Source organism: Rosa rugosa, chromosome 1, assembly GCF_958449725.1.
Source record: "Rosa rugosa chromosome 1, drRosRugo1.1, whole genome shotgun sequence".
NCBI classification, from domain to species: domain Eukaryota; kingdom Viridiplantae; phylum Streptophyta; class Magnoliopsida; order Rosales; family Rosaceae; genus Rosa; species Rosa rugosa.
Window position 1 is genome coordinate 16,108,864 of NC_084820.1, and position 71,711 is coordinate 16,180,574.

At 41.7% G+C, this 71,711-nt stretch overlaps 4 protein-coding genes, 1 long non-coding RNA gene and 2 pseudogenes across 5 annotated transcripts in view; 2 read left to right on the forward strand and 5 right to left on the reverse strand.

Annotated features, from left to right (window-relative positions):
- Positions 1 to 4,963: 4,963 nt before the first annotated feature.
- LOC133713487 (uncharacterized acetyltransferase At3g50280-like) lies at positions 4,964 to 13,584 on the reverse strand (annotated as a pseudogene).
- Positions 13,585 to 14,661: 1,077 nt separating this feature from the next.
- LOC133727389 (uncharacterized acetyltransferase At3g50280-like) lies at positions 14,662 to 16,138 on the reverse strand. The gene has a single exon (XM_062154978.1). The coding sequence runs from the start codon at positions 16,104 to 16,106 to the stop codon at positions 14,754 to 14,756; it is 1,353 nt and encodes a 450-aa protein (XP_062010962.1). The 5' UTR covers positions 16,107 to 16,138; the 3' UTR covers positions 14,662 to 14,753.
- A 3,931-nt stretch (positions 16,139 to 20,069) lies between these two features.
- Positions 20,070 to 22,618, reverse strand: LOC133727390 (uncharacterized). Its single transcript, XR_009855153.1, has 3 exons — positions 22,152 to 22,618; positions 21,824 to 21,967; positions 20,070 to 20,636 (listed from the first exon to the last, which is right to left on the reverse strand). It is a non-coding gene; the product is annotated as an uncharacterized LOC133727390 (long non-coding RNA).
- Positions 22,619 to 23,997: 1,379 nt separating this feature from the next.
- On the reverse strand, positions 23,998 to 26,259 carry LOC133727391 (uncharacterized acetyltransferase At3g50280-like). The gene is made up of 2 exons (XM_062154979.1): positions 24,774 to 26,259; positions 23,998 to 24,672 (listed from the first exon to the last, which is right to left on the reverse strand). The coding sequence occupies exon 1, from the start codon at positions 26,156 to 26,158 to the stop codon at positions 24,785 to 24,787; it is 1,374 nt and encodes a 457-aa protein (XP_062010963.1). The 5' UTR covers positions 26,159 to 26,259; the 3' UTR covers positions 23,998 to 24,672; positions 24,774 to 24,784.
- A 3,379-nt stretch (positions 26,260 to 29,638) lies between these two features.
- Positions 29,639 to 31,670, forward strand: LOC133726036 (peroxiredoxin-2F, mitochondrial-like; annotated as a pseudogene).
- Positions 31,671 to 64,123: 32,453 nt separating this feature from the next.
- Positions 64,124 to 66,523, forward strand: LOC133720891 (protein IN CHLOROPLAST ATPASE BIOGENESIS, chloroplastic-like). Its single transcript, XM_062147377.1, has 11 exons — positions 64,124 to 64,314; positions 64,407 to 64,490; positions 64,797 to 64,871; positions 64,979 to 65,021; positions 65,092 to 65,149; positions 65,256 to 65,423; positions 65,513 to 65,575; positions 65,658 to 65,752; positions 65,859 to 65,940; positions 66,022 to 66,132; positions 66,221 to 66,523. The coding sequence occupies exons 1-11, from the start codon at positions 64,200 to 64,202 to the stop codon at positions 66,359 to 66,361; spliced, it is 1,035 nt and encodes a 344-aa protein (XP_062003361.1). The 5' UTR covers positions 64,124 to 64,199; the 3' UTR covers positions 66,362 to 66,523.
- A 77-nt stretch (positions 66,524 to 66,600) lies between these two features.
- LOC133720883 (filament-like plant protein 7) overlaps positions 66,601 to 71,711 on the reverse strand; it is a 5,608-nt gene continuing 497 nt past the window's right edge. The window contains exons 2-6 of the mRNA XM_062147367.1: positions 71,573 to 71,694; positions 70,553 to 70,697; positions 68,104 to 70,459; positions 67,936 to 67,993; positions 66,601 to 67,429 (exon numbers count right to left, since the gene is read on the reverse strand). Of these exons, the coding sequence (XP_062003351.1) occupies positions 66,938 to 67,429; positions 67,936 to 67,993; positions 68,104 to 70,459; positions 70,553 to 70,697; positions 71,573 to 71,668 (3,147 nt within the window). The 5' untranslated portion in view covers positions 71,669 to 71,694 and the 3' untranslated portion in view covers positions 66,601 to 66,937. The remainder of the gene's footprint in view (positions 67,430 to 67,935; positions 67,994 to 68,103; positions 70,460 to 70,552; positions 70,698 to 71,572; positions 71,695 to 71,711) is intronic.

Below are 71,711 nucleotides of genomic sequence, written 5' to 3' on the forward strand. Positions count from 1 at the left end.
ACCGCTGAAGAGCCGGCTCCCCAGCAGTCAGACTGGAACCTGCATGTGGACGGCTCCGCTAGCGCCAAGGCCAGCGGCGCCGGAGTCATCTTAACAGGACCGGGGGAGCTGAACGCGGAATACGCGTTGAAATTCAACTTCAAAGCTTCAAACAACATGGCGGAATATGAAGCACTCATCGCCGGCCTACTCCTCGCCATCGACTCGGGGGCTGACAGCGTCAACATCTTCAGCGACTCTCAATTAGTCGTTAACCAGGTCAACGACTGCTTCCAGGCCAAGGACCAACAGTTAGCGGATACTTGGGGTACGTCAAGACACTGCTCAAAAAATTCAAATTTCACACCATCACACAGATCCCCAGGGAAAAGAACGCCAAGGCTGATTCACTGGCGAGACTGGCAACCGCTCAGCCACATCAAAGTCTAGCGGACACAAGAGTGGAGTGTCTTGACAGGCCAAGTATTACAAAAACCCTGGCGGAGATCTTCAACAATGAGGTCAATCCCAGCTGGATGGACGAGATTATCGAGTACAAGCGCAACGGGACATTGCCAGAGGACAAAGTCAAAGCGCGACAGCTCAAGCGGAGAGCAACCCGCTACAACATCCAGAATGACAAACTTTACCGCCAGGGATTCACCCACCCCAACCTCCGTTGTTTAACCCCAGAAGAGGGAAAGGTCGTGCTGGCAATGATACACGGCGGAGAATGTGGAAACCACTCGGGCGCCATATCCTTGGCCAATCGCACAATGCGACAAGGCTACTTTTGGCCTACACTCGGTGATGACGCCAGGCGGATATCGAGATCTTGCCACAAATGCCAACAATATGCTGATCTCCCACATGCACCGGCGGAACCATTGTCGATCATCATCGGTCCATGGGTTCACTCAACGTGGGGCCTGGACTTGATGGGAAAATTCCAAACCGCCAAAGGCCAGTTCAAGTACATCATTGTTGCTATCGACTACAACAGCAAGTGGATAGAGGCAGAGCCACTGACGGCAATAACTACCGCCAAGGTAATTCACTTCCTCTAGAAGAACATCTACTGCCGCTATGGTGTCCCACATATAATCATTACAGACAACGGCACACAGTTCAATAACAAGGAAATCATATCTTTCACCACCAACCTTGGCACCAAAATGAGTTTTGCATCTGTCGCTCACCCCCAAACCAATGGCCAGGTCGAAACAGCAAACAAGATAATCAAGAGGCTGCTAAAAAAGAAAATCGACAACGCCAAGGGTATATGGGCGGAGAAGCTTCCGGAAGTTCTATGGGCCATCAGAACGACCCCAACTTCCGCCACTGGCGAAACACCTTTTTGTATGATGTTCGGAACTGAGGCTGTCCTACCTATCGAGGTAACTCAACCTACCGCTAGGGTCGAAGGCTACTGCCCAGAGACCAACAGCGACGGCGTCAACCTTGACAAGGACCTCCTAGAGGAAAGACGACACAAGGCCCATTTGCACAATCTGCAAAACAAGCAGCGAATATCGCGTTTCTACAATGCCAGGGTCAAAGCCCGGAACCTCCAATTGGGGGACTGGGTAATGATGGAAGTCATTCCACCGCCAACAAAACTCCGCCTAACTTGGGAAGGTCCATACAAAATTGTGGAAGTCGTTAGCCCCGGCACCTTCTACTTAATGGACAAGGTTGGCGTCACAACGACCCACCCTTGGAATACCGAACACCTTCGGTATTACTACAAATAGTCATGCCGCTACCCAAGAGCATCTTGACTTAGCTAAATTTTTGTTCAATATTTAGCTAAGGGAAGCTACCCAACGGGTACTACCCCGCTTTTGTAAACGCTGATCAGTCATCTATCAATGAAACGAGGAATTATTCAAACCATTGTTACCAAGTCTAGCACTGAGGGCAACTGGCAACGCCAGCAATAGTCAGCGGACCACGTCCGCTACATTGTGCACTTGGACCAATCTTAATTCCTTTAATGTTTCATTGATTGACAAAAGAAAACTCTAAGTCAAAGCTCTAGCGGTACAGGCATATCATGACAAACACAACAAAATTTTGAAATTTCACTTCATATGCGTAGGGCTGGGACTCCCCACCCAAAAGTATTCATTACATCAAAAATTACGCCTCAGCGGCTACAAAAAAAAAGAAGAAAAAAAGGAGCTCAACATCAATTTCAAGGATTGGCACGACAGCCATCAGCGTCTTCACCTTCGGCATGTGGCGGCGGATGTAGGCGGCTTGTTTGGTCAGACCCTCGAGCGGTGGGACTGGGAGTCTCAATTGTACCATCCGCCCGGGTATGGGCCGCCAAGAAACCAGCATGGGACACCTCCGACTGGGTAAGAGGAGGAGTCCACTTGGAGTCATCCGCCGGACGTGCGCCGCTTTCTCCGCTACCCAGCGGGCGCCTTCAGCTTGGGTAGGGACCACACCCTTCGCCGGCGGGGCATTCTGAGCTGGCGGCACGGTGGGCTGGGACGCCTTCACCCAGTCGATGGCGCATTTCTGCTTCAACATTTCCACATTGGCGACGACACCAGCCTTCGCCGCCTCGGTCCGCGCCTTCTTATAGTCCGCCGACTGCTTGAATGCCTCCACAGCGGTGACCGCAGCACGGCTCCCTTCAGCTCCCAAGCGGGCGACTTCACCCTCCAGCCTCTTCACCTCCGCTAGTCTGGCGGCAGACTCCCGCTGCAGGATCTCAATCTTCTTATCCTTGGCAGCCACCCGATCCTGCAGCAGGGATATGTCTTGCTCCAGCTTGCAGACATGGTTATTCCGCTCCAAGTCCCGCTCGACGGCGACTGCCAGCTTGCCGCGAGCATCCGCGGCATCACAATCCGCCTTGGTTAGGCGCCGCTTCGCGTCCGCCAGCCTGTCCTTGGCCTCCCCCAGCTCTCTCTGGAGACCCTGGATCTCCTCCCTGAGCTGCCGCTCGACCCGGGGCTGTTTCAACTCCGCCAGGAACACCTCTTGCAGTCCAACCAACAGATGACCGAAGGCCGAACTGAATGGCGACTGGTCAATGACGGTTGGGCGTGCAATCCCTGCTAGGCCGCCGAACCCGAGCCCTCGCAGAGGTGGTAAAGAAATTCCCGCTCATCGTCGGTCATGAACTCTGGGTATGCGGCGAACGAGTCCAGATCACTCGCTGGCACCTCCCTCTCAGCAACCATTGGCGCCTTGGGCGGAACCTGTCGAGCCCTCTTCTGCTGGCGGGCCCCGATGGTCTCCACATCGTCCCCTTCTTTCTCGTCAGCGGAGTCATTTTGGCGGCGCTTTCGCTGAAGCACCCTTGTGTTTTCAGCAGGAGTAGGCCTTGAGCCCTTCGGCGGAGGTTCCAACCCCACAATGGTGACAGTCCCCACCGGCTGCACCACTTTCTCCTTCTGTCCCCCCCGCCGAACAGAGGGCACTCTTTCTTTCTGTGGCGCGGTCGCAGCAGGACCCTTGTTTCCGCCGACAACCTCACCACCCATGCCAGTCCCCGCCTGAACGATAAGCGAACCGTCGCCGCCAAGGTGAGAGTGGTGCGGCATAGGTAGCACCACGGGGACTTCGGACTGGCTTAGCGCCAGTGTGTCCGGATTAACGACTGTCTGCTGAGCCGCCAGCCCGGAGGCATACATACTCTTCAAGAAGTTGTCGATTTCAGCACGATCCATGGCTTTGGCAAAAGCGTCGCGACTCGCTTTGTTACTCGGCGGAGATTCTACAAAAAAGGGGAAGCGACTTAGACTGAGACAAACTGAACAAAGGCACAGTATGGCGGAGATTGCTTACCAATGGCACGCGTCAATTGTTGATCTACCAACAACTCCCAACCAGTGAGGAGACGAAGGTCCAACAGGTTGCGATTCCGCCAGCAACCTCTGATACGTGCCACACGACACTCATCTTCACGAGTCAGATTATAGCGCAGGCCCGCTACAAAAAAGAGAGGTGATCGTTAGTACAGAGTACAAGAACTATCACAAAAAAGTAAACCGCCAACTTTGGCCTGCGGAGAACGACAAACAACCTCGGATAGGCTGAAACTCCGACTTAATCCTAAACGTCGGCTCCCCCTCGTTGGACCCCGCTTGGTATTCCCACCCCGCCGTGGCAACACAAAAGGTACCCCGCCAGTAAGACATGGAGTCCTTCAGGTTCTCGATCAGCTTGGGCGCCCCCTGGCAGCGACTCAAGTTCACCTGCCCTCTATAACCTTGGCGCTTCACATACACCAGCTCGTAGAAGTGTAGCACCTCCGCCACAGTTGGTCCCTCGCAGCCAGACAAGCGCCATAACGAGTTCAGCGCCATCATCAACCGCCACATGTTGGGGCAGATCTGCCCAAAGGCAAGGCCAAACTCACACACCAGGATTTGGAGATTTGGCAGTAGCGAGAATGTCACTCCTTGGCGGAAGATCGCCTCGTGCACGGCGGCAAACCCCGCTGGAAGAATCGAGGCCTTCTCGTCCATCGTCGGCGGACGCAACTTAACCACGCCTGGCAACCGAAACATCCGCTTCAACCGGTTGACGGCGGCAACAGTCATCCGTCCTCCCTCCTCGTCAACAAGGGTGCCGTCGGGAAGGACCCAAGCTGACTCGGTATCCTCCCCTGCCACCTCTCCCCCGTCAGTGGAGCCACTGGCAGCGCTATTACTTGCTAGCCGCTCATCACACCTATTTTGGGCAGCTGCAGCCTCCCCTGTCCTAAAACTCTTTGGACGCGAAGCACGACCCATAGCTACTTCTCAGGGTATGTTTTGTAGCGGCTCAACCTCTAGCGGTTCTGGCAAGGAGGTTCTTGTACGGGCAGACGGACACAACGAGTCAATAAAAGTTCTATCTGCCACGCTGAACGACACGTCAGACCCGGAATCCTCACTGCTCGAAATCTCTACGACGTTAGCCATCCCAAACCCTAAAACCCAAATCAGTCAGTTCACACAAGATCTAACCTATCCCTATTTCAGTTATACCCAAGAACATCAAAAACAGTTACCTAGAAAATGCCAAAACAAGAACAAGCACACACTCAACCCAGATTTGACCATCTAGAAAATTCCTAAACCCCAATTCTCTATCAAACAACACAACCCATCCCCAAGACTCAATCTACACCCTCAGAATACATCGGGGAAGGGCAGATCACACCAAAAAAACACAAAACCCAGAAACTGGCTAGTGCAAAAAATCCAATAAATCAGCAAGGGGATTCAGGATACCAACCTCAAAGGTGAAAACTCTGGTGTGACCGTGAACACTTGTCTTCGATGCAGAAAATCTTCGTCTTTCCAGGTATGATAACTCCACGAAGTCACAGCAGCCTCCTTCTCGACTCTCAGACGAACAGAGCTTGAAGACGACGAATAGAGTTTGAAGCTTTAGCAAAGTGTCAAATCTCGCTAAGTTCCCCCCTTTTATGTCAACATCAGAGAATTCTAAGTCGTCCGCCAAAAAACTACATCACGTACCAACCGTACACGTGTCCCACGTCTGCACTTACTCTCCGGATTAACCGAGGCGTCGCCTTGGTTACAAAATCCATAATTACTCACATTAATGACGAGAAGACGGGCATGCTAAAGAGACGCGCTTCAGCACGCTAACCTATTAGGTGCTGGCCACGTGTCGAACAACATCAGACGAAGCGTCTAATGGAAGTAACTGGTAAAGGGGAAGATCACCAAAGCGTCGAAGTTTCCGCTAAGCGAAACTCCGCTAGCGGAACTTCTCCCTTGTCACCTTCCAAGTGACGAAGTCTCCGCTAAGCGAAACTCCGCTAGCGGATCTTCTCCCTTGTCACCTTCCAAGTGACGAAGTCTTCCGCTAAGCGAAACTCCGCTAGCGGAACTTCTCCCTTGTCACCTTCCAAGTGATGAAGTCTCCGCTAAGCGAAACTCCGCTAGCGGATCTTCTCCCTTGTCACCTTCCAAGTGACGAAGTCTCCGCTAAGCGAAACTCCGCTAGCGGATCTTCTCACTTGTCACCTTCCAAGTGACGAAGTCTCCGCTAAGCGAAACTTTGCCAGCAGAACTTCTCCCTTGTCACCCGGCAAGCGGGACATCTTCCGCTACACGACGCACCGCTAGCGGAACTCCCTTTCCATCTCGCAGAATCCGTACTTTGCTGAGCACAACACCGCTCAATAAAATACCGCCAGGCACGTCTCCGCGACACTGCTTCCTGCTACAACTAGCGGGGGGATTTCCGCCAGCGGCGGATCTCGAGGCTACGCCTCACTCTGACAAAGACCGCCACGCGGTGTTACGGTCAGACCGTCCTTACGGGACACGGGGACTTGTCAACAGTCTATGACGGCCCTGACCAGCCACGTTGACCCTCGTCACTTGGGTGCTAAATATTGGGCTCGCTACCCAACACCCTCTGCTCCGTGCAGCTCCCCCTCAACAAACAATTTACCGACCATCCGAAGGTCCATCTTAGCCGGGGAGTGGGGGACTCCCTGGGGGGCCTAGCAGGGGCCCACCCGAAAGGGTATAAAGCGTTCGTTCAGTAAATCCATGGTTAACAACGCACTGACGCTAATTATGCTGTTGCAAGTCTAGCGGAAGTAACGCTTCAAACCGCTGAGCAACTCCCCAACCAAGATTGCCCTCCTTGACTGGGGACTTGGGGGACTTGTACCTACATGTGCATTTGCAAGCATAATTAGCTATAATGAGCCACGCTCATGGTATCGCCAGAGGTACCGACTCCCACCAAATGAGTGACCTACGGATACACAGCCAGGCGGGCTACCACCTGAGCCTTGGATTGCCCCCAGATCACGGTCGATGCGCTGCCATGCGCGGTGCCAAGATAGCATCAGAAGCTCCTGACGTTGGGAATTGAAGCACATCAGTCCCACATCGAAAACAAGGAGAAGATCAGCCTTCTCCTCATCTATAAAAGGTTCTCTCCTCTCTCCTCATTAATTACGCATTTACTACTCATTTATTGTTATGCTGTCTAGATGCATCGACTGACTTAGGCATCAGAGAAGTGAAGACCGCCCAACGCGGTCTCCCTCTAACACCCTGTCTTTCATTTGACAGCTAGCGAAGGTCACCAAGTCCTCAGAATAGCGGTCCACCCACCGGACCCGCGTTAAACGAAGGTTCGGCTACTGCCGGACTTTGAGCATTAACAGTATCTTAGCTTAGGTTCTAAGGGCACGCGGCACTGTAACGTACTCGATTTGATGAGGTGCAAATCGGGGCGTTACACAGTCTCCGGCGTACAAGGAAGCCCTGATGGAGGCAGCAAAAGCTATTACCGCTGCTAACCTAGAGTTGTTGAACAAGAAAGGCACCATTGACTGGGTCAAAGCGTCTCAGTCTGCCAGTACGTCGAGTCAGCCGCCCGTGTTGGCGAGTGGGCCTGTCGCTGATCAGACTGAGGGTGTATGCTCTGGCAGCGGCGAGAGTGACCATGGTCCGGCGAATGATGGTCAGCGGACTCCCCTGCCTACCCATTCTGAAGTCTCCCGTGCCAACTTAATGGCAGCGCACACTCGGCCGGATGGCACCATTGTGACGCCGAGTCCTACCGCTCATGGGTCTGACCAGACGAGCCGCATGGGCGCCCAACAGCCGCCGGTGAACAATGAAAAAGTTGCCACCGCTCCCAACAATCCCTGAAGCTTACTTACTCCTGCTCCTGTTGTTTTTTTTTTTTGTAATGCCGCTAAGGCTTCTTGCTTTTGTAACTTGACAATATTTTTGGGCGGGTAGTCCCGACCCTAGATATATAAAGTACTGTTATTTGCTTCTGAACTTTTTGCCAAGTGTGGGATTGTGTTTTTTTTTTTTTGAATGTTAAAATACCGCTAGAGTTTTGACTTAGGCTTTTTGTTAATCAATAAAACATTAAAGGAATTAAAATTGTTCCAAGTACACGATGTGGCGGACGTGGTCCACCGAATGTTGTTGGCGTTACTAGTTAACTTTTGTGCTGGACTTGGTGACAATGGTTTGAATAATTCCTCGTTTCATTGATAGCTGAGAGATCAAAGTTTAGAAAAGGGGGTTGTACCCGTTGCGTAGCTTCCCTTAGCTAAATATTGAACAAAAATTTAGCTAAGTCAAGATGCTCTTAGGTAGCGACATGACTATTTGTAATAATACCGAAGGTGTTCGGTATTTCAAGGGTGGGTCGTTGTAACGCCATCCTTGTCCATTAAGTAGAAGGTGCCGGGGCTAACGACTTCCACTATTTTGTATGGTCCTTCCCAAGTTGGGCGGAGTACCGTTGGCGGTGGAATAACTTCCTTCATTACCCAGTCCCCCAGTTGGAGGTTCTGGGCTTTGACTCTGGCGTTGTAGAAACGCGATACCCGTTGCTTGTTTTTCAAGTTGTGCAAATGGGCCTTGTGGCGTTTCTCCTCGAGGAGGTCCTTGTCGAGGTTGACGCCCACGCCGTTGGTCTCAGAGCAGTAGCCCTCGACCCAAGCGGTATGTTGGGTGACCTCAATGGGTAAGACGACCTCAGTTTGGAACATCATACAAAATGGTGTTTCACCGGTGGAGGAAATTGGGGTAGTCCTGATGGCCCACAGAACTTCCGGGAGCTTCTCCGCCCATAAACCCTTGGAGTCGTCGAGTTTCTTTTTTAGCAGCTTCTTGATTATCTTGTTTGCTGCTTCGAATTGGCCGTTGGTTTGGGGGTGAGCGACATATGCAAAACTCATCTCGGTGCCCAGGTTAGCGGTGAAAGATATGAGTTCCTTGTTGTTGAAATGTGTGCCGTTGTCTGTGATGATTGTGTGGGGGACACCGTAGCGGCAATAGATGTTCTTCCAGAGGAAGTGAGTTACCTTGGCGGTAGTTATTGCCGTCAGCGGTTCTGCCTCTATCCATTTGCTGTTGTAGTCTATGGCAACAATGATGTATTTGAACTGGCCCTTGGCGGTTGGAAATTTTCCAAGCAAATCCAATCCCCATATGGAGTGGATCCATGGGCCAATGATGATTAACAGGGGTTCCGCCGGGGCATGGGGGAGGTCAGCGTATTGTTGACATTTGTGGCAAGACCTTGACACCCTTTTGGCATCGTTGCCAAGCGTGGGCCAGAAGTAGCCTTGTCACATTGTGCGATTGGCCAGAGATCTGGCGCCCGAGTTGTTCCCACATTCTCCGGCGTGTATCATGGCAAGAACAACTTTTCCCTCCTCTGGGGTCAGACACTGGAGGTTGGGGTGAGTGAGCCCCTAGCGGTAAAGCTTGCCATTCTGGATGTTATAACGGGTTGCTCTCCGCTTAAGTTGTCTCGTTTCGACCTTGTCTGCCGGCAGCGTTCCATTGAGCTTGTACTCGATGATTTCATCCATCCAGCTGGGATTGACCTCAATGTTGAAAATTTCCGCTAGGGTTTTTGTGATGCTTGGCTTGTCAAGGCATTCCACCCTTGTGTCTGCTGGACTTTGGTGTGGTTGAGCGGTTGCTAGTCTTACCAGTGAATCAGCCTTGGCGTTCTTTTTCCTGGGGATCTGTGTGATGGTGTGAAATTTGAATTTTTTTAGAAGCGTCTTGACGTACCCCAAGTATGCCGCTAACTGTTGGTCCTTGGCCTGGAAATTGTCGTTGACCTGGTTAACGACTAGCTGGGAGTCGCTGAATATGTTGACGCTGTCAGCCCCTGAGTCGATGGCGAGGAGTAGGCCTGCGATGAGCGCTTCATACTCCGCCATGTTGTTTGAGGCTTTGAAATTGAATTTTAACGCGTATTCCACGTTTAGTCCCCCTGGTCCTGTCAAGATGACGCCGGCGCCACAGGCCTTGGCGCAGGCGGAGCTGTCTACATGGAGGTTCCAGCCTGACTGCTGCTGGGGGGCTGGATCTTCAGCGGTTACCATTTTTATGTTGGCTTCCGCCCTCAGGTTGGGTTCATCCTGACTCTCGGTGAGCTCAGCGATGAAATCTGCCATCGCCTGGCCTTTCATGGCGGTCTTTGGCTTGTAGTCAATGTCGAACTCGCTGAGCTCGATGGCCCATTTGTTGAGGCGCCCGGAGTGCTCAGGGTTCTGCATTACTTGCCTCAGTGGCTGATTTGTTAAGACATGAATTGTGTGGGCCTGGAAGTATTGGCGGAGGTGTCTAGCGGCGACAATAAGTGCGAGAGCGAGCTGCTCCAGGGGGGTATACCTTGTCTCCACCCCGTTCATGCCTCTGCCGGCGTAGAATACTGGGAGCTCTTCCTGGCCTTCCGGTCGTACAACGGCGCGGGGATACCGCTAGGTATATGTACAGTATCTCACCCTATACAAAAATGGAAAGAAGTGGGACCGCTGCTAAGTACTCCTTCAAGCTCTGGAACGCCGCCTCACAGTCTGGGGTCCAGTCAATTTCTTTCTTGTGGGTCCTCTTTAGAACTTTGAAAAATAGGAGGCATCTGTCAGTGAGTCTGGAGATGAACCGAGAAAGGGCGGTTAGCTTGCCCTGTAGGCTCTGAACGTGCACCTTCCATTCTAGGGACTTTATGTTGAGGATGGCTTGCACCTTGTTAGGGTTGGCCTTTATGCCTCGTTCACTGACGATGTAGCCCAGAAATTTGCTAGCGGTGACGCCAAAGAAACATTTTTCTGGGTTGAGGCACATACCATAGGCCAAGAGAATGGCGAACATGATGCGGAGGTTTGCCACGTGTCCGTTGGCCTTGATGTTTTTGACCAACATGTCGTCCACATATACCTCTATTATTTTGCCAAGGTGTTCCGCGAACATGGCGTTCATCAGCCGCTGGTATGTTGCTCCAGCGTTCTTCAAACTGAAAGGCATGACATTGTAACAGTATAGGCCCTTTTCGGTTGTGAAGGTGGTGCACTCCTGGTCGCCGGGGTGCATCTTGATTTGATTGTATCCTGAGAAGGCGTCCATCATGCTGAGCAACTCATGTCCCGCTGTAGCGTCAACCAATTGGTCGATGCGGGGTAGCGGGAAACTATCTTTGGGGCATGCCTTGTTAAGACCCTTGAAGTCTACACACATCCGCCACTTTCCGCTAGGCTTCTTAACCATGACCAGGTTGGAAATCCACTGAGGATAATTGACCTGGCGGATGAACCCAATGCCCTGGAGCTTGGCGACCTCTTCCCCTATTGCACGATATCTTTCTTCATCGAAGGCCCTTTGCCGCTGCTTAACAGGATAAAAGGATGGTTTGATGCTCAACTTGTGGGCGATGATCTCAGGGGAGATGCCCGGCATATCAGCGTAGGACCATGCAATTACGGCAGCGTTGTCTTGTAGAAATTGAGTGAGTTCTGCCGCTATCTCTGAGCTTAGCTGAGCACCGATACGGACTGTCCGCTCAGGGTGCTCGTCGGAGATGCTGATAACCTTCAAGGATGATTCCTAGTTGATAGGCTCTTTCTTTACATATTTCTCCTCGTCATCCCTAGGATTTTCAAAAATATTTGTCGACGGTGCATGGTTTCCTATTGTTAGGATCTCATGGCGGCCCGTTGACTGAGTCACAGTTGTTGAATAGCACTCTCGTGCCAGTTGTTGACTTCCCTTCACGCAGCCTGTCCCATTAGGTGTAGGGAACTTCATGAGAAACATATATCCGGCTATGATACACTTGAGTTTGTAAGTAGACTTAAACATAACCCCTAAGTGGGCATTTCCGAGATATTCCTTTGGCAATGGTGGCTTCAATCTTTGCCTCAATCCTACAACAACCATATATGTAGTCTCTTCATCAGGGTTGAGGTCATGGTTGCTACGTGTTATGGCTCGCCAAAGATGAGCCATTAGTGCTTGAAGCGACGAGATGACATTATTGGTGCCCATCTCGGCATTGGCCTTTGCTTTGAGCTCGGCTATTTTTTCTTTGGGAAAATGAAATGCTACCGTTTGTAAAAAATGATCTGTAGATGGTTCAATTATTTTCTTACCCTTGATTATTTCACTGTAAGAAAAGGGTAGACGAATTGGGAGATCAGTTATGCCATCACAAAACTCCCTACCACAAACAGGAAGTGGTACTCGAGAGATTTGATCCGAACCAATACGAGAGATTTCAGACCAAGTATTAAAGAAATGCCAGAAAGAGGTACCATCTATAACCGCATGGTTTGAGCTGCAACTGATGAAGATGCCATCGACGAGATCAGTGACTTGTGCCGCAAGCAATGGTTTTGAAATCCCTTCATACCGAATTCACGGGAACAAGATTGTGGATGATGTTATTGAAAATACAAGGACAGAATATGTTTTTCTGGAAAATGGGGATTGCAGTGCACTGATCAATCCTTACTGGACAGCAGAAACCAAAATGACAAAAAGAACACCAGATTTTGGTTACGCAGTGAAAACCTCAAGTATGAGATTAAAAACACTGCGGGGCTCTAACTCTTGAGAACCCAAAATAAAGATCATCATATTGAAAATGATATGTTCTTTTACAAACTTTGAATAGCACTAGCTCGGCTATAAGATTCACACAAAATCTAATACAAAGTTTGTCTTCCTTCTTGAACTCCTTCACTTGAACAATCTTCAAATCTCAAGCTTCTTTCTTCACCGTCTCTCTACTGATCTCAAGAGAGTTTTATGCATATGAGAACACAATCAATGACACTTATTCATGGACCAAGTGCATGACTCTTTGTGAAGACTCAAGTTCAAAACCAAACTCACAAGCAAGACTCTATCACAAATTCTTGCGTCCTTCCCCTCACCCTCTTGACCGTGTATAATACTCAATATGTATTCAACTGACGGCAACCAACACCCTACAAAAAGATTTTACCCTAATACATATTAATTAGGAAAGAAACTTCCCTTATATGAACTCCACAAATCTTAAGGGAAATCAATTAGGAATAGGCACGGCCTAAAAAACCCTAGGACATCAATACTATGATTTTAACCATCAGAAGACCTTTTAAAAACGTAAAAACATAAAATCAAAAACCTACTTTCCAAAATCGGACTCCACAAAAAACTGACTGCAGACTCGGGGATTGCAACACCTGTTGCAATCCCGTGCTTATGCAAATGCATTTACCTGTTTTCCTGAGATCAGTAAAGAGTCTTCAAGCTTTGTATGGGAATGTCAATACGACATGTACAAGAATTGTACCTACAGTTATCAGGAATGCAAGCAGGGTTGAGTAAATCGTCCATGGTGACGCAATCACTAGCTGCGTGGACAAATTGAGCTCCGGAGCCATTGCAGTCGATAGAAATACAAGTTACCTTGTCTTCAACTTCAGTCACGGCTAAGCGGCCAGCAAGTGGGTAGAAAATATCCAAAGTGCGAGAAAGGGAGGCTTTTAGGTGCTGTATCAAGCTGTGGTTTACTTCTTGATCTGCTGATTTGTGAAAGAGTAGCCCCTTCTGGTTGTAGCTATAGTTGATGAATCGCAGATCCCATGGAGTTAACTCGATTCTTCGGTGAGCCAACTCATCAATATTAGTGCTTATTGGTCGGATAGTGCTCGTTGAGATGTGCTGGATCCGAGTCATTCTGTCCCTCTATTTGGACAAACACCTTGATGAATAATGAACATGGAGATAGAAGCTAGACTTTAGATCTGGTATTATGCATAGTGGGTTAGTTAATTAATATCTGGGTGGCTCGATGGATGCTTATACAAGTATGCAATATAATGATTAGCTATAACAACTAATAAACGACTCCGGGAACTCAGTTATATAAGTGATTTATGTCACTAAACCAAGTTATGTTGGGCCTGAAATTCAAACCCACTTTTGTATGTAATAGCTATGATTAACTCATCATTGTGAATTCTCGGTTGGATGGTACTCGTAGACATTCAAATCCGAGTCATTTTTGCTCAATTGACTGGACAAAACAGAGCTAAATGTTGAAGGCTTGAGAAACGTAATGGCTATATGAGGTGATAGAAAGCATTTTTCATTTGTCTCAAATTGTGCTCACCAATTAATATACCAAAGCAACTTCTATTATTAAATTGAAGACTTTGGCGGAGCATTTGAAAGGCCATTTTATGATGACTCCGGTGGAGTGTCGAAAACAATAGTCTGTTTACTTAATCTTTTTTTTTTCTTTGGAAAGAGTGGTGATACCACCACCGATCGTCATGCAATATCACATCGGATTAAAGCACAAATAATCTAGGTCTTAACAAATCCCATTGGAGTTACCTCCAAATCTAGGCAACGGGGCTATGGAATAGGAACTAACGTAGCCAAGGGAAATATTTTTAAAATTGAATGTCACATGCACAAGGTTTACTGAACACTATTTACATAAATATTAAACCCCAATTAACTTCTTTTTTTTTTTATCGGGAGTGAAGTAGCAAGTCACTTCAGTTACATTAACGAGTTAGTAACGCACTCACTCAATCAGTATTCGGACCGAGGTTCACGAGAGTATCCCAGCAAAACCAGATTAATCTCCCGCCACATGCACACGAAATCGAAGGCCTCTCAAACCTACTAGCTAGTCACAAACTGATGGGAGTTAGAACTCGAACTTTAGACATGGGGATTTCATATTAGGCAGCTCGATTTGATATATATATATTTTTTTATGTTCAACCCCAGCTGACTTGAAAACATTAAAAAAAAAAATGCCAAGTCCACAATAATTATTTGCTAAATTTGCTTACCAACTAATGAATAACTTTTCAGAACAAGCCATGATTTCTTTCTACTTTTTAAAGAAGAAAAGACATAATATTATTCAGATCAACAAAAATTTGTTTATCAAATTTGGATACCCTAACAATCAATAAGAACCAAAGAAGGAGAATAAAAAAGTCACTTGGTCACACTCTCCATGAACTCTGCATCGTCCGCCAGAGCTTGCAGTGTCTCGCACGAAAGGCAAGCTTCAAACTCAATACTTCCTTCCTCAGCCCCGGGAAACACCGTCAACTTCCCATCATACTTGTTCCCTGCGCCACTTCTCACCGCCACTGGCCTTCCCCAACCAAAATCATTACCATACACGTTAAACCTTGGCGAGCTTCCTGTCAACAATATCCTATTTGCGATGCCACGAACTCTTGTCAGTTGCGGACTTTCCATCCAATCCTCCAAGAACTTCTTCACTTCTTGCTCCGTCTGCGAAGCAACCATCCTGTTCATTTCCCAAGCCGCCCACCCTAGCCCTTGCTCAACCAGATTGCCTACCGTGGACTTTACTACCCCAAATAGAACGGCGTTTCCGAGATATTGGTCTGGCAATGGCGGCTTCAATCTCTGCCTCATCCCTATTAAGACCTTGTACTTGGTCTCTTGGTCAGTGCTGGAACTGAGACATTCAGTTCGGGCTATGCACAACCAAAGATGACCCAAGAGTGCTTGAAGGGATGAGATCTTACTGGTCCCCATTTGGGAATTTGCTTTTGCTTTGATTGTGGCAATTTTTTCTTTAGAAAAAAGGAACACTCTTTGTTGAAGGAGAACTGGTGGCAAAGATGAACTACTCTTTCCTGCAGGGATTTGGTCCCGAAAGTGAGGGATGCGAACCGGGAGATCAATGATGCCATCAAGAAATTGACGGCTGAAAATCGGCACTGGCTGCGATGTTTTCCCACAACGAGAGATTTCGGACCAATAATTGAAGAAGTTCCAGAACGACGTCCCGTCAACAACTGAGTGATTCATACTAAGACCAATGAAAATGCCATCAGCAAGCTCTGTTACTTGCACTGCAAGCAACGGGTTGGACGTGCCTTGGTAGTTCAAAACACCATTCAACGGAAAGAATGAGTAAAGAATGTCGTCGGGAACCAAAATAGGGTCGAGGACATCCGCCACCGTAACACCATCCGCGGCTGCATGGACAAATTCAGCTCCGACGCCGTTGCAGTCAACGGAAAAAGAGGTGGTGCTGTCTTGATCATTTTCGGTTATGGCAAGACGGCCGGCAAGGGGATAAAAGATGTCCAATGAGCGCGAGAAGGAGGCTTTTAGATTCTCGATCAAGCTCTTGTTGGGATCTTTTGTGTAATCGGATTGAGGTTTGTGGAAGAGAATGCCCTTTTGGATGTAATCTACAACAATGAGTTGCAGATCACAAGGAGTTAACTCAATTCTACCAGTAGACTGATCAATTTGGCTCGAAGGTTGAACAGTAGTGGTAGAGATAAAGCGAATGTGCCCCATGTTTGGTATCTGTGGCAAGACAGAGACTTAAATTGTTGCAACTTATAGATTGTAAGTCAGGGTTCTGGCCTTCCTTTTCTTAATTTACAAGTTTATTAATAAATATTTCCTAAAAGTAAATAAATACTTATAGATCGGAAGCTGCATATAATATTGCAACTTGCTAGAAGATTTTATATGGAGAATCTCAATGAGTTCAAATTGTTGACCAAGAATTAGACATCACAATACATATAGAATTATAGATAGAGAGCTGGGATTTCTGCTTGATGGCTCTGTATTATTTACTACATATATGATATGTATCTGGCAATTATTAGGATCAGGACTTCATGACTATGAGGATGATGGCTTCGATCTGGCATCAATTATTGAATCGCCTATCAAATGCGGAATCAATCTATCAATAATTGTGTATTATAATGATACTGGTCTGTAAACTTCCGTACCGGGAAATCCTTCTTGGATGTGAGCAGCCAAGCTCGTGCATATGTATGGGGAAGACATATATATATATATATATATATATATATAGTCTTTCAAGTGAGGGATCTCTGTTTTGGTCAATTTAAGGAATTGATTATTTGACTAATTTTTCGATCACTTATCAACATTTCCACCACTTAGTTGTTAGGTCTATAATTTATATGAGTATATCAATTCTGTAAATTTTCAGCTAAATTGATAATCCTTAAAGCGTTCAAAACTGTGATTTACCATTATAAACATGAACGATTTAGGTTTGACAGATTTAGTTCATCCATTGATTTATTTAGTTTGATACCTTAACAGTCACCAATTTGGCTGAAAATCTGTTTGATACCTTTGTTAACAAGGTCAAAGTCAACAACGTGAAGGTCATGCTTCCGTCTACAATCAACGAATAAGGTGGTGTCCAGCTGTAATGCATGTAGTGGTAGCTCAGTGATGTGTTGCTTACGTACTCTTACAGTCTGTAATTCACTGTAGTAACTAGGTGTTTCTTTCTTCTAATTCCAGTTGCTATAAATACTAGTGGGTTGTAATAATTTTCAATTGCGACTTCATTAATTGAAAAATACTCTCAGATATTTTGTCTGAAGCTCTCTTTCTCTCTCTATAAGTACATCTTCTTCTTCGAGCTTTGCATTCATGGCGGTCATGTTATCAACCTTAACAGTCACCAATTTGACTGAAAATTTGTAGAAGTGATATACTCATATAGACCTAACAACTAACCAATTTGGTTTAGTTGTTAGGTCTATAATCTATATGAGTAGATCAATTCTGCAAATTTTCAGCCAAATTGATAATCCTTAAGGTGTTCAAAACTGTGATATACCATTATAAACATGAACGGTTTAGGTTTGACAGATTTGGTTCGTCCATTGATTTATCTAGTTTGATACCTTAACAGTCACCAATTTGGCTGAAAATTTGTAGAAGTGATCTACTCATATAGACCTAACAACTGAATGGTGGAGATGTTGATAAATGATCAAAAAGTTGGTCAAATAATCAATAATTTAAAATGACAAAAAAGAAGAAGATCCCTTAATGGAAGGATTGCCAGAGATGGGGTAAGGCCGGTCTGCTTCACTCTTCAAAGTGTGAGGAGCAGGCAGGGAATTGCTCATTGGCACTAAAAATAAATGAAAAATGACAACAGATATCGAATTAAAAATCAAAAGACGTTCATTCAATTGTGGCTGCAGAGTATCGACTATGGTGGTGTAGTGGGATACAGTTGCACCGTTCTATATATATGTTATAGCTATCAGCCTAGCAGTCTGCCAGAGATGGGGTAAGGTATGCTTCACTCTTCAAGGTGTGAGGAGCAGGCAGGGAATAGCACATTGGCAAAAAATAAATGAAAGCTGACAACAGATACCGAACTAAAAATCAAAAGACGTTCTTACAATTGTGTCTGCAGAGTATCGAACGTGGTGGTGTAGTGGGATATAGTTGCACCGATTTATTATTGAAACTTTGAATTCAAACGGGTGTGTAATCATTGTGATGGCTGGAAAGTAATTGGTCTCGCTGCCTTGCAGTTAATTTTCGAACCTCGATGGGTCCGAATCATAAGGTACTCGCCTCAATCACATTTTTTGTCGACCTCTTAAGAATTTGTGAAGAAGAACGCAACCACCGTTCAATTTTTTTAAATGGGAAAGTTCTTAAAGAGAGTTGGAAGACCTTATTATGAGTTACGATGAGCTCGTACCCATCTTATACTTATTCAGAGACCAAATACTCCAATGCCATCAGACTTCTTTCCTTAATTAGTGGAGACATGCAGTCTTACCGTACTAAAATTACTTCAACATTGTCGGCCATCAAAACCAAACGATCGACTAAAAAGAAATTAAGAGAGACAAAATCACGTACCGAACAATTAATGGAAGCAAAGCTGGCTAGTTAAAGATCTAGATCACATCGCTAACAAAATGAAGTAATATGCACACTCTCTTTTCACATGACTTTTTAAGAAATTCACTCTCAAACAACTACAAGTGGTCGAGTTGGTAAAAGCTTCCAGGTGTGGAACCATCACACTCGGGTTCAAATCTCACCGACGCGATTGGAGTTTATTCTTGGTGGCCAGGAAGGAGGAAGGGCTTTGACATGACCATCCGCTCACGGATTAGTCTCTGGGTTGAGGAAGCCTTTAAGGATACCATGTGATCTCGACAAAAAAAAATTAAAAATTTCACTCAGTCTCTGGATCTAGGAAGCCTTTAAGGATACCATGCGATCTCGACAAAAAAAAAAAAATTAAAAATTTCACTCTCAATAAAAAATGACTTACGCAGCTAAGTGGAGAGAAAAATCCTAGCTAAGAAAGAAAACACAAAGTAAGAGTCTTCCTTGTCCGGCGGCAAGCCCTTGCGGTGTCGTCATCGGACGGGCCAGAAGAGACTTGTTATCCGTTAGAAGGTGACCCAGATGAAGTAGAGGTTGCAGGGCGAGGGCATTACAAACCAAGGCGCCTGGAGGTTTCAACGGCAAAAGGCAGTGGTGGGAAGATAACACGAAGTCGGGGCCGATGTTCTCTTGCCCTAGGGAGAAGTGCGAAGGGCTTGGCAGGTGTGTCGAGGTTCTGTTACAGGCTCTGAGGTCGCCAGATGGTGACGACCGCGTGGTGGTAGAGCCGCGATTCACTGTGTGGAGATCAAATCGGTTGATCCCGATCTGATTTGGGTGTCTTGGCTCCGATCTAAGGAAGGGTGATACAGCTAACTGGCGTGAGGTGGGTGGTGGTGGCACAGGCAGGTTGGAGGCATTTTGGTCTCTATAATATGCTATGGAGGCTTGGGCCTGATAAGTTTTGGGTCTGGGCTTTGGCTCCAGATCCTTTTGTTTGATTGTTTTTTACTTTTAATTAAACATGGCTCTACGCCAATAATAAGTCCTTACCACTTATTGGTAGGGCGACGTGGGTTTTGTCCCGATATGCACACTTAGTGTGCATTGTCTGGCCTAGCGAGGCGGTGAGCTATTTGCTTGATCAAATGGACACAACCTCCTAGTAGCAGGATGAAATTGAGCGTCGCCAGATTTTTTTCCGTGCGGCAACATAGTAGGAAATCTGTGCTATTTGTAATGATACTTTTTAATGATAGAGTTATCTTTCCGGTATGTCACCGCTATGTTAAAACAAATAGAGTAGTCACTCGTGCACTCTTTTCTAATTAGTGTTTGTATTTTTTGTGAAGAGTCTTGGTATTATTTCAGGATATTCTTTTTATGCTTATTGTAATTTGAAATTCAGGCTCTACGTCCTTCCCCCCCTCAATATTCTACAATTTCATTAATTAAGGATTGAGGGCAGCCGTACCAACCCCCTTTCAAAAAAAAAATTATATATATATATATATTAATCACACACACTTTTATGTTCTAATTAACACATAAAATGGTGTGTACTTAGTAATATTTAACACAAAAAAGTGTGTAAATATAAAATAATAATAATAATAATAAAATAAAAATAAAAAATCTCTTTTTCCCATATTGAGTACAAATTTACAACAATAATCAATTAGTTTAGGTACAAGAATACAAGCCAAAACATGCACTATTTACGTACTCGCATGGGCTCCTTGATTATGTAGTTATAAGTTTATAACTAATATATATAACGCCTCAAACTGCACCTCACCAGCCTGAGTACGTTACAGTGCCGCGAGTCTCTAAAACATAAACCGAAAATACGATTTACATTCTATAAATTCACTAGGTAAATTTGTTTAAAATAAATTTTTCAAAAAAAAAAAAAACACAACGGAAACTTTTAAATTCTTTTGAGGTGAAAACCTTTCTAAAACTTTAAATTCAAATGTTCGTCCAAGACTTAACGTTGTAAACAATCGAGAAATAGTGGACTTAGGATACAACAAACGAATTTCAGCAAGTTCCGGAATACAATTATCAGAAGGATAAGATTTGAAACTCGAAACCTGATTTCCGTAAAGATACATTATCTAAATAAACACACCCAGCTCCGTCCGCTCCAATCCCGTTACCAGTGCATAATCTGCATCCACACTGTTGTAGGGGTGAGTTTTCGTTCTCGCTGCTCAATAGGGACTTCACCCGACTAGGTTTGAAAACCGACACATACAATAGAAATTTGGGTACCCAGTATGAAAAGGTACTTAAACTATTTCATTTATAGAACAACAAACTTAAAATATTTTTCAAACTCAAAATCCAATGCACAGAACTCAAATGAATATATAATACTTGATGGCAGGTCACATGGACCAACTACACGGCCTTACCTCAAATAAATAATAATCAGGTAAGCGTAGCAAGAGTGCCCACTTACGCCATATCACCTAGAAGTAGTGCCACTTCTCAAGAGATGTAAAACACTATTCCCTTCATAAGGCCCCTCCGGAGGTTTAGGAGATTGAAGCCCAGGAAATCGCTATGTTCCTCTCACTCTCAGGACATCAATAATCTCAAAGAATGGTTATCATATGATACATTTAATAAATCAAACCATGCAACTCGAATATGCATTAACATTTAATTTAAAACAGACAACAACTAACTGAGTGAGTCCCAAGTCCCCTACCTCAATTCTGATGCTTTAACTTTTATGTTGTCCGAGCGATTCCGATACTTCTATTCTTTGTGTAACTGAAATCCTAGTTTCCGATATATCGATTGGTAATAGTTTATCGAATAAATAATTGAAATCTTAATCGTCAAACCAACTTTTCCTGATTTGACCAGGAGTTGACCAAGATTGACCAATTGCTAACAATAATCTTTTTGACCAATTTCACGATTAGTTCTGATTACCGGGCACTACTTGTACGTGGTTGGAGTATCGCCCAACACTTACGCCTTTACTTCCATTCCAAATTCTGTTAACGAATCATTCAAATTTACTTAACAATTTCGTCGCATAGTAATCCTGTTGATTTACTGTGGACACCCAACAGGACTTGACCATTTCCAAATTTTCAAGGTCATTCCAACATTTCCCACACAGTATCGGTATAAGCACAAACAGATGAGAACCCATCTATCCTACTAACCATGATTTCACAGCAAATACATTCATGTTTTTCAATAATTCCCTCGATCAACTTGTTCATAGCCAAATACCAAATTCACCAAGAAACATCGTATACCAACAACGTCCCATTCAACACAAATCAATCAATTTCTCAAGCCAAAAGTAAATCAAGAAACATTTCTGTCCAGAACCTCGAATTTACCTTCAGTAAGTATAATTTGCAGGTTGAAACCTCAAGCTTCTATTCCAACTCGATCGCTGCAGCTTTTCGAAAATCCTTCCGGAACTTGACGGATGATGTGTTGAGGAGTCGACACCATCACAACCCAGCCTGCTAGAAATTCAACTATGGAAGAAGAAAGAAGAAGGAAAGAGGAGGAAGGAAAAGAAACGGAGAGGAAGTTGAGGACTACATTTTTACTGAAAATCTGATTACGTTTTTACAACCATACATTCTCTTTATATAATAAAGCAAACTAAGTAAAATAACCAACAGTAAAAATAACCAATAACCAACACTCCTATATTACCCTTAACACAGCCGAGGTCAACGTGCGTCTACACATGCAGGTAGGACGAAAATCGAACTCGGAGGAGCCAGAACAGTCGCCGGCGTCGGTGACAGCGTCGAACCCGAAACCAACCCAGAAACCACTTCATTAAAACTTGATCGAATTGAAAAAAAAAATTATACTGGTAGGTAGAGCTTGTTGAGAGGATTAATTTTCCTACCTCATGCAGTTAAATCGGTCGCCGGAAATTGCAGAAAATTCGCCGGAGCTGTCGAAGCTTCTCGGCCTCGTATCGTCGTCGTCCGTCACCGATTGAATAATCCGTTGCCAGTATGACGTCAGCTCTGAGGAGAGGGTTTGAATGCCTGAGGTCCTCCGAGTCGAGGTAGCCGGAATCGGAAACTGTGGCCGGGTTACCTAGCGGGTCGTTGGGTCAGCGTTCCGGGTCAGAAGCTCTCCTGATTCTCTCGATCCTTCTGGGTCGATCTGATTTGGCCCTTCTCCCTTTAGACGAAATCCAATGGCCAAGATCAATCGGTGGAGAAAATGGACGGCCCAGAACGCTCCAAGATAATTTCCTTTCTTTTTAATTAATTTCTAAACTCCAAAAACTTTGAAAACTTATAGTAATTAGTTCGAGTATCCGAAAAATTCCTCAAAAATTCTCACGAACTCGTCGTGTCTTGTACTTTATTATCTAACTCTTAAATCAAGGATTTTCACCTTGCAAAAATTTCTGAAAAATATTCTCGAGCACCTTTAATAATTACCGATATCGTAAATAAATAATTATCGAACAATCTCAATTAAGCTCGATAAATTTTCCAGGGCTTATAATATAGATCATCCATCACTGTTCGAGTATCCACCTTGTCTTTTTTTTTTTTTTTTTTTGAAGAAACAAAAAACATGAATGATACCTTAACCAGAAGGGGATTCGGCCTTCAGTTATGGAGATTACATGGACAATATTACTAGGCCTGGGAATTGCATACCGGAAAACCGAAACCGAATCCGACCGATCCGGGCCTATACCGATCGGGTCGGTCTGCAACTTCAATTCCACACAATACCGACCCGACCCGAAACCGAATAGCATGTAAACGGGTCGGCCTCGGTATGGGTCAAATACATACCGTTTTTACCGACCCGACCCGATTTTCTAATAGGCCGCGTTCTACTTCTGCAGTTCTGCCGTTCTCATTTCTCAAACTCACCCAAACCCTAAATCGAGCCTCTCTCCTCCATCGAAGACTCCCAGCCACTCAACCTCTCACTCTCGCAATCTCACTCCTCTCTGCTCTCCTCCATCGAAGACTCTCAGCCTCTCACTCTCACTCGTCTCTGCTTACCTCCATCGAAGACTCTCAGCCTCTCGAAGAACCAAGTCGATCCAACTACTCTACCTACTCGATCCAAGTCTCCTCCATCGAAGACTCGAAGGCTCTCGCTCTTCTCTCACTCCTCTACTCCATCGAAGATCGGAAGCTGTCGATCCTCTCACTCCTCTCTGCCCTCCTCGAAGATTCGAAGGCTCTCACTCCTCTCTGCCCTCCATCGAGGAATCGATTCTTCAACTCGTTTCTTCAGATTTTTCTATTTTCAACTTTTCATGATTGTGTAGCTTGATTTGAATTTGGGATTGTGTAGCAGCATGATTGTGTAGCTTGATTTGAATTTGGGGTTGATTTGAATTGGGGATTCTGTTGATTTGAAATTGACAATGATAAGATTAGTTGTTATAAGAGTTAAAGCTTGAAGGCTTGAAGGTCGATCTGTGCGACTGTGCTTCTGTGGGTTACTTAAAGAGTTAAAGCCTTAATTAAAGGTAGATCAACTGTCCAGATGTTTGAATCACCTTGTATCAATTGCATCAATTGTGGGAATTTGTGATAAGAGTTGGGGTTGGTATCAATTGCGTGTTGGGAGACTGGTACAGAAGACCATGTCTTTAATTATTTATAATATGTGTTGGAGCAGCCAACTTGAATACAATTCTTAATGCAAGATCAGGTCGGCATGTTCTGATGTTAGCAACCATGCGTTTCAACTTTCAATGCTTTATTTTTCAGGTTTCTGGAAATTTTGCTTTGAAAGCAGGTGGTACCGATTGGTACCGATTGGTACCGAACCGATCGGATTCGGGCCTAATCGGTATGGCAGCTGAGTTTCCGGCGTCCCGAACCGAACCGAGCCGACTATAAACTCGGTATCGGTATCGGTATAGGCATGTTACCGAGCCGAGCCAAACCGATCCCAGGCCTAAATATTACAATGCTATTATCAGCTTTCATGCGAACAGTTTTATTCGACAAGAGAACTAAAATTACAAACGAAAACCACGATCACAACCAACACCTAAACTATCCAGCATAAAGGCCGAAGAAGCCGAGAGAGGAAGGGATCGATTCCAACTTTGAGCTTGGCGAAGGCGCCCAATTTTAACAATAGCATCGGCAAGAAAATTTGCTTCTCTCTTAACATGCCGGAAAGCAATGATAGAGACTTTCTGAGCAAGAAGCCTAATGTCCTTCAGCATCTGTCGAATACGCCAGGGGGTTTACAACAGTTGCATTTCTTAGATCTCCATTGTAAGATCATCTTTAGCCAAGAATTTATTAAATATAAAAGTGCTTTTACCTAATAATAATTCACACAGCCACACTCTCCATGAACTCTGCATCCTCCGCCAAAGCTTGTAGAGCCTGAGTCGAAAGGCACACCTCAAAATCAATACTTCCTTCTTCAGCCCCAGCAAACACAGTTAACTTCCCATCAAATTTGTTACCGGAGCCGCTTCGAACCACCACGGGCCTCCCCCAACCAAAGTCATTCCCGTACACATCAAACCACGGCGAGCTTCCCGTAATCAACGAATTACTCATCACCGCACTTCTTTTTAGCAGTCTAGGATTCTCAACAAAGCCCTCCAAGAACTTCTTCACTTCTTGTTCCGTCTGTAAAGCTACCATCTTGTTCAGTTCCATAGCGGCGCAGCCTAGTCCACCCTGAAGCAGTTCGCCTACATTGGATGTTGCGGTGCCAAATAGAACCGCATTTCCAAGGTATTGATCCGACAATGGAGGGTGTAGTCTCTGCCTCATGCCTACTAACAACCGATACATAGTTATTTCTGGACTTTCTTCAACATCAGTACTACTGGAAATGAGACGTCGGGTTCGGGTTATGGATACCCAAAGATGGCCCATGAGTGCTTGAAGGGAAGAGATCCTGCTAGTGCCCATTTGCGCATTGGCTTTGGATTTAAGCTCCGCAATATTTTCCTTTCGGAAATGGAAAACTCTCTGCTGAAGCGGTTCCGTTGGTGCCACAACTTTCTCTTCCGGGTTTTGATATTGGAAGAAGGGAACTCGAATAGGGAGATGGATGATTCCATCAAGAAATTCACGGCCGAAAATGGGCTTAGCCACTCTGGAAGTTCCTGATTGAGAGATTTCGGACCAAGTGTTGAAGAAATTCCAGAAGCATGTACCATCACCAGCAGAGTGGTTCATAGTCAAACCAATGAAAATGCCATCAACGAGCTCAGTTACTTGCACTGCGAGCAAGGGTTTGGACTTACCTTCGTAGTTTACTGCACCATTCATCAAAAAGAAAGAGTAGACGATGTTATCCGGAACATAAACAGGGTCGAGGATATTGGCCACGGTGACACCATCCGCGGCTGCATGGACAAATTGGGCTCCAGCTCCATTGCAGTCCACGGAGAACGAGACCGTGTTGTCGTCGTCATTTTCGGTGACGGCCAGACGTCCAGCAAGTGGGTAGAAGATGTCCAATGTGCGTGAGAAGGAGGCTTTCAGGTGCTCAATCAGCCTCAACCTCTGCTTGTCGTTGAGGTCTTCTTCGTGATCGGGTTCGGGTTTGTGGAAGAGAAGACCTTTTTGGATCGTATCTACTAGCAGTAATTGAACATCACATGGAGTTAAGTCAATTTTAGTATACTGACCAATTTGACTTTTGGGTTGAACATAAGTTGTGGAGATGAAGCGGATGTTCTCCATGGGAAACAGATCTGGCTACGTAGATAAGATAATAAATAAACTTATTCTGCAACTTACAAAGGTTCACAATTTTGAGTGGAGTGAACTTCTGCTCATCTGTTGTATTATTTTGTGGCCGCAGAATATCGAAGATGGTGGTGTAGTGGGCTATAGTTCCACCAATGACCAATCAATTATTAAAACTTGATTTCAAACGGATGTGGAATAATTGTGATGGCCATGTTGCTGATTTGAAGTACAGTATCACAGCTCGATGGGTCGAGTAGTGGCCTCAATCATGTTTGTTGTCGACCTCTTAAGAATTTGTGAGGAAGTACGCAAACAAGTTTCGATTTTATTTTTATTCTCGCAAGTCGTAACTGTTATATAGAATTGGAAAACCACAACATCAATTCACATGGACCATTCTTTGTCAAAAAAAAAAAACATCTATTCACATAACATATAACATATAGATACAAAATGTGTATTCAATGAGTATAACTAAAATATAATAAGAACCTGTACTTATAGTAGATCAAAGTCTTCTAAATTTCACTAGGTTCGTTCGAGGAGAGAGTATCCAGTATTAGTGTGTGTAGTGTATGCAGATGTTACTAAAGGATTCTCCCATAAAGTGAATCCTAATATAACCCATCTAAATCTCTATACATTAACTTTATTATACACTAGCCTCTTAACATGTGCGGATGTCAATTGACTTTTATTTATTTTATTTTTTTAAGTAAAAAAATTACAGTAATTTCTCTCTTGATATATGAGGAAACTTCTTTTTTCATGGGAGGTATTGCAATTTTTTCAAATATGACATAGTCTATTGACTATCTTTTCCTCGTGTAGAAATAATTTATTTATTAATATCTATATTATGTGAGGGCATATATGTTAGTTAAAAAATTTAACTATTCTCCTAAGAATTTGCTTAATTATATAAGATATCAGATTTATACCTTAACTTTAAGTAATAATAATAGGATTCTCAATATTTATTGTTTCAGATTTGCAATAAACTACAAGCTATGAGTCTTGATACAATCACATTACTTAGTCCTTACGTAATATAGATAATTGATGTTAATTAATCTTGCTATGATGTCACATTATGATTCTTATGTCAAAGCATAATGGAATTGTCAAACTTCTTAGTGGATTAACTGTCTCTTATTTATCCACATTTTTGTGTACTACCTGACATGGCAAAGTCACATCATCTAATGAAAGTTTTGTATTTGATGGTTTTTAAGACATTATTAATTACAACATAACGTTATTTTTAATTGATACACCTAACATTACTCATGGTCTATCCATATTTCTATTTGGCATAACTTGAAGATGTGGTATCTACTTTTGGCCCATAATATATACTTAAATAGAGTAATAAACGCCACAAGATTCATCATTCATGCATGTGAATTGTGAAATAACAAAGTAAACTGAGTATGTCACATGAATCAAAGCTCGTGCAGCCTGCCACTGTGCCTAGCAGCATGTGGCATACCCATCAATCTGTCCGCTCTGGTGCTCCGGTACCATGGATGTGGAAGTAAGTATCTAACCTGGAATCGATTAATGACAATACTATTGCAAGTTCCTACTTATTTATTACCTCTTCTTGCTTTCTTTTTTGCGCTTTTGGTCTAACAATACATTATAACCCTAAGAATTGTTTCTTGAATGGTTGTATGACAGTGTTTCTAAAAACAAAAGGCGTACGTCATAAGCAGTGGCGGAGGCAGGAGTGTATATAAATGGGAGCAAAAAATTTTCTTTCTTTCTGCCTCTCCTCTACTCGGCAGAGCTTCGGTGCAGACTACCGGAACCGGCCTAAGGCCAAACCCGAACCCGAACCCGAACCCGAACCCTAATGAAATAAATCAATTTTCTCCACTTGGTCGGTGCCGTTAGAAGAGTGGCTGATGTGGAGGAGATCAAGATCCGTTAGGGGAAGAAGGCGTTGTGCACTGAGGAACTGAGGGAGAGGAATTGAGGGAGTGCCGAACCGAGGGAAGAGGAAGAAGATGAAGAAGAATATGAAGAAAAAGGGAGAGAAAAAAAACTGAAGAAGAATGAGATAGAGAGGAGAACAAGAGTTGAGAAAGATTGATAATAAAAAAAAAATTAAAAAAAAAAAAAAAAACACACACACACAAAGAGTAAAGATGATGATGGGGAGATGATCGATCTCTAGATTTTGGAGGAGAAGCAGAGTTGGGGTTGACTGGCTGAGGAAGAAGAAGAAGAACTGAAGAAGAGAGAAGGAAATGAATTGTTTTGCTAAGGTAGAGGAATAATGGAATTTTTATATTGCCACTTGGAGAAGTAGTGGAGTACTCAAGTTATTATTAATATGTATTAACATGATCAGTGAAGCATGGGGGCGAGTCAAAAGAAGCATGGGGGCAAAAAGGTGATTAATGAACAAAATATATGATTTCACTGGGGGCCACTGCCCCCACTCGGCTTGAACTGGCTCCGCCCCTGGTCATAAGAATCAGATATCAAATGTTTTCCGGTTTTTGTAGTAATTAGAGGCATAAGACCTTCTGATAAGCTCATAGCCTCGTACCAATCTTCTTCAAGGTTTAGTCAGCAGCCTTGCCGTAATGAAATTCCATTTTCAAAATCATCTTCTCTTTTAACATCGGCCAAACCCAAAACGTCTAAAAAAAGAAACGAAATTAATGACGTATAAATTACAATTAACGACTACAAATCGTTAAAAATCCATATCCTATCATTAACAGAATCCTATTTTCTTAGGAAAATCATATACATTCCCAAACAGATATAGTTTTTTTTTTTAATCAAATCTCGCTAATGCAAGGTAAAAGATTTATTAAAAATAAAGGGAGATACAAGCGAAAACATCCCGCCTTCCAAAACAAAAGAAATTATGAGGCTCCCAGGAATAGTTGAGGCTCCTGATGTTTTTACAGGACGTCCTCTGTGAGGATATATGTAACGCAACTATGTCTGCTCGGGGTACAAATATTACGTCCCCCCCCCCCTGTCACACCCCAAACCCGAGACCAATATTATACTGAAATATGGTACCCGAATTCGTGATGTGGGTTATTACAAATAAAACTTCCTCAATGGATAAATTAAAGTAAAAGAATTTGCAAATAAGTCTGAATAATACTTTTATTAGAAATTGAAATTATTATTTTTACAATACTAAAGCTGAACAAAATATATTACATTATTTCTTTTGAGAAAGCGGTAGAAAATAAAACATTCATTTATTTAGAGAATCGCCCCATTTTCCCCAAGCGTCTAATCGCTACCTGAAAACAAGAAGGTGTAGCATCATGAGCAACACAAGCCCAGTAAGTACACAACATACATTCTTATATTAATGTGTCTTATAGGAAATCAAAGTGAATAACCAAGTAAAAATGGGAAAATTCTAGTGTATGTTAATGTATGACATACACTAACTTTTTTGAATATTTTAAGCCATCGGATATAATTAAAATGTGGAATAAATCTAACGGTTTAGAATATTTGATTGTTGTTACCTGCTCATCCGTTAGCCTGTATAATCTTTTTTATTTTTAGCTAAATTCTCAATATCATAGTACTAATAAACTTTGAGCGACTTTCAGAAAACCCTAAATTGAAGAGGAGAAGACAGAGGGAGGAGGAAGTGCACTGAGAAAAGCCGTTCAGTTTTTGTTCTGCAACAAATTTACGTATTTGCTTGGGGAAAACCCTAAATTGGCCGTCAGAGATCATCCAATCGGAGCCTCCTCACGAGCCTACGCGGTGGTCACAGTCGGGACGGTGCTAGTCTCCGCCGTACCGGATGTTTCCCTCCAGAAAGCTCGGAGCTGGGACAGCGGCGTCTCCTCCAAGTTCGCCACCACTCCTCTCAAAGACATTTTTCAAGGTCGTCGACCCTTTTGTCTTTCTTCTCCATTAACTTTCTTTACATGTAATTCTCATCATTTTGGGCACTCAATTTTGGTGAATTTTGTGTTTTCAGGACAAGAAAGTCGTCATCTTTGGCCTCCCTGTAAGTTGCTCTCTCTCCCTCTCTAGTGTAATGGTTTATGTTTTTCGTGAGGTTTAGTGACAAAATGAAATATTAGATGAACATGAATGAGAAACATTGAATCCGTGAGTGTTTTAAGTTTGCAAGGGATTTATATAAATAGGTATTGTTATTTGAGTATGTCAGGGTGCGTATACGGACTTTTGTTTCCAGCAGCATGTGCCTAGTTACAAGAACAACATTGATAAGTTTAAGGCTATATAAAGGGATTGATTCTGTGATTTGTGTAGCGGTTAATGATCCGTTTGTTTTGAATAGATGGGCAGATACTTCAAGCTAAAGATTCCGTAAGTGAATATTTAACTGTTGTTCCATCTCTTCTGATTTGCAGAGATAAATATGTTTTCTCAATTTGCAATCCTATGCTGCTTTTGTACTAATATGAATTCCCTTATACTCTCTATTCACTGTTTATTTTAGTTGGAAAAGTAGTTAAGTTGATGTCTGAATTATTTACTATACAAGTGTAGCCACTATTGGATCATTCAATTTCAAACTCGTATATTGCATTGTAGTGAGAATTATATTACGAGGAAGACTTGAGATTGAATGAGTTCTAGAGGATTAGTTTTCCTCTATATGTACTTTTTTATAATTAATTTTTTTTAAATTTGTGTTAAGTACTTAGGAAATAAGGTAACTCGTCCATAATGAGCAATTCAAAGTGTAGCAATAGTGTGATTCAGTTTTTCCTTCCATACAAAGTTCCAAAATCTTATTTTGCACATTCTCAAAAAAAAAAAAAAAAAAAAAAAAGGTATTTGGCAGGGTATTGAATTATATTACCGGTCACTCTTGAAGGTATAACTTGAGTCCTAAAGCTATTAGCTTTTGCGTGTTCATAGTTTCTGTTCATGTTTCAAATTTTGTTCGTCACTGTAAAGTAAATTAAGGAAATAACATAACTTGTACATAACGCACAACTCTTCCAAAGTGTAGCAATGGTGCGATTCAATTTTTCCTCTGATGCATGAGTTAATTTATTGCTTCCGTTTAAACTAGAGCAGCATCGTTTGACTTCGTTGAATCTTTCGTTAATAGATTGAGTTCTACGGGGACTTTCATGGGAGTTTCCACAAAAGCTTGGACTTTCTGTTGCTTTGCTTGGACCTCGCTCTCAGAGGTAAAATAACTAGTCCGGTTCGTTTGTTGTTAGAACTTGGTTGCATTAGATGGTCTTGGAATCGTTCTATCCATAATTTATTGAAAAATTCCCTCCTTATCCTCTTTTCCCTACTATTAATGGGATAGAGCCACCCTCGGTCAGTTTTATTTTCAGTCTATTTGTGATTTACTATATCCAGAAGTTTGTCAGTCTTGAAGACATTGTTGCTCTCTTTCTGCCGATGGTCGGCATATGTAGTTGACGGGAAGGTTAAAGTTCTAAATGATGAGGAAGCCCCATCAGCCATCAAGGTCTCTGGTGGAGATGTCATTTTGGGACAGATCTAGAGAGACAGTTTACATGAATGCTTATGAGACATGTCATCTGTTTACATCATGTACTAATAACTTGAACATCTTGTATGCTAAAAATTACTCCTGGACTGTATTTGTGCTTCTTCAAAATATGATGCTTCCAAATAAACTTATGAAGTTGAGTTTTTACCATGCTACCAAGGTTTCCCGTGCAACTGTCTTGGTGACAATTTACATACTGGCCAAATGAAACTTTTGAGTTTTAACAATGAAGCTGATGTACGTAGCACCAAAGCCTAACCTATAAGAGAATTTCATCAATAAATAGGTTAGGTTTTGTGTGCTACGTTAGCTACCACATAAGCGGTGATGTATGTGGTACTAAAAACTTGGCTCACCTAGAAGTATTTAGAAGGAAAACGATGTCAATAGTGTTACAAAGACAAAACAACAATGTCTGAGCCTAGGAAGCCTTTGAGATATTGCGAACAATCCAAACGGAGGGTATCAAAATAATAATCACCGGCATATCCAACGGCATCAGCCTCGCCCTTGCCCACCGTGCTGCCTCCGAGGGTGCCAAAGTCTCCATCCTCACGCACTCCCTTGAAAAGCTCGAGGAGGCCAAGAACTACATCTAGCTCTCCATCGGCATCGTCGTCGCCGTCTTCAATAATCTCGATGATATATCGTCGTGGAACAAATATCTTATCAAGAAGCAGATATCTATATTGTCGAGGAGGGGATATGTCATTGGGAAGAGATATCTCGTCGGAAAGAGATATCTTGTTGAGGAAGAGATGTCGTTGGGAAGGAGATATCTCGTCGAGGAAGAAATATCTTATCGAGGAGCAGATATATTGTCGATGAAGAAATATCTTATCGAGGAGCAGATATATTGTCGAGGAAGAAATATCTTATCGAGGAGCAGATATCTTATCTAGGTGGGAATATCTCGCCGAGGAGGATCTTAATAATGAATATATAAAATTTTAGGGGTTAGGGTTTACGGTTTCGAAAAATTTTGGAAAATTTAGAGTTTAGGGTTAGGTTGAGGGGTTAGGGTTTACAGAATTTCAACTATGGAAGAAGAAGGAAGATGAAAGAAAGGGAAAGGAAACCTAAGTCATAAAATTGATGACAGAATGAATTATGGTAAAAAGTGGTAATCAAGTTGTAATTAGTGTTAATATTTTACTATTACAAGTTTCAGAACCGTTTTACCAATAAGACAACGAATTGTGGTAAAATGTGGTAATCTAGTTGTAATAAGTGTTAATACTTCACTATTACAAGTTTTCAGAACCACTTTACTAATAAAACAACGAATGTGTTGCTATACTGGTAATATGAATTTTATTTAAGTAAATTTGTGGTGAGTCCTTTATGATGTAATGAGGTTGTCTATTTTGTAACTACTGTCCTTTAGGAGTTATTTACTTATTTGACAACTTTTTTTTCCTGATTTTACGACAATTGAGGTACAAAGTAGTAATCAAGGTTGTATTTGTGGTAATTCTTCAAAATTACAAGTTTGAGAATCATTTTACTAATGAGACAATAAATTGTTGTAGAAGTAGTAATCAAGCTCTTAGTTGTGGTAATTTTTTATATTACAAGTTTGAGAACCATTTTACTAATGTGACAACCAATTGCTGTTAAAGTGGTAAAACTTTATGTATATACAGTAAATGAGGCGCGAGTCCTTAATTGTGTAATAAAGTTCTCTATTTTGTAACTAATACTTTTCTTGTGTAAATCTCATCATCCATGAGATAATTACTCGTTTGACAACACATTTTACTATAAATGACAACAATTGAGGTGTAAAGTGGTAATTCTGGTCGTTTTTATGATAATTACTTGAAATATGATTCCATTTACAAAACAAACGATCACTTTACCAATGTTACAACAAATGTTTTGTCGATATGGTAAATAATCATATTAGACCTAAAACTTCTCAAGTCCTTATTCTTATAATCCAGTTGTTCTTTGTGTAACTAGAGTCCTATTTTTTGTAAATTATATCATCGATGAGATACTTTACAACAAACCACCATATTTTACGTATTTAGTGATACTTATAGTTGTAATTGAAGTAATTACTATATTTACAATCTTTATTACAAAATTTTGAATGATTTACGTATAAAATAATTAATGAGTACTTAGTATGGTAATTTTTTTTTTTAAAATACACATGTCAAATTATAAGTGGATAACCTGTTGACCTGTACAACAGGTTTCACCAACTAATTTAATTTAATATATATTTATTAAAAAGTTGATGTATGACAAACATCAACACACCTTAGACTTCCCCGTAAAAATGTACCGGGAACCATTTATATGTTCATACGAATTCTTAAATATGTATATGTATACGCACAATACACACACACATATATAAAAATATATTCATCCGTGTGAATGGTTTATAATAAATCATATAGTCACATCTCCTTATTGAACCAACAATATATTGCAGCATTAATATGTGAAATAACCTCAAAGAAATGCATGCTCAATTCTCTTTTTCATTTATCATCGTAACATATTAATAATATATCGCAGACAGATATTTGATCGAAATAATATAAGTACACTTCTCTTCTTAGTGAATTTTCGGATTAACTGGCAACGAATCATAAATCCACGTACTAGGGTATGTCTACTATACCCAAAGCACGGGTAAGCCGTAGCATACTGAGGACACTACCAAAGTATGTATACCCAAGGTCGGCTACTTCCTTCCTATGAGTATAATAGTGCACTATCTATAGGGACTAGGGCCCAGACTTAACGTCTCATAACACCAAAACACATTTACTTAAGCACGGGGTAATATTAATCACCCAGCTTCACAATTGTACTTCTCAAACATAATCAAATCCACAAAATACAATCTTTATGAATTATAGATCGTAATATATATGTATATGTACACACACATATAGAGACATATACTTAGGAATAATTTCATATGAAAACATATGTAACATAATTGTATAACACAAATAAGTAAATTCACTAGCAAATAACATAATAAAATAAATAAGCTTATACATAATTGAAATCAAGTAAAATAATAAAGCACAAGCATTAAATGAGTAACTATACACAATTAATAAGCTTGTAAATAACTGAAATAAAGTAAAATAATAAAGTACAAGCATTAAATAAGTAAATATACAGAATTTAACAAAATGATATTATAGTTAGTATTTCAGTCCTTATGTCCAAATCCATTGAAGTTCATCGAACTTCAAAATGTGTTATGATGTCCATCACAAGTCCGAATTAGTCAAATGAGTACACCATGTCAAAGGGTTTTTCACAAGGAATTCAATGGAATAAGTTAGGTAGTCCAGATCAGAGGGATATAGTCCAGAAATGGTGAAGAACCATAACAATGCAGAAACCGATATTTTTGTTACTGACCTTTGGTGTTTAAGTCTTTACGTTCTGTGTATTTTACCATTAATTCTCAAACTCTCCAGATCACAAGTAGAGGTCCTAAGCTTCAAATTGATATAAAGTTTGTAGAAAATGATTAAGGAATGAGGGAGATATGAATTTTTGAAGTTGTGATGGCTGTATGAGATTTCCAGCGAGTTTAAAAGTTGAAAACTTTGATTAGCCATAACTTCTTCATTTCTTAACCTTTTTTAGTGATTCAAAAGCCTAAATTGAAGAACTTTTGATGAGGAATTTAATACTGTAAATATTTTTGACAAAATAGACTTTGTTATATACGAAAATACAGGTTTGCAGCAAAGCAGATCCTTTTCCATTTTATCATTGATTATGTAGTTTGATAAATCTTAAAGACAAAAGAATATAGAAATGTATTCATGTACTTACTTAAGGAACTCAGAAGGTCTTGTGATCAAACTTTGGACTTCTTTCACAAAAGGAAACTTCTTAAGGGAAATAGGATGAAGGATTTGTGTGAGGAACTTTTAGTTGGGTTTTCTCTTCAACTAAGGGAGTTTTTGATCAAATTTTGCATTTGATCTTCAAGTTGAGTATGATCAGATCATAATGATATATATAGGCTAGAATTAAGCACTAAGATAAGTGAGTGACTAATATTGTAATGCAAGTGGCTAATCCACTAGTTAGGTTAAATGATTAAAAGGAAGAGTAAAATTAAAAGAGTAGTAAAAGAAAGAAAACATAAAGCAGCTTTGCCAATTATATATATATATATATATATATATATATATATATATATATATATATATATATATAGATACACATTTACCTAATTGATAAGTAAAGAACTTTAGTGCTTTCTTAAGGTAAAAAGAAAATATCAATAATTAGTACTAAAATGACATGCATCATAAAAATAATATGGATGAGAGTCTTGAGCTTAATAACAAAGTAAGACATTTCGAATATAACTAATAATATAGTACTCTATAGTTGACACTAATTTTTGGGTTATTACACCCCCGGTGCGACAAAATATTATAAATAATAGCATGAGCGTGGGGATGAGCCTCCCAGCTTGACTGGGTTCCAAACCCCATTATTCAAAAAAAAAACAAAAGAAATTATATAAAACGAAAACTAGGAAGATCCAATTTATCTCAAAGCAAAATTGATTAATGAAGCTTGGAGATGAATCAAACCAAGTAAAGCCCATACATGAAGCACCAAATTGGCCAATGCATCAACCACTTGGTTCCCTTCATGAAAGATATGTGAACAACGAAATTACATCAATGAAATTCGATGCACACAATTCTTCCATGCCACTTGTAATTGCCAAGGTACCGTTTGAGGAGAGTGGAGAAAATTTAGAATTAGAGACGAATCGAATTTCAAGTCAAATATGGATTACACTTCAGAAGCAATGATTGATTAATTTAGGGACGGGAAAGAGATGCATAACATAAGAATCCCAATGAAGATAAAACCTAGAAGCTGCTAATTTCTGCATTTCCATGGACTCATGGGGTTGTAAGTTATAATTGATAGTAGGTCATCAGTCTGAGGTCCTTGGGTTGGGTTGTGGGTTCTAAGGTCAAGATTAACAAAGAAGGAAATCACCAGACTCTGGTAGCCCCAAAATGAAAATTGGCGGTGTATTGGTGTACGAACTACAGACGTCCTAGAGCCATTGCTCTGCCCACTGTGCTAGCTGCTTGGCCATGGCGGAGTGACGCAGTTGGAAAAGTAACCTTAGGTTTACAAGCAATAAACCTAAAATAAAGAATCTGGAGTCCACCAGAGATAAATGAGAAAACTCTCAATTTGATTGATAATATCATAAAAGATAGGTTCTGCAGCCGTTTAAGGTTGCTTATATATGAGAAAAAAAAACCCTAGGGTGACTAACAATGAAACCCTAAAGCCCACGGGTTAAAACAAAACAAATCCAAAACAAACTAGAAAATCAAAAATTCTAAAAAATAGTAAATCGCAGCTTTGAGGCCCGAAACGATCCCGAAAGCCTGAAAAAGCCCACACGTCGTGGCAAAACGACGAGTTTTGTTCTTGGCGTCGTTCCCTTTTCCGAAAAGGTATAGCAATCATAATTCGGACACCGAATGCCAAATTTGCAGCAAACCGGGTTTTCCTTTTGATTGATCGAGTTGTTCTTCAATCCTTCTTGTCATCCATTCTACATCAGTCTCCTCCACCTCCAAAGAACTCGACCCTGAGTTCTCTTTAGGATAAAGAACCTCATCTCCATGAAACTCATGCAGATCAGCAACATTAAAGGTGTTAGAAATGACCATGGAATCAGGAAGTGCAACAACATAAGCATTGTCGTTGATCTTCTTCAGCACCTTAAAAGGTCCATATTTTCTTGGTTTCAGCTTGTTGTAGGTACCAACAGGAAACCTCTCCTTCCTCAGAAAAACCATCACGTCATCACCTTCTTGGAACACTTTAACTCTTCGATGCTTGTCAGCTGCAGCTTTATACTTGGCATTAGTTTCTTCCAACTTGGCCTTAACTTGTTCTCTAACAGCCTGCACATCCCTAGCCATGCCCTCAGTAGCAACACTAACACCAGGAACTTTAGGAAGCTTCAATAAATCAACCTGCGGTGACTTCCCTGTGGCACTATGTACAGCACTGTTATAAGAAAACTCCACCTGTGGCAAAGCATAATCCCACTATTTGGGCCTATCTCTTCAAACACTCATGACCATGTTGCCCAAAGTTCTGTTAGTAACCTCTGTCTACCCATCAATTTGAGGATGAGCTGTGCTGTTGCGATTCAAAGCTGTTCCAAACATCCTCCACAAAGTAATCCAGAAGTGACTAAGAAACTTTGTGTCTCTATAAGAAATAATGGACTGGGGCACTCCATGAAAACGAACCACCTCCCTGAAAAACAATTTGGCTATATTGGAAGCATCAACAGTCTTCCTACAAGCTATAAAGTGCACCATCTTGGAGAACCTGTCAACTACCACAAACATAGAATCCACACTCCTTTGGGTACGGGGTAATCCCAACACAAAGTCCATAGCAAGATCCTGCCAAATATCTTCAGGAACAGGTAAAGGTAAATAAAGACCAGTATTTTGGGACTGACCCTTAGAAACCTGGCAAGTATAGCACTTCCTTACAATAACTCCTACATCCTTCTTCAACTGTGGCTAGAAATACCTCTCCTCAAGGCTAGCAGTAGTTTTGTCTCGGCCCAAGTGTCCACTCAAACCCCTTCCATGCAGATCTCTGATCAGTTTCTCCCTCAAAGGTGAACTAGGAATACAAAGCCGATTGCCCTTGAATAAATAGCCATCATTCACATAGAAATCTGCAACTGCATTATTGCTGCTGCAATTGGCCCAAATCTCCTTAAAATCAACATCTTCCTCATATAATTCCTTCAAGAGTTCAAAACCCACAATCTCCTAAGCTAAAGTGACAAGCAAGGAAGCCCTCCTACTCAAAGCATCTGCCACCCTAGTAAGAGTACCAGATTTATGTTGAATTACAAAAGAAAATTTCTGCAGAAAACTCACCCATCTTGCATGCATCTTGTTCACAGTTTTCTGACTATTAAGGTTGTGGTGACCCGAGAGGGGGTCCCACAGCGCCGCGACTCCGAGCCAATGAGGAATCGACATGTCACGAATGGCATCTCGATAGCTCATCAACCCGAAACCGCAAGGCCTTTTGAGTTTAGGTTGTTGGTTTACAAAACACTTTCTTGGACAAATCATTCTAGCAACCTAACAACACATTTTCAAAAGCGGAATTCGAAATGGGCTAAGAGTTTTGGGCTTGCGATCGGAGTCCAATTTGGAAAATAAAACACATCTCTAAGTAACGACAAGTATGGGAGACGCGCCCCAGGGTTACGGGCCTCCCGGAATTTTTGTAAACAAGTAGGAAATAAATAAAAAGTAAATAAACAAGCTACTACAAAATCCGATTAAGGACCAAAACCTTCTTTTGATAAAACTAAAGAGAAATGCGCCAAGCCGTGCCATGTGCCTCCCCTGTACGCTTCCCGACCACATGCTCGAAACCTGCACACTATAGTAGGGGTGAGCTTTCGTCCTCGCATGCCCAATAGGGGCCGACCCAACCATGCTAGGTTTGAAAAATAATATACTTGAAAATATTTACTACATAATATTGTGCACGTTTATCGAAAAATGCTTTAAGAAAAGTGGCAACCACAAACATTTGTTTTCTTTCATAAAACATGTGCAGTATGCTTCACACACTTGGAGCTCCGAGATACTTACCTGCCGGCTAAAGTAAAATAAATCCGTGACCGACCTGGTTCGTCCTGAGTACGAGAACCGGCCAACTACTCTGTAGTACTTCCGACTACAAGTAGCGAAAGTGTCCATTTCCTGGCCCTGAGTCTCCTATGACTGGTTCACTGTCTATACTCACTTTTTTTCTCGACAAACATAGGAGCACGGCCCCCTCCGGAGGTTCACGGTTATCGACACCGTGGGATCCCTAGGAATCTACGCGTCTAGGTCCCATTCACTTTCAGGTCACAAGTACACACATACAAGGGTACAGTATCTCAACATGCAAGTCTAGCCTCGGTTTTCACAATTTGCAATTATCAGTTCTGAAAACACATGTATCACGAGGCATCGACTAATGAACAACCAAAACGTACTTGCAGGCAACATAATATTATACTAGAGCATTCCACATATAACGAAAAGCCTCTAACAAGGAAGGGACAGCTCACCCTACCTGGATATGGAGTGCTCGTCCACATTCGGGTTCGTTTTCGACTTTCGATCATTTGTCCAAATCCAAGTGCACACGCTCGAATCCTTTGACAAAAACTAAATCCGATAAGTACTCAATTCATAACTCATTTTCTTAATTTTTTTATGAGTTACCAATTTAACTTGAATCGATATTTAATGGTAACCATTCCCGAACAATTCACTTAACGTAGTAAACTCATTCGGGAGATGGTGATCACACTTCTTTACATGTTAAAATTTCGGTCAACCATTTTGACCTCAATTTATTTAGCTTCTAAACCTTAAGCAATTAAATAATAATTACCATTCCCGAATGATTTCACCTTTCAAACTCCTTTCGGGATATGGTGATTATACTTATTCTCTTAATATATTCCAAGTCAACCGGTTTGACCTTTCTTACTTAATCGTTAAATAATAGCAAATAAATAGTAATTACCATTCCCGAATGATTTCATTCTTACGATAACTTCGGGATATGGAAACACTAGAATACTCCGATTTTTAACCTTATTTCATGAACATTAATCCAATATCCTAATTTGGCTCAAACAAATAAAATCCGCCATTTTCATTACCCAACTCCACTCAACATTTTCTTTCACAACAACGATTTAACTTGCAATTTATAACTTCTTTAAAGAGCTCACTGATTTAGTCATTCACCTTATAACAATGACATTTTCAACATAACTGATCACTCAAATACCATAACCAAATCTATATCACGCATTCTCAATAAAACCATATTTCACATACTTCGTAAAACCATAGCTTCGATCAGTACAATCAGTTCGTGTCCAAACAGATCCAAAAATACAGTCCCTTACCATTCTTCTTTTCCAGACTAGCAGTCGATTTAACATGGTTGTACTTCACCACCATCAACCATTCGAACCTTTAGCAGAAAAACAATACAATCAACATTCAATATCCGACTAATTTCGCAACCAAGACAGAGTTCGGGAATCCTTACCAATCTCCAATATTAGTTGGGCTGAACCAACAGTTTCTCCCTCCTCCAAAATCTCCAAAATGCAGATTCCACAATCCTCACAGGTTTCAAATTAAGGAATAGAGTTAGGGTTTTCAATCTAGATCAAACCAGAAGCCCATACTAACAAGAAGGGATAAAAATCCAGCTTACCAGACGAAGGGGAGTAAGCTGGTAGCCCTCACGGTGGCGCTGGGTGGCTCACACGCGGTCGCCGGCGCGTGTAACGCGTGTGGTGGCTGGTCAGAGTCAGAAGTTGGGACTAAGGGGTTAAGGCGATTCGTGCAACCCTAAGCTTTTTCGAGGTGGTGGCTTCGTTCAATCGTGGTCGGAGGTGGTATCCCTGGTTTTGCAGAAGTCCAGATCGCCGGCGAGGGTGCGTACGGTGTTCTCCAGCTTCGGGTCAGCGACGAGGCTTTGGGGTGATGCTTAACAGCCTACCCCGAGCTCGTAGGTGGCGGCGGTGTGTTGGAATGATGGCCGGAAATCGACGAGGCTCGAGGAACAGTGGCATCGCGGTCATGGGTCGGCGAGTGTAGAGGCTGCCGGCGATGCATGTTGGTGCTGAGGCTCGGGCTTGGGTCGGATTTGGATGTAGGTTCGATTGGTGGTGGCAGTGACGTGAGGTGGTGGCCGGAAATGGTGGTTTTCGGCACCGGCAGTGGGAAGACGAGAAAGAGAGAGGTCGGGGAGAGAGAGAGCAACGCGGCTGGGAGAGGAGAGAGGAGAGTTGTGAGGTCTCTAGGGTTTTCTAACCCTTTTACTCTTAGTTCGTGTGAAAAGTCCATCATACCCTCGCGTCAAATTACCAATTTATCCTAGCTGTTTGCTTTAAGGTTTTTGGGCTCGTAACTTCTATTTTATTCGTTTTTCGTCTGAAACTTCCTAAGTTATTTCTCAACTTCGTCCGAGGCCCAAAACTCGATTTCGTTAAAATTAAAAATTCAAATCTTCACTACAACTCAATTCGCCTTCCTTTCAAATTTGCTTCGACGATCTTTTGCTTCAATGAACTTTAGTAACCTTCTAGGCCCAAAATGAAGAACTCTGGCCCAAACTTAAATCGTAAGGCCCAAATCGAAGTCTTGACACCGAATTGATCTCCAGGGTCAATTTCTTCACTTAAATCACCTGGCGAAAAATCTTATTGGCGAAGAAATTACCTTCAAAAATTAAACAAAATTTTCGGGGGCTCACACTCCACCCCCCTTAAAATAAATTTCGCCCTCGAAATTTGCCCAATGTATGAGTGAGAGAGGTTACTTCTTTTCACCTCGGACTCGAGTGTGCACAAGACAAGGTTTTACTTTCCCCTGACACCTTTCGAACCTTTACCTTTCACATGGTTCATCTTATTTTACTTATGGGGATGACCTCATCAAACTTTCTAACCATTTGTCTTTCGCAAATTGCAATTTTCCTCAATTACATTGTGTGTGTACGTGCATACATTGGATCTCATAGTCTCAACCGGCTCCTCTGAGCTCAATGCCATAGACAAAGAAATTATCATTTCAGCCTTTCTGAATAATTCAAAGAGCCTTAAAAACAAATCGGGGACTAACACTTAGTCACCCACTAATCTCAATAACCACACACTGCAAAGCAGTGGTAAATCCACTTATCAACCTTGTTTCCACAACTAAATGACCAACACTTTAGTGTAAGAATTTCTCAAGCGTTACTTGTAAACAATTCACGCGGGATACTCCATCACGCATCAAGTTACGCAACATAATGACATTCGTAAAACTTTCACAATTTGTGCTTCCATTAGCCACATATCCAAATTTCAGGGCTATTCTTTTCACTTCACCAAGTGTTCCTATTATACTTTCCATATGATACACTTCTCTCCATGAATCATGATTCTTTTCGATTAGCAACTTGCTAAATAGTAACTTCGTTGCAACCATGCAATAATAGCTTACTTTTCAAAATCACTGAAAACAAATTGACGTCTACGCTCAATTCCCATTTAACGAGAGTAGAAAATTACTCGGGAATTTGAGTCTTAAACATGAGTTACAACAAAGAAAGGAAACCAAGCTTTCTCTGTATGTCTAACATAAACAACTTTCATAGAACGTCACCATGAATGACACGCCAACGATGTCATCACTGACGTTAACCTCGTAGTCATCAACGATCTTGGCTATCAAACCTCATGCACACTTATTCGTAGCTTAGCGGATACTGTTTACTCCATGAACAAACAATTGTGACAGCTCGTCCAAATGACGTTGAACCAAGCACACAATTCAGTAGACGTGATGTCACACAGTAAAATCAAAATTACTAGGTATCTACTACATGTCATGAGACACCAATCAATAGGTCGCTTGGCATTAACCGAACAAACCGTCCAAGGCTCAAGGCGTCAAGTTGTAACAATACCTTTCGAATAGGTTCAACGAAATTCTAAGATCGCCGATCGAAATTGGCTCCTCGGAATTTGTAAAGTTCGTAGCATTTCCATTAACGGTCTCGACCTTGAACTATCATTTTCACCCTACGAACTCGTTTGATGTCAAAACTCAAAAATTAAATCATAAGCGCTCCTTCAATTTTTTTGGTCAAGCCAAAACAGTTGAATCGGTTACAAGCACCTTATTTTCTTGTGTCCTCGTCCGACAACAAGAAAAAGTAATTTCTATATATTTTCCACTAACGTAATCCTTTGCTTTCGAAATGGGTGCCCTGAGTAAATCCGAAGGTGAACTAACATTCTTCCAACCACCAGTTTTACATAGAAAGGATAACCAAGGATAAAAGAAAACCACAACAAGATTATCATTTCAAGTTTCCAAGAAGTTGGAAAATAATTTCGAATGAGTTGACGACTAAAATTTTGGGATATGCAATTTCAACCAAATCCCTAGGTTCAAATCTGGAAATGCTGACTGAGACCGTCATCAAAATTTCAGAAATTTAAAAGCAGTAGAGGTCGGATAAAACTAAATTTGAAGTAGTTGCGGAGACAAAATAGTAAAATTCTCGGAAGTTCAATTTTTGCTTGAAAACAGATTTGGGGAAATTTTCAACTTTTGTACTTTTCGAACAAGATTTGTTGACAAGAACCTTTTGGTAGGTAAGGAAATAATTTCAAATGCATTTCGCTAAACAGCCTTGAAGATAGTTTTGAGTTTGTTTTCAAAGTCTAGGTTGTAAAACTTCTAAAGAACCTAAAATTGTTCGAGCTTCGTAAAACAAAACACTTCAGTAAGGAAAACTCGATTGTTTAAGGTGTAGTCTCTTGACTTATAAGGAAAACATTTTGAGTAATGCAAGAGACGAAAATCAACTTTTGTAGCAAGAAGCAAGACTGTAAAACAGTTAGTGTAAACTCCTGGTGTGGAAGAAATGTTACGAATTCCTTATCTCAAAAGTGAACACGTAGGGTAAATGCGTAATTTGTCGCCTCGATTCTCGAGTTCGTACTCGTATTCGTCTTTTACCTTGTCATGATGGCGAAGCCACAACATGTAATCCTACATGGCACACTGATCGCCTTTCTCCACATCCCTGGAGAATGAGGTCTTAATTCAACTTTTGAATTTTCAAATACTCCTTGACGTCACCATTTCAACTTCATTCTAACCACGTAATCAAAGTTGTCTTTCAAGAGTGTGCTACCATCTTGTCCACGTTCTGAAATTCGTAGCATTATTGACTTCAAAGCGATCAAAGATTCCTTGAAGTAAAGAAAACTGGCTGCTAAAGGTATAATCCTTTAAAGATCCTTTCTTGACCACTCTTAGAATCGTTGCTAGTGATCCTACTAAATACCAGTACAAGGTCGTGACCTTGTGATCTCAAAGCATACTAACATTTCCAAGTACGTTGCTGGTTCCGCAATCATTTATTTTCCCAACAATTTCCCTGATTATAGGGAACATAATTTCTCAACTCTATGCAGACCAATGACAACTCAAGAATAGTTTATGTGACTCTACTGGTCTTTCCTCAATTTCTTGTGCTTCCCCACAAAGTAATCTTGTCAGCACAACAATACAACATTAGAGTTTCCAAAGCAACAAAGCTTCATATCGTTCCACCAGTTAACAACAAGATTGGGGAGATGCCAAGCTCAAGCAATAATCAATTTCATGTTTGTGTTGCCATTACAAGTTTCCCCATTAGTCCACTACTTGGGAAACACTTGAGAGGTGTCTACCTTACTCGAAATTCACACCTTCTTTCGTAGAGCATCGATGGGGAACCGCTGCAGTCGGGCCATCACTCGGAAGAAAGAAGAGGAAATTGAGCGAAAATACGAACACCACTGATCCAAATGACTATATAGGGGTCATTATCTCACTTTTTACTCAAGTTTTCACTTTGCTCCACACAACACTCTATATTTTTCAATACGTGCAACAATATATGTAGTACAACAACTTTAATCCATCAATAAAATTTACTTTATAACACTAGCATGGGGGTACACAAACATTCCTTTCAACTTCATCTCGAACTTACTTCTCCGAGTATCAACTCACCCAATATAACCTCGTTAACTCCTTAATGCTCAATCCCCTAATAATTTACCCAACACTTTATCCAATTTTCATACTTACTACCTTTGGAGCGTTTGTGGTCGAGCGGCATCATGACGGCATTGGCAATTCAAAATTTAAACCAAACTTTAAAGCACCACAAGGAAACAAACAAAATTGTTTTTTTTTTTTTTTTTTTTTTTTTTTTTTTTTTTTTTTCAAGGATCCTCAAATGTATCTCTACTTTTTAAATCAATTGGAAATTCTTTGAACAACTCGGAAGTAGCCTCAATGAAAAATATTTGCAAGCGAAAAAAGGCAATAGGGTATCCTCCGGGAAGAATAAAATAAAGGAAGGATGTCGAAAACTTTTTTTTTTTTTTTTTTTTTTTTTTTTTTTTTTTTTACCAACATACATTAAAATGTCCAAGAAATTCGAGCGTTTTGCCCAACCAAATTCGACACTTGAAAAAATATGAGAAGGGTTGCTAGTTTTGCAAAAACGATTTCGAAAGTATTTCGGAACCTAGAGCTCTGATACCACTTTACTGTGGTGACCCGAGAGGGGGTCCCACAGCGCCGCGACTCCGAGCCAATGAGGAATCGACATGTCACGAATGGCATCTCGATAGCTCATCAACCCGAAACCGCAAGGCCTTTTGAGTTTAGGTTGTTGGTTTACAAAACACTTTCTTGGACAAATCATTCTAGCAACCTAACAACACATTTTCAAAAGCGGAATTCGAAATGGGCTAAGAGTTTTGGGCTTGCGATCGGAGTCCAATTTGGAAAATAAAACACATCTCTAAGTAACGACAAGTATGGGAGACGCGCCCCAGGGTTACGGGCCTCCCGGAATTTTTGTAAACAAGTAGGAAATAAATAAAAAGTAAATAAACAAGCTACTACAAAATCCGATTAAGGACCAAAACCTTCTTTTGATAAAACTAAAGAGAAATGCGCCAAGCCGTGCCATGTGCCTCCCCTGTACGCTTCCCGACCACATGCTCGAAACCTGCACACTATAGTAGGGGTGAGCTTTCGTCCTCGCATGCCCAATAGGGGCCGACCCAACCATGCTAGGTTTGAAAAATAATATACTTGAAAATATTTACTACATAATATTGTGCACGTTTATCGAAAAATGCTTTAAGAAAAGTGGCAACCACAAACATTTGTTTTCTTTCATAAAACATGTGCAGTATGCTTCACACACTTGGAGCTCCGAGATACTTACCTGCCGGCTAAAGTAAAATAAATCCGTGACCGACCTGGTTCGTCCTGAGTACGAGAACCGGCCAACTACTCTGTAGTACTTCCGACTACAAGTAGCGAAAGTGTCCATTTCCTGGCCCTGAGTCTCCTATGACTGGTTCACTGTCTATACTCACTTTTTTTCTCGACAAACATAGGAGCACGGCCCCCTCCGGAGGTTCACGGTTATCGACACCGTGGGATCCCTAGGAATCTACGCGTCTAGGTCCCATTCACTTTCAGGTCACAAGTACACACATACAAGGGTACAGTATCTCAACATGCAAGTCTAGCCTCGGTTTTCACAATTTGCAATTATCAGTTCTGAAAACACATGTATCACGAGGCATCGACTAATGAACAACCAAAACGTACTTGCAGGCAACATAATATTATACTAGAGCATTCCACATATAACGAAAAGCCTCTAACAAGGAAGGGACAGCTCACCCTACCTGGATATGGAGTGCTCGTCCACATTCGGGTTCGTTTTCGACTTTCGATCATTTGTCCAAATCCAAGTGCACACGCTCGAATCCTTTGACAAAAACTAAATCCGATAAGTACTCAATTCATAACTCATTTTCTTAATTTTTTTATGAGTTACCAATTTAACTTGAATCGATATTTAATGGTAACCATTCCCGAACAATTCACTTAACGTAGTAAACTCATTCGGGAGATGGTGATCACACTTCTTTACATGTTAAAATTTCGGTCAACCATTTTGACCTCAATTTATTTAGCTTCTAAACCTTAAGCAATTAAATAATAATTACCATTCCCGAATGATTTCACCTTTCAAACTCCTTTCGGGATATGGTGATTATACTTATTCTCTTAATATATTCCAAGTCAACCGGTTTGACCTTTCTTACTTAATCGTTAAATAATAGCAAATAAATAGTAATTACCATTCCCGAATGATTTCATTCTTACGATAACTTCGGGATATGGAAACACTAGAATACTCCGATTTTTAACCTTATTTCATGAACATTAATCCAATATCCTAATTTGGCTCAAACAAATAAAATCCGCCATTTTCATTACCCAACTCCACTCAACATTTTCTTTCACAACAACGATTTAACTTGCAATTTATAACTTCTTTAAAGAGCTCACTGATTTAGTCATTCACCTTATAACAATGACATTTTCAACATAACTGATCACTCAAATACCATAACCAAATCTATATCACGCATTCTCAATAAAACCATATTTCACATACTTCGTAAAACCATAGCTTCGATCAGTACAATCAGTTCGTGTCCAAACAGATCCAAAAATACAGTCCCTTACCATTCTTCTTTTCCAGACTAGCAGTCGATTTAACATGGCTGTACTTCACCACCATCAACCATTCGAACCTTTAGCAGAAAAACAATACAATCAACATTCAATATCCGACTAATTTCGCAACCAAGACAGAGTTCGGGAATCCTTACCAATCTCCAATATTAGTTGGGCTGAACCAACAGTTTCTCCCTCCTCCAAAATCTCCAAAATGCAGATTCCACAATCCTCACAGGTTTCAAATTAAGGAATAGAGTTAGGGTTTTCAATCTAGATCAAACCAGAAGCCCATACTAACAAGAAGGGATAAAAATCCAGCTTACCAGACGAAGGGGAGTAAGCTGGTAGCCCTCACGGTGGCGCTGGGTGGCTCACACGCGGTCGCCGGCGCGTGTAACGCGTGTGGTGGCTGGTCAGAGTCAGAAGTTGGGACTAAGGGGTTAAGGCGATTCGTGCAACCCTAAGCTTTTTCGAGGTGGTGGCTTCGTTCAATCGTGGTCGGAGGTGGTATCCCTGGTTTTGCAGAAGTCCAGATCGCCGGCGAGGGTGCGTACGGTGTTCTCCAGCTTCGGGTCAGCGACGAGGCTTTGGGGTGATGCTTAACAGCCTACCCCGAGCTCGTAGGTGGCGGCGGTGTGTTGGAATGATGGCCGGAAATCGACGAGGCTCGAGGAACAGTGGCATCGCGGTCATGGGTCGGCGAGTGTAGAGGCTGCCGGCGATGCATGTTGGTGCTGAGGCTCGGGCTTGGGTCGGATTTGGATGTAGGTTCGATTGGTGGTGGCAGTGACGTGAGGTGGTGGCCGGAAATGGTGGTTTTCGGCACCGGCAGTGGGAAGACGAGAAAGAGAGAGGTCGGGGAGAGAGAGAGCAACGCGGCTGGGAGAGGAGAGAGGAGAGTTGTGAGGTCTCTAGGGTTTTCTAACCCTTTTACTCTTAGTTCGTGTGAAAAGTCCATCATACCCTCGCGTCAAATTACCAATTTATCCTAGCTGTTTGCTTTAAGGTTTTTGGGCTCGTAACTTCTATTTTATTCGTTTTTCGTCTGAAACTTCCTAAGTTATTTCTCAACTTCGTCCGAGGCCCAAAACTCGATTTCGTTAAAATTAAAAATTCAAATCTTCACTACAACTCAATTCGCCTTCCTTTCAAATTTGCTTCGACGATCTTTTGCTTCAATGAACTTTAGTAACCTTCTAGGCCCAAAATGAAGAACTCTGGCCCAAACTTAAATCGTAAGGCCCAAATCGAAGTCTTGACACCGAATTGATCTCCAGGGTCAATTTCTTCACTTAAATCACCTGGCGAAAAATCTTATTGGCGAAGAAATTACCTTCAAAAATTAAACAAAATTTTCGGGGGCTCACAAAGGTTACTTCAAGGTTTGATGATCAGTGAACAATACAAATTCTCTCTGAATTAAGTAGTGCTCCCATTGCTTCAATGCCCGAAACACTGCATAAAATTCCTGATCGTAAGTACTCCACTTCTAACGAGCTTCGCTCAGCTTTTCACTAAAGAAAGCTACTGGTCTCTTCTCTTGTGACAACATAGCACCTACTCCCACGCCACCAGCATCACATTCAACCTCGAATACCTTGTCAAAATTTGGAAGAGCAAGAACTGGTGCAGTACAAAGTTTCTCCTTGATTAAAGCAAAGCTCTTCTCTTGTTCTTCTCCCAATTGAAATTTACCTTTCTTCAAACATTCAGTAATAGGAGCAGTAATGGTACTGAAATTTCTTACAAATCTCCTGTAGAAAGTAGCCAAACCATGGAAGCTCCGCACCTCAAAAACTGTTTTTAGAGCTGGCATTCTCTTATAGCTCGTACCTTCTCTTCATCAACCTGAATGCCTTATTCTCTAACCACAAAACCCAGAAATAACAGCTTGTTGGTACAGAAGGTACACTTCTTCAAGTTAATGTACAATTTATTTTCCTGTAAAGCTCCCAAAACCTGCCTCAAATGTACCAGATGTTCTTCTTTGGTCCTGCAATATATCAATATATCATCAAAATACACCACAACAAAAGAACCAATAAAAGGACGAAGAACCTGGTTCATAAGCCTCATAAAGGTGCTGGGTGCATTAGACAACCCGAATGGCATCACCATCCACTCATATAAGCCATCCTTGCTCTTAAAAGCTGTCTTCCACTCATCCCCTGGTTTGATTCAAATCTAGTGGTAACCACTTCGAAGATCTATTTTGTAAATACCTTGGAACCCTCCATCTCATCAAGCATGTCCTCCAAATGAGGAATAGAAAACCTGTACTTCACAGTTATCTTATTTATGGCCCGGCTATCAACACACATCCGCCATTGATTGCCCTTCTTAGGAACAAGGAGGTCTGGAACTGCACAAGGACTCATACTCTCACGAATGAACCCTTTCTTCAACAAGTCTTCAATCTGCTCCCTCAAAATCTCATTCTCTTTGGGAATCATGCTGTAATGGGGCAGATTCGGTAAACTAGCTCCATCAATCTGATGTTGAATGTCCCTCATAGGTGGTAACTCGTTGGGCAGCTTATCTGAAATCAGCTCCTCAAATTCTCCCAACATCTTCTGCACTTCCTTAGAGATCACCATATCTTCCTTTTCTGCATTCAATAACCCTTTAATCACTACTGGACAGATAACCTTAGATTCTTTAAAGGCTTCTTCCATCTCGAATTCACTACTAGACAAAGTCAAAAAACTCTCCCCTTTCTTTCCACCAGATTTCCCAAACTGATACACAGGAGCCATAGCAATTTTATGACTATTCCACATAAACATCATCACATTATCTCAGCCTTTATAAGTCACATCCACATCATATTGCCAAGGTCGCCCAAATAAAATATGATAAGCATCCATATCAATAATATCACACAACACTTCATCTTTATAATGCTTACCAATGGATACCGGTACTTTGCAGGATTTAGCAACTCGAACTTGTGGACCTTTCTTGACCCACCCTAAAGAATAAGGTGCCTCATGGGGATGTGTAGGTAACTACAAATACTTCACCAACTTCTTGGCTACAAAATTTTCGCAGCTCCCATTATCCACAATCAGATTGCACACTTTATTATTAATGGAACAAAGTGATCTGAAAATATTGCGCCGCTGCCCATCTTCCTTAGGAGATAATAAGATCCTCTGCAACACAATATTAACCTTTTCAGGAGACTCCTCCACTGCAAACTCAACCCCTTCATATTCATCACCTCTTCCAACTTCTTCATCATCTTCATCATAATCATCCATAAGCGCAGTTTAATTGTCTCCTCTCAGGATACACATTAGACCTATGCCCAGGCTTGTTGCTTCTGTTCATAAGGATTATTAGGCTTCTGATTTGGGACCCTATTTTGAGCACCACTAGAACTGCTAGAACCGTTAGTCCCTTTAAAAGGAGGATTGGAAGCCCTAGAAGCACTCTCTGTATTCTGTTGTATGGCTTTACCCTTAGCAACTGAGGAGTTCACCAACTCTGTGCTCCTTTGATAGGTATACCTCTGGAAAGAAGAAGCTCGTGAAGGCTTCTCTAATAATTCTGTTTTCAATGCTCGGCTTGAAGCTTCTGTCACAGTCCACACAGTTTGCAACCCAATTTTCTCCTGAATGGCAAGCTTTAGCCCACTGATATAGCGAGTCACCTTCTGACTTTCAGTTTCTCCTAGTTCATTACGCTCTGAATAGCGTAAGAACTCAGCAGTGTACTCAGCCACAGTCCTAGTGCCCTGGACACAATCAATATACATCCTGTAAAGAATCTGCTCATAATCATCCGGCAAGAACCTCTCCATTATCAGCTGTTTCATTCTTCGACATCTTCTAATGCCCTGCTTCCTCTGCTTCTACCGAGTATGTTGCAACTTATCCCACCAAACTGCAGTAGTACTCTTCAAACCCCAGGCAACGTGCTTAACCTGCTTGTGTTCAAGAACCTCAAAAATCTCAAAGAACCTATCCACCTGAACCTGCCAATCCATATAATCCTCCACGCCCAAGTTGCCCGAAAAGAAGGGAATTTCAGCCTTGACTTTGTAATCTTGGTCAGCTTGTCCTTGTTGTTCAGGTTGCACAATTTCTTCTTCGGAATCGGATTTTGAATTATTATCAACAACAACACTACGTGGAGCCCTAGCTCGCTGGCCTCCTTCCCCGCCTCTATTCCGATTGTTGTTGTTCCTCCCTTCCAACAATCCACGAATTTCTCCAATCTGATTGTTCACGGAGGTGTTCACGGTGTTGATAGCAGCGGTAAACGCTGCGGTAAGAGAAGAGGTAAGAGCATCAAGATCCGCTCTTGTAACATCACCCATTGCTACCAAGGTAAATAGGAGAGACATGGAAGACCTGCTCTGATACCACCTGATGTAGTCGGAAAAGTAACCCTAGGTTTACAAGCAATAAACCTAAAATAAAAAATCTGGAGTCCACCAGAGATAAATGAGAAAACTCTCAATTTGATTAATAATATGATAAAATATATGTTCTGCAGCCGTTTAAGGTTGCTTATATATGAGAAAAGAAACCCTAGGGTGACTGAAAATGGAATCCTAAAGCCCACGATTAAAACAAAACAAATCCAAAACAAACTAGAAAACCGAAAATTCTAAATTCTAAAAAATAGTAAATCGCAGTTTTGAGGCCCGAAACGATCCCGAAATCCCGAAAAAGCCCACACATCTTAGCAAAGCGACGAGTTTTATTCTTGGCATCGTTCCCTTTTCAAAAAGATATAGTAATCATAATTTGGACACCGAATGCCAAATTTGCAGCAAACCGGGTTTTCTTTTTGATTGATCGAGTTGTTCTTCAATCCTTCTTGTCATCCGTTCTACATCACAGAGGCTAAGAGATATCATCAACTTGGTGTTCTTTTATATATCCATTATTACAGTATGCATGCTGGCATTAAATTCTACAGTTCCAAACCAAATTACATAAGTATTGGAAATTAAATCCAACATGTACCAGGATATATTAGTCATCCGTCCCTCGTCAGTAGTCTTTGTGTTAGACATCGACGTACCCTTCCCTAAAGGAAGAGGACCACTATATCCAAGATCTCATTGATGTTTCTCCATTTTATTTTTATTAAAAATATAAAAGAAAATACAATATGAGGGAGGAGGACATCGACCAAAACCTCTCTTCAATTCAGAAAAAGAAGATTAATCACAGAAAAAATATATATTACAATTAAGAACGAAAGATACAAGTAAGAAAACACTCAACAACAGCAGCATGAAACAAAATGATGAACCAACTAGCTAGATCAGATCGATTGCTAACCAACATAGCATCTGTATGATCGGTTGATGCTAGACTGTGACTGTGAATCATTTCCCATAGCCTCCAATTAATATCTCACCCAAAAGACAAGCTTCAATATCGATGCTACTTCCACCCCGGAAAACACCTTAATCCTCCCATGTGACTTGTTTCCGGCACTAGTCCTTACTGCCAAGGGCCTTCCCCATCCGAAGTCATTACCGTATACATCGATCCGTGGCGAGCTGCTTGTGACCAACAAGAAGCTTCGAATTGTCCCTACTGTGTGCAAAACAACCATTTTGTTCATTTCCTGAGCCACAAAACCTAATCTCGTTCAAGTAACTCGCTACTTTCATGAAGTCATGGTCACCGTTTGAATCGCATTGCCAAAATATTGTTCTGGCAAAGGGGTTATACAATCTCGGTCTATCCCCTGTATGTTAAAATATATATGCAATATATCTGAACGAACACAATATAGCTTATGAGTTGTTATTGAGGTAAATTGTTACAACAAAAATAAATATGTATAAGAAACATGCATATAGTAAAAAAAAATGTTTATTTTAACTATAGGAATAGTTTTAAACCAAAATCTTTTTCAGCTAAGCTGTTTATTTCGTTGATGTGTCTCGCTGGTGCGAATTGCAGAGCACCAAACATGAGACAAGTCGACAAGAGTGCTTGTAAAACAAAGATGTTTTGGATTCGAGATTGGAAACATGTGTGGTTGGAGGTTGACTCAACTCTAGCTCTTCATTTTCTTAAGTCACCCGATTTGGTGCCTTGGCAAATTCGAGTCGAATGGGGTAATTGCTTACACCGCATCTCTCAAATGCAATTCTGATGCTCTCATATATTTCGTGAAGGAAACCAGGTTGCGGATGCTCTTGCAAACTTTGGTCTCACTTCAGATACTATGGTTTGGTGGGACTCGCCCCCAGATTTTGTTGTTTCTCTTTGCAATAGAGGTTTTATGGGGCTTCCTAATTTTTGCTTTCATTAGTGTTTTTTGGCTGGTTGTTTGGTCAGATGTCTTTCGACTTTCTTACTTGAGGGGTTAGGTTCATGTCCCCCCCCCCCCCTATCTAGTTAGTCATTTTTTATTTCTTCTAGCTTTTTTAAATAAATTTTGGAGGATCAATTTGTCCTCTCTCATTCAAGAAAATCCACCTATCCTGGTCCGTCTCGAGTAGAGTTTTAGAATATACAACTCCATCGAGTGAGACAGCAATTAATTAGATGAAAATTAGCATCAATAACAAATTAAAGCTAAAATGATCAGAAGACCTAAATTGCTAACATAATAATCAAAGGATTTATCATGAGTAGTACCTGAATATATTCGGACTGGACAACTTGATACCTAGACTTCTATCAGTTCTATGGTGAAAGAAAGCGAAAATTCTACAGATATATTGATATTTCATGTTACATATATAACATCATATTAGTCATTGGTATCATCTTAAGCCTCTAATTTTTTAACCAATTACTTAGGTTTTAATAAGTTAATATCATTTTTGTTGTAGAGAAACTGAATTTGAGAGAAATTTGCTGTCTATTCTTATTGATAATAGGGGCCTCTTTATATAGAAGATTACAATGCATAGAATCTTAATCATACAAGGAAAGTAATCGTACATTGAATAGGAATCTAGATCCTTCTAATTTAACCCTATTACCACTAGGTCAAGTAACCTAGGGTTTGGGCCAAACACAAATTAGGGTTTGCTTGAACACTCCCCCTTGTGTTGCCCAAACGCGGTGCTTCTCTCGTTGCCTCGTTAAAAACCTTGCCGAGTAACAAAAACCCAGTGGGACAAAAATAACCTTGGTCGAAGGGGAAAAAGAGCACAACACACCCTTCACGTTTCGAGACGAACATGTAGACATCTCCTCCATGATGTCTGCACCTCCCCCTGATGACTACGATCATGGGAGTTCAGATAATTTCCACAAGCCAATTCTTGCCACATGTTTCTCGAACGTGGATTTGGTAAACAAGTCTGCCACATTGTCCTCAGATCGAATCTGGTTCACTTTGATCTTGAGGAGCTTCTGTTGTTGCTGATTGTAGAAGAATTTAGGCGATATGTGCTTGGTATTGTCGCCTTTGATGTAGCCTTGCTTCATTTGTTCAATGCAAGCAGCATTATATATCCTCATAAATGCTTGTTGGCTCATCTGTGGTAGACTTCAAACCACAATTGCTTCGAACATGCATAACTATGGACCGAAGCCATATACATTCACGAACTGCTTCGTGAAGAGCAATAATCTATGTATGATTCGAAGAGGTAGCGACTAAGGTCTGCTTTGTAGACCTCCAAGATATCGTGGTCTTTCCCATGGTGAAAACATAACCAGTTTGGGAGCGACCTTTGTGTGGGTCAGAGAGGTACCCAGCATCAGCAAAACCTTCCAAAACACTTATATCGTTTTGGGATGGGGAGAGGGAACGCAATCCACCATGTGTGGCGTCCCTGGCACTTGATGGGTCCGAATCCATCTTCTCTCTGTAGGGATAGAACAAGCTCATATCGATCGTACCACTTAGGTATCGAAAGATATCTTTAACACTAGTCCAATGGCGACGTGTTGGTGCAGAGCTATATCTAGCTAGCAAGTTCACAGCGAATGAGATATCCGGTCTTGTGCATTGTGCTAAGTACAATAATGCGCCTATTGCACTTAGGTAGGGCACTTCTTCATCGTCATCTTTTGGACGAAATTGATCCTTCCTTGGATCAAGACTACGGACGACCATTAGGGTGCTTGAAGGTTTAATCTTGTCAGTGTTGAAACGCCTAAGCATCTTTTGGGTATAAGCTGATTGATGAATCAGGATACCATCTCTACGGTGCTCAAGTTCTAAACCGAGGCAAAACCGTGTTTTCCCAAGATCTTTCATCTCAAACTCGGATTTCAAGTGTTCAGCGGTTTCCCTTAACTCTTTAAGGGTGCCAATTATGTTCATGTCATCGACATAAACCGCTACTATTGCAAATCCGGAACTTGTCCTTTTTATGAACACACATGGGCATAGTTCATTGTTGACATATCCCTTTCCAATCAAGTAGTCACTTAGACGGTTATACCACATCCGTCCGGATTGTTTCAATCCATATAGTGAGCGTTTCAATCTAATCGCAAACGCGCTCCGTGGTTTAGAGCCACTTGATTTGGGTAACTGAATTCCGTCTGGAATCTTCATGTACGTATATCTCTGTATCTAGATCTCCATATAGATACGCAGTAACCACACCCATAAGCTGCATGTTCAGTTTTTCGGAAACTACCAAACTGATAAGGTAGCGGAACGTTATGACGTCCATTACGGGAGAATAGGTCTCCTCGAGTCGATTCCAGGGCGTTGTGAGAAACCTTGCGCCACAAGGCGAGCTTTGTACATTACAATCTCGTTTTTCTCATAACGCTTTCTAACGAATACCCATTTGTGACCAACTGGTTTGGTGTTGGGCGGTATTGGCACAACTGGTCCAAATACCTTTCTTTTCGCTAGAGAATCAAGTTCTGCCTGGATCGCATCTTTCCACTTTGGCCAATCAGCTCTACGTTGGCATTCATCAACGGAGCGTGGTTCGATGTCATCGGTCTCAATAATCTCACGCGCCACTGAATACGCGAATACATCATCAATGATGATGGAGTTTCTTTCCCACGTCCCATGTACACTAGTGTAATTAACAGAGATCTCTACGTTCTCAGGGATAGGTTCGGACATTGAGGCGTCCCCCAATGATGTCTCTTGGACATAACCATAATCTGGAACATTCTCATGGGACGGATTTTGAGTATCGATGATCAAAGGTGTTTGGCTCCAATTTTGTTGCAGCTGGTCAACAGTCTCTTTTATGCGCGGACGTGCCAGCACCGTTCGGGTGCGGTCGTCGGGGGTGTCCCTTGACCTGACTTCTATCAAGCGATTGTAGACGAGGAGAGCACCAACCTCGTCGTGGGATTCTTTATGCCTCGTGGCGAGGACTTTTGCTGAGCTTCTTGAAAATCACAATCGATACTCGATGTTATAGATCGAGCAGAGCGAGAACCACTGGGAAGTAGAGAGAACTTGCTAAAGCGTGACTTTAGCTTGGTTGGGTTGCTAGGGCGTTACCCTTGCTTGGCTGGTTCTGTAACCGTTGTGGTCGCGGCACTACCGTCGGCTCCCGAGGAGACTAGGACCGAAGCACGTTGACAGAGGGTTTGGTGGCACTGAAAGTCGGCTTCTGAGAAGACTAGGACTAGGAGTGTGATCACCGATAAGAGAAAGAGAAGGAGAGGAGTTGCTCTTAGAGAGGTTGCTCTAGAGAGAACTTAGATCATCTTAGAGATGTTTTGATTTGTGTTGTTCTCTTGTTGGTCGCGGCACTACCGTCGGCTCCCGAGGAGACTAGGACCGAAGCACGTTGACAGAGGGTTTGGTGGCACTGAAAGTCGGCTTCTGAGAAGACTAGGACTAGGAGTATGATCACCGGTAAGAGAAAGAGAAGAAGAGGATTTGCTCTTAGAGAGGTTGCTCTAGAGAGAACTTAGATCATCTTAGAGATGTTTGTTGAATTGTGTTGGTCTTTTGTGGTGTTTTTGGTCGTGGTACTACAATCGGCTCCCAAGGAGACTAGGACCGAAGTACGTTGACAGAGGGTTTGGTGACACTAATAGTCGGCTCCAAAGGAGACTAGGACTTAGAGTGTGATCACCGATAAGAGAAGGAGAAAGAGAGGAGTTGCTCTTAGAGAGGTTGCTCTAGAGAGAACTTAGATCATCTTAGAGATGTTTTGATGAATGAATTGGTGAATTGTTCTATGTTGTAGCCTCTATTTATAGGCTACCAAGCAACACTATTTGGCCTTAAAAAAAAATCATAATGGGTTAGGTTTGAGCACTTAAACACTTAATGGAATGTTAGGTTTGAGCACTTAAACACTTAATGGAATGTTAGGTTTGAGTCATTTTCTGCTCCCTTATCCTTCAATTTTTATCTCCATCAAGCACTCAGTTTTTGACCCTGACTTCTTCATAAGAAATGTTCCACTATGAGTGTAGATCACCCTGATAAATTTTCAGAGCTTGTCATATAGTGTTTGGGCCGAAAACGCTGCTGGACCTCTTACAGGTCCAGTTTCCAAGCCTTTCTAGACAAGGAAATTCCTTCAATTTTATCTCCATCAAGCACTCCGTTTTTGACCATGACGTCTTCATAATAAATGTTCCACTATGAGTTTAGATCACCCTGATAAATTTTCAGAGCTTTTCATATAGTGGTTTGGCCGAAAACACTGCTGGACCTCTTACAGGTCCAGTTTCCAAGTTTTGCTTCTGCAGAAAATTGGACTGTTTGTTTGAAGGTTTTCCACTCCGAACGAGCTTTGGCACTCTTCATAAGAAATGATCAATGGGATGTCTAGAATTAATCTGGAAAGTTTCAACTCATTTGGAGTTCGGATGGTTAGTCCGCCATCCCTCATTTCTTGTCTAGCTCGCTTTCTCCTAGCCGAAGTAGGAAAATGTGTTAAAGTTGATTTTTCATTTCCATGTTTGGTAGGCCTTATTTAGCCTCTTAATAATATATTTTTGAACTTATCGAAAATATATATGTGAGCCACTGATATTGGCTCAATTTCTCCAAGACACGCTTTGTCAAACCAAAATGCTCATTTTGGGTCCAAACAAAAGGATTTGTTTCTGCCTCATTCGCTCTCTTTCTAGGGCGAGTATCCTTCGAACCAATCGGTCTACCGCGCTTTCTTGCGGGACCTGCGGCCATAGATGCCACATCATTGCCATGTTGGGCAATGGCGCCATCTCCTGGTGTCACAGGAGTGGCGTGGTGTCCAGTATTTGGGACATCGATCCTTGCAGGCACGTTTGCAGCAGGTATGTGTGATCTCGTCACTTTGGCAACATCAGAAAACGCATCCGGCAGAGTGTCTGCTACGTTCTGGAGCTCGATTATTCTTCGCACTTCAAGTTCGGACTGTGCGGTACGGGGATCGAGATGAGACATAGTGGGGACAGACCACGACAATTCCTGTCGTTCCTGTTGAACATCTGTGTTCTTATCTCCCCCTAACGATGGGAAGACTGTCTCATCAAAGTGACAATCCGCAAATCTAGCGGTAAAGAGATCGCCTGTCAAGGGTTCAAGGTAGCGGACGATCGTTGGAGATTCATATCCAACATAAATGCCCATTCGTCGTTGTGGACCCATCTTAGTACGCTGTGGCGGCGTAATAGGCACATAAATGGCACACCCAAAAATGCGTAAGTGCGAGATATCAAGCTCGTACCCAGTCACTAGTTGTAACGCAGTGTAAGATTGGGTGGCAGTGGGTCGTAGACGAATTAGCGTCGCTGCATGCAATATTGCGTATCCCCAAGCAGAAACAGGGAGATTGGTGCGCATAACCAATGTCCGTGCTATCATCTGTAGTCGTTTGATAGCGGCTTCTGCGAGACCATTTTGGGTATGAACATGGGGAACTGGATGCTCTACATCAATCCCCAGTGACATGCAATAGTCATCGAACGTTTTCGATGTAAACTCCCCAGCATTATCAAGTCGAATTGACTTAATAGGATGGTCAGGGTAGTGAGCCCGTAGACAGATAATCTGGGCGAGGAGTTTAGCATAAGCAGCATTTCGAGTGGACAATAGCGCGACATGTGACCAGCGTGTCGACGCATCAACCAATACCATAAAGTATTTAAAAGGTCCGCATGATGGTTAAATTGGTCCACAGATATCCCCTTGGATTCTCTGTAAGAACGGAATGAGTATTTTGGGATCCTTTGCGTAGGACGGTCTCGGTCCTAATTTCCCGAATGAACAAGCTTTGTAGAAAGAGCGAGGGGCCTTAGAAGCAACCAAGGAGGATTTTGGTTGGGCCTGAGCGACTGTAGCGCTATTAGAAGCAAAATGTGTGACTACATCTCCCATCATGGCATTCGAGCCATGGGAATTTTTGTTTATGGCGTCATGGTCATTGGGAGGAACAACCATGGCGTCATGCTCATGGTTGGCGCCATTGATGGTGTCATCACATGGGACTTGGGCGGCCCTATGGCGCCCCAAGACGGCTGCAGCGCCAGATGCTGCAATTGTTGCGGTCTTGCTAAGTTCTGAAATCAATTTTCGATTCTTGCTTCTTCTCACTCTGAAGAATGGATGTCCGTGTGAAGTCTTTAGTATACGGAGCATCATATCACGACCAGGATGTCCTAGTCGGTCATGCCAAAGCCAATATGTGTCTGAATCCAAGAGATCTTCTCTTATGACATTATTGGATTCAATAGGTCGAATTGTAGTGACATAAAGTCCACTAGATTGACACATAAGCTTCTCTAAGATGCGCTTTCTTCCGCAATCATTAGAGGTAATGCAAAGGAATTCTATTCCGTTCTCACTATGCATTTCCGCATGGAATCCGTTGGCTCTAATATCTTTAAAGCTCAATAAGGTTCGATTTGCCTTAGGAGCGTAGAGAGCTTCAGTGACTTTAATCAAGGTGCCATTAGGCAAAAGGAATTGGGTCATTCCATGTCGTTGAACTAAACCTGATGGCCCAGCCATCGTAGTCACAGATGAATATGTAGGCAACATCTCCAAGAATAATTGCCTATGTCGTAGAATGGTGTGCGTAGTCGCACTATCCGCAAGACATTGAAGTTCATCCATTCCTAAAAGAAAAGCTCGTAATTAAAAAAGAGTCATAAAGAAAAGAACTCAACTTTTATTAATAAGCCAAACGGAATTACGTCATCGTTTCTTTAACCAATATGGCAATTGCCTACTTCTCTTGGAAAATAAAAAGACTTAATCAAAATCGCCAGTTTCTGGGTCTTGATCCTTGTAGTCTTCCACCCTTAGATCGAGATCACCATCTTGATCTTCTTGTTCCATGTAATTTGCCTCCCTTGCTTCACGATACATCTTGTATGCGTTTGCAACGTTCTGGGATGCAGTACACTTCTTTGCCCAATGTCCACTTGATCCACATCTGAGACAAGCATCATTATGGTCAGGTTCCCTTGATCGAGGCGCTCTGGGAGCATTTTGAGGACGGTTATTGCCTTTGGTGGCGTTACCACCATAACCGGAGGCTTGGCCTCTCTCTCTCTCTTCACACGTTTACCTCCACGGTACCGTGCACTCCTATCTTGGCGGTTTCCTTCCTCTTTAGGGCGAGAATATGGACCAGAACGTCCAGAATTATCCCTATTCTTAGGGTTTCTCTCCTTGCGTCCTCCCTTGGAGGCGCGACTATAATTAGACTCCGGATTTGACTTGGTTCCCACGGGTCTAGAGTTATAGTTCTTCACAAGTATGTTGTCGTGTTTTTCAGCTACGTTCAAGGCACCAATTAGCTCATGAAATCTTGTGATGCGTCTAGCATTGACATCAATCCGATAGTTTTTGGCTATCATCAATGCAGAGACGGGGAAGGTGGAGAGAGTTTTCTCGATCAACATCGTATCAGTGATGTTCTGTCCACATAATTCCATCATAGACTTGATACGAAGTGCTTCTGAATTGTAGTCAAGTACAGACTTGAAATCACAGAAGCGGAGGCTATGCCATCTCACTTCTAAGTCTGGAAGCAGGGAATCACGGACGTTGCCAAAACGCTGCTCGAGTTCTACCCATAGTCTTCTTGGGTCTTCCTCATTGAGGTACTCATTTTGGAGCGCGTCATTCATGTGCCTTGTCATGAGAATGATGGCTTTAGCTTCATTCGCCTCTCTCGTAGCTCTATTTGCTTCAAAAACAGCAGCTTATTGAGGAGTACGCACGTCCTGACTTGGCTCTTGGATCGTACTCAGGATCCCATCAGCCTTAAGATGCTGGCGCACATCACAGACCCACTTGTGGTATCCAGCGCCTGTTGTCTCTAGTGGAGCGAAGCTCAACTTGTTCAGGTTACTCATCCTGAAAAACAACAAGAAAATAGGGTTAGTTTCGGAGCGGAGAAGGCTACCACGAAAAACTATAAAATTTCTGAGCGGAGTCGCTTCCAAGAAATTAGGGATTTTCTAAGCGTAGTCGCTTCCAAGAAAATCCGATTCCAAGAGGGGTTTTTGGATTAGATCGAAACGACGATGTATGTGGTCGATCGTTTTCTTCTCAACAAACTCTAAGTTTGGAGGACTCTACAAGCTCCAAGCTTGGAGTGAGCACGAACCCCCACAGTTCGGCTATTGGTCTCCCCTATGAAGAAGAAAGGGGGGTAGAAGAAGGGATGTTGGAAGTCCCCGAGAAAAAGAAGAAGAAATTGAAAAACTTCAAAAACGGGAACTTTTAGAAAAGTTTACCTTGAAAAGATGCCAGAATTCTTGACCGGAAAAGATGTTGGTTGGGCTGTGCAGTGATACTGCAGGGTCGCTGCGAGGATGTCGCGAGGACGCTACGGAGATGCCGCGAGGACTGTTTCGGGGCCACTGCGGGGATGCGATTGTTGCGGGGATGTCGCGAGGACAGTTGCGGGGCCGCTGCGGGGATGCAACTGCTGCGGGGATATCGCGAGGCCGCGAGGACAGTTGCGGGGATGCTGTGGGGATACGACTGCTGGGGGGATGTCGCGAGGCCGCGAGGACAGTTGTGGGGATGCTGTGGAGATGCCGCGAGACTGCTGGTGAGTCGCGGTCGCGAGGGCAGGCGAGCGCGCGCGAAGGTATAAGACAAGCAGTGCTTGCGGGCGCTATAGGGGCAACGAGGCTAACCTGGTAGGGTTAGCGATGAGTTGCGACGCGGGGGCTGCGGGGGCAGTAGTAGCGCAGGCAAGGCAAATCTGGTGGAGCTTGATCAATTTCTGGGGTTTTGGTTTCTAAAGCTAGGGTTAGGGCTCGTGCTGATAACGTGTTGTAGAGAAACTGAATTTGAGAGAAATTTGCTGTCTATTCTTATTGATAATAGGGGCCTCTTTAGATAGAGGATTACAATGCATAGAATCTTAATCATACAAGGAAAGTAATCGTACATTGAATAGGAATCTAGATCCTTCTAATTTAACCCTATTACCACTAGGTCAAGTAACCTAGGGTTTGGGCCAAACACAAATTAGGGTTTACTTGAACAATTTTTTATTTATTCTAAAGGTAAAAAGAAAAATAAAAATTACAATTCACACCCCAATTTCCTGACATTGGATCCCATAATCCTATAAAAAAAACAAAAAAAAAAAACTCCAAGACTATGATTTCTACTTTAGAGTTGTGGACATGGACTATAGCATACGGTTATTGACCAAGATGGCATGTTCTTATTTTCTCACCAAAGTTTCTCCACCCTCAAATGATGATTTTAAACATATCTCAAACTGATGGAACTCAAAAATTATGACGCAATTTTTTTTTTTTACGATCTTTCAAAGTCATAAAATAATGAAATTCATTAAAAAAAATTTTGAGCTAGGTTCAAGTGTTCCCTCAATTGGAATACGTTCTAAAACTCATTATCTACAAATTGTGAGCTTATGATATAGGAGAATTGCAAGAAAAAATGATGTACAAGATTTTACATGTTTTGGTCTGCCGTTGCATTCCATGAGTGCCTCTATGCCTCTCAATGTGTCAAACAAATTCTATTCAAATTGTCTTGTTTCTTTATCTCACCATATATTGGTAAAACATGATTTATAGAATGTGGTTCTAATTGACGGGGACCGAAATTTTAATTTGCCACCTTTCAAAGTCGAAAAGTAAGATGATTTATAAAAATTAAAAGTATAATTTGCAAGATGCCTAAAATTTGATGGATGTACATGAAGTACGAAAGCTGTGTTCTCGGAAGAGAGGGCGCACTAGTTTCTAGTTTCTACCATTTGAAAGATCATCTGGGCCTGACCGTGTGAAGCCCTTGGGTTGGCTAGTAAAATTCAGAACCTTTTCTAGCCCAATCTAATGTGGCTGAGAATTTTGGAGCAAACATAATCAAGATAAACAAACAAAGACAGAGAAGAACAGCAGACGTCCAGACCCAGTGTAGCACAAAAATGAAAGTTGGCGGCGGAGTAGTGTACGGACGTCCTCGAGCCACTGCTTTTCCCACTGTGCTTCTTGGCCATGGCAGAGCTAGTCCACGCTGTTCTTATTCCTCTTCCAGTTCTGGTGAGCTAAGGCACTGTTTGGTTTGTAATCTTCTGGAAGTGCTTGTTAGTTTGTTGTGTTTTTTAAGTTTTGTTTGGGGAATTGATTTGCAGACCATGTGTCTTTCATTAAGGAGGTGGCAGGAACTCAGCCTCCACAGCATTTGAGTCAGCTGCTGAAAATGCTCAAGACCAGAGGTGGGTCATCATTGTTTTGTTAATCTCTTCAAGATTCAATTTTTCAACCTCAAGATCATTACTTTGTTGGGTGTAATTCACTTTTTGTGTTATGGGATTTTGCATAGATTGGTTGTTTTCTTCAACGTTGCCATGTTCTGCATCAGTGGATTGATTTTCTTGGGCACTATGTAAAAATATCATCTCGAAAATACAATCTTGTGCTGAGTTGTATGGCATTATAAAATAATGTATTAGTAGTGTGTTCATCTTGTAAATTATGGAGTTTCTGATCAAGTTATTATTACATACATTACTATGAAACAGGTGATTCTATTATTTCTCCAGGAGCAAAGCAAGGTTTAATCCCCCTTGCCGTACCACTTTCAAAAAATAGCTCAGGTATAGAAAAGGATTACCTCTATCTAGTTGATTGATTATTATTTATTGCTCCAAGAGTTGCCTTGTTGCTAAGGCTGTTGTAATTTTGAGCTATTCCTTGTGAACAGGTGCTGTAACTGCATTGCTTCGGTGGCCTACAGCTCCACCAGGGTGAGTGTTTGCACAGAAACAACCTGGATCCATTTTTGAATGCTTTATTCATCTAGTCCAATTCCTGCAGTATGGATATGCCAGTAGTTGAGGTCAAGAAGCATGGGGTGTGGCTTTTAGCTAAAAATGTAAGTAAAGCATTGTGCAACCCTTGTGCAAAAGTTTCAATGTGAATGGAATATTTCTACTGGTATGGAACTCTCATCGGGGAAAACTTGTGTTATTCGTCCACAGGTAGACCAACTTATCCATAGAATTCTAGTTGAAGAAGATGCTAAACACTCTGGGGAAAGCAATGAAGAGATATTTCATGCATCTGGTGATGCTGGGGAGAGACTTTATAAGAAGGGTGACTTTGCCAAGTCAGAGATTTCAAAACTAGATATCTACATTTTAAGAAAAGTATGGGAGATTTCTTTTGTAATTTGTTTTGCTGCTTCTTTGTTTCCGTTTGTTAAAAGAAGACATGCTAATACATAGTTAATTTTTAGGTTGGTTTATTTCCAGATGTCTTGGAGCGCAAAGTGAAGTGGCATTTTGAGGAAGGGGACCAAGTAAGCACCTGAGTTTTGCTGCTGTCTCTAAGTAGAATCTGGTTAGTAACTGTGTGACCTAATTTCTTTGTGCTTTTGATAGGTCTCAGCTTTGGTAACGGGAGAATTCTACACAAAGAAGGAGCATTTTCCTGGATTTGCACGGCCTTTTGTATTCAATGCTGAGGTTTTGCTGAAGTTCGTAGGACACTTCACCAGTTACTTTTCCTATACATTGTTGTGATTTAGTCTACCAAACCACTTAGGTTTCATCATCTAAGGAAGCCTATCTGTATATTTATAGGGTCGGTCGTACAGTTGAAGCTAAAGATGCTGCTAGGGGAGCTTTAAAATCACCCTGGTGGACTCTGGGGTGCAAATACCAGGTTTTTAACTTTGTTTGATCATTTCCACATTGTTTTAGCCCCCTATCCTCTGCTAAAATTCTTTTGTGACACATGATTCAGGAAGTTGCTGATATAGCACAATGGGAGGATGAGCAAATTGAGTACATTAAGGAGAGGGTGAGCGATGAGGGAAGGCAAGCAGATCTGAAAAAGGGGAAAGCCCCTGCACAGGTTTTCTAAATGTCCCCTATGAACTTCAAAGGAGGAAACAATAGTTGGTAAAACAATTTCTTATCCTCACAGTTCCATCTTTTTGCAGGTCGCATTGGATGAAGCAGCTTTTTTATTGGATTTAGCTTCTGTTGAAGAGAGTTGGGATGAATATGTGGAGCAGGTTGCTAATTGTTATAAAGAAGGTGGCCTCCCAGATATTGCAAAATTTGTGCTATACAGAGATTGATAGTAAAGATAAAGAGATTTATGTCAAATTGAATGCAAATTGTCATGAAACTGACCTCATGACGGGAGAGGATTTTTATGTTGAGGAATTAATTTGTGGCGGACATTGCTTAATCTGCTGTAATGCCTCTTTCGATGAATAAAATACAGTTGTGTTTATGCAGGGATAATGTTAAAAAAATTTATGCAGGAGTTTAATTTGTCCAACCAGTGTTCCCAAACTTTTATGCATAATATTCATTTTCAGAAAGGAAGAGTTACTTTATTGATTTGGAAATTATGGCTGTCAAAACTGGAATTACAAGATGGTACAAAAATGTCAACTTCTAATGTGCTGACATTGCTGCAAATTCCTAGTTAGCTAGGCATTGATATATATATATATATATACACAGGAGTGATACACAAAGTATGCCAACCAAAAGAAAAATCACTCTCGATCACTCTCCATTATCTCTCTATTGACCAACAGAACTTATAGCCTTATTATTTCCCATTCCAGGTGTGTAACAAACCACACTACCAAAAAACAGAGCCCAGAGCTCCAATAGTGGTTTTATCATATGATAGTGATCTATCATGAGGCGATCGGAAGGGGTGCTTTCTTGCTGCTACTTTTTGTGCGTCTCCAGAGTAGCTTCCTCCATAAACTCCCACTTCGTTTCTTGCTAGGCACCAGAGCAAATGAACCAGTAGCAGCATTCTCATTCTGGTGCTTCACATTTAAATTGAGGATATTCTCGAGGGGCTCTACTACCCTCTTGGGACCAAATGTGGAGGTGAAATTATTTTCAACTTCTTTTGTCTTGGGAGATATAAAATCTTTGGTCGTAGTGCCATCTTCTGCTAGCATTTGATCAAGTAGAGAGGACCGGCGGCTCATGGTCTTGTTTGAGGTAGCGCCAGTGGCTATGGTTGTTGTGGTATTTACATCAGCGGGATCAGCAATGACCTTGTCAAAAAGGGCTGCTTCTCTTGGTGCAGCCATCGCCTTCAACTGCTTCCCAAGGTTAAGTATAGTCTCTTGGCATTCTGCCAACTTTTCTGAAGCAGCTGTTATCTCCCATTCCTGCAAAATTGATCAACAATCCTTTACATTTACTTGAGCACCCACAAGTAAAGATAATAAAACTTTGAACTATTGTGTAATATCACAATTGAATGATACCAAAGCACAATGAAAGGAAAGAGAAAATGTTGCATCATAAGTGGATCATTTTTTGTTTAGGTTTTTACTGTGTCAGTGTGTCTGATATGCAAAAAGAAATTTTAAGGTTTTCCTTGTGAGAGGGTTCTATTTCTGCTTAGTCTTATTAGTTAAATCACACCATCTAATCTAGAAATATGATGTAAGTTGAATCTTAAATGCTGCAAATAAGGACTCATTCTTGAACTACAAAAGATTCTTATTCACAAATCATGCTCCAGCAAGGAAAAAACAATACTTTGTTATAAAAGAAAATACGTACTTTGTCAGATGTATGGAAAATGCTAGAGTAACTGAAGACATGGTTAATTCGTTTTTTTTCTTTTAAAAAATTGGTAAATGCAAATGTCAAGAGGATATTAACTTACAGTTTGGTCTTGCCTTTCCTCCTGGTTAAGATTGGAGTCAGGGCTTTTCGTCTTCATACTGATAAAACACACATGAATAAGATGCATAAGCAATAGTGCAATACTGTATTACTTGGAACTATAGTTAACTATGAGATACATCTTTTTTTTATGTGTTCGCAGAGGTACCTTTCGAGCTGAAGCTGCAGGTCAACGCATGAAGCTTCCAATTCTTCGCAGCAGTTGTATTTGTTCTCGAGCTCATCTTCTAGAGATGAAAACTTCTGATGAGTTTCACTCAATTCAACTCTGGCCACTGTGAGCTGCGTGTCAAGATCTTCATTCATTGTCTTTTGAGTTTTGAGTTGATCCTCAATCAAACTCTTCGAGTCTCTTAAACTTTGTAACTCTTCTTGCAAGCTGGCAATAATTTTCTCTGATTCCTTAAGCTGATTGATCAGGAATTCACTCTTATCACTGGCTGACTGAAGTCTGCCTTCCAACTCTTTTTTGCCAGATTCTGTATTCTCAAGTTCATCCTTTAACTTTCGGTTTTCTTGGACCAAATTGGACTGCAACTCTTCTATTTGACTGCTATGGCCATTTGAAGAAGCAGCCATAGGCCTAAATGATGTGTGTTCTCTGAGAACTCGAAATTTGTCTGTATCTGAATAGTGACCAACCATTCCAACTTCTGCCTCGCTTTCACTTCGTGTATCATCCCAATCAAATTGCTTCTTAATTGCATCCTTCATGCTTGAAACATCTTGAAGTGAAAAGCAGTGGTTCAAAATCCAGTCCAAAGCCGTAGTTAGTTCTTCGGCAAATTTATCAAGACCAGCCTTTCCATTTAACAGATTATAACAAGCATGAACAAATTGTTGTAGAAGAGTGCCAAGTTCAGAAATTTTCCACTGGAAAACACGAACCATGTAGCCTGCCTGTGTTTCTGAATTCTTGTATCTGGCGTCTGTGTTATAATCTGGAGATGGCAAACTGATTCCTTCAATAAGCTCAATTATTTTGCATATTGATTTCTTAATATCTGGTTGTAACTGCTTATCACTTACTCCATTGGGTGAATCAGTTACTGGACACTGATTTGAGCTTTTCCATGAGATGCAGCTTTTAGCAGAAGAAGGATTGGTTGTAGTTGCCAAAGCTATTCTTATATCCTCTTGTATTTGTTCAGGGCTTCTTCCTGCAACACGGCTGTGCTCTAACACCAATTTCACTATATCCTGGAGCCAATGAGGAGCTTTGACGTCAACAATACGGCTGGTCTCCCGGTTTGACAAACTGAAGCCTGACTCACTGTCAGATACAGGAACTATATCGCTACCCCCTAGTTCTGAGGAATACTGATTTTCCAAATGGCCAGCAAATGTATTAGCTGGTGAGGAAGCATAAGAACCAACACTTACTTTATCAGCAGAGACCACTGCTAGTTTTTCCATTTCAACGAAGTCATCCATCAGATTTATGTCTGAAGCTCCAACAGTTTTGCACGTCGGCGAGCCTTTTTGCTTTTCATTTCTAAAATGCTCCAGTTCTGTAATCAAAGCAGAAGCCCATGATTCTGCACAACTAACCTTATCATCGCTACCAATATCAGACATAGATGCTACAGAGGGTTCATGTGGCATAAGAGTGCCTCTTGGGGATTCTCCAACCGCTGTTTCAACTTGTGATAATTTGGAGGCTGCACGGTTATACATGTTTTTGGAAAACTGTAACTCATTCATCTTCTTATTGAGTGCTTCCTTGAGAATTGCATTTTCTTCTTCCATAGCACATAACTGCTCAGTTAGAAAATTGATCCTTTTGGTGGGAGCCTCAGGAAATTTATCAGCAGTAGAGTCATACCTTAAACCATTTGGGCTCAAACTTCTCCTCCTCATGTCAACAGAATCTCTTCCAAGCATTTCAACTTCATTTTTCATTTTAACCAAGGCAGCAGGACCTGGCAACCGCTTCCTGACCAGGAGACGCAACCTCTGACATTCTGATTCTAACTTTGCAATTTTTTTTGCACCCTCAAGGTGTTGCTTGTGTGATGCATCAGCAGTCCGACGATTAAATTCTCTCTCCTCATTCCTGATCTCAAGTTCTTTCTCAAGCACTCGAACCTCATATGTCAAAGAAGCATTGTCTTTCTCAGTGGACTCTAATCTAGCCATAAGTGCATTCAAATCAGCTTCCATCTGACTCAATTGTTTTCTTAAATCTTCAGTCAACTTTTCCTTCACTGAAAGAGCCTTGCTAAGATGGGTGTTTTCAGCACCTATTTTAGAAAGCCTTTTACTGGTCTCTGCTAGCTTCTCTTCCAATACCATCTGGGATTTCTCAAATTCCCTTGTTGTCTTCATCACAGCATCATGAACCCTTTGCTCTTGTTCATCTCGAACATATCGTAGCTGCTGCATGCACTCCTTGAGAGCTCCATCCAATTGAGATATTCTTTCTTCACCAGCGTCTCTGAGTTGCAAAGATTTATCTAATTCTTGCTTCAGAAACCCTGCTTCTGCTTCTACCTTCTCCCAGCCTATATAAATAAAATATAAATAAATCATTTGTGACGAAGACAATATATTAACACAATGTACACATTACTTTTACCAACACATACACAAATTACCTTGAACAGCTTCCTGTGCCATGTTGGCATGTTTCTTCACAAGTTCATCTTTATTCTTACAATCAGAGAGAGCTGAAGCCAGCTCATCACTTAAAGCTTTCAAATCTTTCTCTAGCTCTGCCTTCTCATTAAGAATTGCCTCCATCTAAAGAAGAAACAGAATACGTTGGATATGATACCACTAAGTGCTCAAAGCTCAGAATTACAGGAAATTCTATACAGCTACATAAGGATTGCATATCTGCTATCTGTAAAAAGTTTCACAATGCAATGTGCAGTTTGAAATAACAATTGTATGGTTGAGGCTCTCTAATGAGGACTTTCAAATCAAACGGTTGGATGATATGTGTGTTGTAGAATTAATATTTCAACTAAAATTGGGACCACTCATCCAACCGTTGTTTTGAAAGTCTCTCATTGAGTCATCATTTTAAAGTCCTCACTAGAGCCTCTCCCACAATTGTACTGTAGACCAAATCAGATCTTGATATGTGGATAAATAAACCAGATCATTTTAGTTTCTCTACCTTATGTTGATGTCCAAAGAAAAAGAAAATCTGAGAATGTAAAGCAACTAAGCTATGGCGTCTTTTCTATCAAAAATTCAAAATACCAAACTGACTTCAAATTTTAATTTGAAGTTATGAGAGATCATCTTTATCCAAATTCTGAATCGCCATCTTGGTATCACTAATAGGCAGTTTTCGAAACTGCGGTTACCCCGAATATGTGTACAAGTCAGAAGAGCCTATTCAATTTGAGTGATGCAGGATACCAACAAATGTTACTAGTGATAATTGACTGTTCTAGATTAACATATCCAATATTTATCATAAAACAAAATAGTAACTTTGTTCATCAAGATTTATAATTGGTAAAATTGGAATATACCTGGATTTCACTAAGCTATGAATTTAACAAGCACATGTTCTGACATCAAATTAGCAACAAACACAGTAAACAAAAGCTAAACAGGACTGGAACAAGAAAGGAAAATCTCTGTAAACATAAAAAGCTTACCTCTTCTTCATTTCCTTTTGACGAACCGTTGACTTTGTCAGCAACAATGGGCAGCTTCTCTGTAGATTTCTTCCTCCATAGCCACGCCTTATCCATGCTTCATTCGCCAACAAAGCTCGATTCTTTAAACCAAAAACAG

Bases quoted from the DNA above. Each gene is read 5' to 3' on its own strand.
- LOC133720891 (XM_062147377.1), top strand. From the start codon at position 64,200: ATGAAAGTTGGCGGCGGAGTAGTGTACGGACGTCCTCGAGCCACTGCT. The intron at 65,022-65,091 runs GTGAGTGTTTGC...CAATTCCTGCAG, and splicing joins TGGCCTACAGCTCCACCAGG to TATGGATATGCCAGTAGTTG. The intron at 65,753-65,858 runs GTTCGTAGGACA...GTATATTTATAG, and splicing joins AATGCTGAGGTTTTGCTGAA to GGTCGGTCGTACAGTTGAAG.
- LOC133727389 (XM_062154978.1), bottom strand. From the start codon at position 16,106: ATGGGGCACATTCGCTTTATCTCTACCACTACTGTTCAACCTTCGAGC.
- LOC133727391 (XM_062154979.1), bottom strand. From the start codon at position 26,158: ATGGAGAACATCCGCTTCATCTCCACAACTTATGTTCAACCCAAAAGT.